The sequence below is a fragment of the Cnephaeus nilssonii genome (genome assembly GCF_951640355.1).
Source record: "Cnephaeus nilssonii genome assembly, chromosome: X".
Classification (NCBI taxonomy): domain Eukaryota; kingdom Metazoa; phylum Chordata; class Mammalia; order Chiroptera; family Vespertilionidae; genus Cnephaeus; species Cnephaeus nilssonii.
In genome coordinates, this window is record NC_137071.1 from 89385167 (window position 1) to 89457255 (window position 72089).

Here is a 72089-nt window from a genome sequence, read left to right on the forward strand (position 1 = left end):
TCTATTATCAAATAAGCAGCCAAGTGCAAGTTTTTGTGTGGATATAAGTTTTTATTTTATTTTAAGTTATTGGCTTCTTTTTAAAAAATATTTATTGTTGAAAGTATTACATATGTCCCATTTTTCCCTCCATTAATTCCTTCTAGCCCGCCCCCCACCCTTGGCCTTCACTACCTTATTGTCTGTGTCCGTGGGTTATGCATATATGCCTACAAGTTCTTTGGTTGATCCTTTCCAACCCACCTACCCACCCCCACATTCCCTCTGAGATTCTGCAGTGGACATACATTTTTAAATCAGTTAGGGAAATATATATGAGTGTGCTTGCTAGATCCTATGGTGAGCATAAGTCCATTTTATAAAAAAATGACAAACTGCCTTCCAAAACAAACGGAGCAATTTACATTTCTACCAGAAATGAATGCAAGTTCCTCATGTTCTGCAATCTCATCAGCCATTGGACTTGTAAATTTGTGTGTGTGTGTGTGTGTGTGTGTGTGTGTGTGTTTATTTCAGATATTCCAGTAGGTATGGAGAGGTATCTCTTGATTAATATGGTCTTCCCTACCATAACAAATTATATTCAACATCTTCTATGATTAATTGCCACCTACATATTTGAGGTATATGCTTAAATATTTTGCTCAGTTCTAAAGTAAATTGTTGGGCCATAGACAGATTGACTAAGTGGATAGAGCATCAGTCTGAAGACTTAAGGGTCTCGGGTTCAATTCTGGTCCAACGCACATACCTCAGTTGCAGGCTCAATTTCTGAACAAGGATGCATGCAGGAGGCAACCAATCTGTGTCTCTCTCACATCCATATTTCTTGCTCTTTGTTTATCCCCCCAACCCTCCCCCTCCTGCCTTCCACTTTCTCTAAAAATTAATGAAAAAATAACCTTGGGTGAGGATTAACAGGAAATAAAAAAAAAGTTGTTTGTTTTCAAAGACCTTACACCATATAAAGTGGGCTTTATTCTAAAGATGCAGGGTTGGTATAATATTAACAAATCAATAAAAATGATACATCATATAAACAAAATGAAGGGGAAAAGTCTCAAGAATATATCAATAAATGCAGAAAAAGCATTTGACAATATCTAAAACCCATTTAATGATAAAAACACTCAGGAAAGTGGGAATATAAGGAATATACCTGAACACAATAAAGGCCAAATAGAAAGATCCAAAATTCAATGGGCAAAAACTAAACACATTTCCCATAAGATCAGGAACAAGACATGGATGTATGCTTTCACCACTCTTATTCAACATAGTACTGGAAGTCAAAGCCACTGCAATCAGACAAGAGGAAGAAACAAAAGGCATCCAAATTGGAAAGGAGGAAGTAAAATTGTCATTATTCACAGATGACATGATATTGTACATAGAAAACCCTAAAGACTCCATCAACAAACTACTTGATTTAATAAATGACTTTAGCAATGTAGCAGGATACAAAAGTAATACCCAGAAATAGATGGCATTTTTTCACACCAATAATGAACTCTCAGAAAGAGAAATTAAAAGAAAAAAAAAATCCCACTTACCATTGCAACAAAAAAATTAACATGCTGAGGAATAAAGTTAACCAAGTAGATAAAAGACTTGTACTCAGAAAACTATAGGACATTGAAAAAAGAGATAGAGGATGATATAAAGAAGTGGAAGAATAAACCACGTTCATGGATTGGTAGAATTAATATCATTAAAATGTCCATACCACACAAAGCAATCTATAGATTCAATGCAATCCCTATTAAAATACCAATGGCATATTTACAGATCCAGAACAAACACTCCAAAAGATTACATGGAACCAAAAAAGACCCTGAATAGCCAGAGCCATCTTGAGAAAGAAGAACAAAGTTGGAGTGATCACAATATCAGATATCAAGTTATATTACAAAGCCGCTGTAATCAAAACAGCTTGATGCAAAAGTAATACCCAGCTTGGTACTGGCAGAAGAACAGGCATATAGATCAATGGAACAAAACAGATGCCAAAAATCGACCCAAGACATTACGCTCAATTAATATTTGACAAAGGATACAAGAGGATACAATGGAGTCAAGACATGCTCTTCAATAAATGATGTTGGGAAAGGTGGACAGGCACATGCAAAACAATGACACTAGATGAATGAAGATGGCGACCAGCAGGAAGGTAGGGAGGGGGAGAGTGTGAGAGAGTGAGGGAGCGATAGAAGAGTGTGTGGATGTGCGTAGTGTGTGTGTATGAGCTAGGGACAGTTAGATTGTGCAGGTCTTCCAAGGGGCTGCCAAACTGGGCAGTCTTAGACGGCGGGGCCCCGCTCCCAACGCAGACACTCTGGGGCGGCCAGCACGGGCACAGAGACCACACCATCTAGATAAATAGAGCTGCTTGAGACTAGCACCACCCAGTCTGGTCTCATACACAAACCAGGACCCTGCAGCCACTGGGGACAGAGACCTGCGACCACAGCTGCAGACCCACAGACACCAAGAATCCAGATATCCCAGCCGCAGATTTCTGTGAGTCACAGAGCCTATCCCCCTCCCTGCAGGCTCGCAGGCAACGCCATAGAAACTGATAGACCAGCCCCTCTCACGGGCCACAGCACTGCTACAGGAATTTGAGCATGGGAACATGCAGACACTGGGAATCTTTTCCCTGCAACACAATCGGGCGACCAAACCCGAAGCCCACGCAGGGCGGCAGTGCCACCTGACTTCGATTCTGCGCAAGTGCACACGGAAGTCTGTTTTCCGCAGCACAGAAGTGGACCTCCTGTTGACACAGTGCTACTGTGCAACCCAGTGCCCCAAGCTGACCAGGACCCCCATTCTCTGGGCGGGAGGCAGCACTGAGCACCAGTGACTTGACTCTGCTTTTTATCACGTGCGCCTGGGATCCCTGACTCCCAGTGCATTCAAACTAAGAGCCAGTGACTCCAATTCTTGGTGCAGTGCATGCACACACAGGGACCCTGATTCTCAGCACGAGGCTGCAGGAAGCAACAGAGACTCTGATACTAGGTTCTTGGTGTAGGCAAAGGGGAACTCTGACTCCTAGCACGCGCTAGGGGACTCTGATTTTCAGCACACGCCAGCAGGGTCTCTGTTTCAGCGCAGTGCAGGCAGGGTCCCTGATTCTAGGTGCTCACATGAGGCCCCACTGAGCGCTGGTAACGCTGACCCTGGGCAAGCCTGGCTCCCACCAACCCAAAGCAGCCACACCTCTTGGTGTTGGAGCTCTTCAGTGACACTCGGGTGGTGTGAAGCTCCCACTGCACACGGCCCAGGCCTATGCAACTTGACATTTGAACCTTCTAGTGATAGTCAGAATGGGGAGATGACACTAGCTCCAGAGGAAAGAAAATGAGGAGACACCAAGAAAGGAAATTAGTGAAATTGAAGCATGAAACATGACAGAAAAAGAATTCAGAGTAATGGTTGTACAATTCATACAGCAGATGGATGAGAAAATCAACAACCTATGCAAGAATCAGGAAGAAATCAAAAGTGATATAGCTACAATCAAAAACACCATGGAAGGTTTCTAGTAGACTAGAAGAAGCAGAGGACCGAATTAGTGAGTTAGAAGATAAGGTAGAGAAACAAACTCAATCTGAACAGCAACTGGAGAAAAAAATTGAAAAGCAGGAGGAGAGCCTAAGGGAGCTTTGGGACAACACGAAACGAAGTAACATACTTCCACTTCTTTATATCATCCTCTATATTGCTGCCAGAAGGACAAGAAGAGAAGCAAGGATTAGAAAATCTATTTGAAGAAATAGTGACAGAAAACTTGCCAGATATGGGGAAGAACAAAGTTACACAAGTACAGAGAGTCCCAAGCAAGATGAATCCCAAAAGACCCACACCAAGACATGTCATAATTACAATGGCAAATGTTAATGACAAAGAGAGAATCTTAAAGGCTGCAAGAGAGAGACAGAGAGTTACCTACAAAGGATCCCCCATCAGATTATCAAATGATTTCTCAACAGAAACACATCAAGCTAGAAGGGAATGGAAAGAGGTATACAAAGTGTTGCAAAGTAAAGGACTGAATCCCAGAATACTCTATCCAGCAAGACTGTCAATCAAAATTGAAGGGGAAATCAGGAGTTTTGCAGGAAAAAAAAGGCTAAGGCAGTTTATCACTACCAAGCCAACAATGCAAGAAATGCTAAAGGGAATGCTGTAAAAAGAAGAAACACAAAGGTAAGAAGGAACACAGGCACAAAAATAGAAATGACTATAAACAAGTACCTTTCAATGATAACTTTAAAAGTAAATGGACTAAATGCTCCAATCAAAAGACATCGAGTGGCTGAATGGATTAAAAAAAAAAAAGAAGAACATGACCGATATATATGCTGTCTACAAGAGACCCACCTCAGAACAAGGGACTCACACAGACTCAAAGTGAAGGGATGGAAAAATATATATATGTTTTTCAATATATTTTATTGATTTTTTACAAAGAGGAAGAGAGAGGGATAGAGAGTTAGAAACATCAATGAGAGAGAAACATTGATCAACTGCCTCCTGCACATCCCCTACTGGAAATCGAATCTGGGACCCTTCAGTCCGCAGGCTGAGGCTCTATCCACTGAGTCAAACCAGTTAAGGTGGAAAAATATCTTTCAGGCAAATGGAAATGAAAAATAAGCTGGGGTAGCAATACTTACATCTGACAAAATAGAACTCAAAGTGAAGGCCATAACAAGAGATAAGGAAGGCCACTTCATAATACTAAAGGGATCAATACAACAAGAGGATATAACCCTGACAAACATATATGCACCCAATGCAGGAGCACCGAAATACATTAAAAAAAAACCTCCTGGAAGATATCAGGGGAGATATCAACAACAATACAATCATTGTAGGGGACTTTAATACACCACTGACATCACTGGATTAATCCTCTAGAGAAAAAATCAGCAATCCTAAATGACTCACTAGATCAGATGGACTTAATTGTCATCTTCAGAACATTTCACCCCAAAGCCATGGAATACACGTTCTTCTCAAGTGCACATGGGACATTTTCAAAAATAGACCACACATTGGGTCAAAAGCAAAGTCTCCCCAAATTCAAGAAAATTGAAACCATACCAAGCATCTTCTCAGAACGCAATGGCATAATATTAGAAATAAACTACAATAAAAACAATCCAAAAAAGTCAAACACTTGGAAGCTGAATAGCATGCTATTAAATAATGATTGGGTTGCCAATGAGATCAAAGAAGAAATTTAAAACATCCTGGAAACTAATGACAATAAAAACACAACAATCCAAAATCTATGGCACACAATGAAAGCAGTCCTGGGATGGACGTTTATAGCTCTACAGGCCTACCGAAAATAAAACAAAACAAAACAAAACAAAAAAACAAGAAAAAATCGTACTAAATCATCTAACTTTACAACTCAAAGAATTAGAAAGAGAGCAACAAGAAAAGCCAAGAGTGAGCAGAATGAAGGAGATAATAAAGATCAGAGCGGAAATAAATGACTTAGAGACAAAAAAAAAATTATAAAAAATCAATGAAACCAAGAGCTGGTTCTTTGAAAGGATAAATAAGATTGGTGAACCTCTAGCCAGGCTCACCAAGAAGCAAAGAGAGAGGACCCAAATAAGCAAAATCAGAAATGATTGCGGCAAAATAACAACAGACCCCACAGAAATACAAAGATTGTTAAAAAATACTATGGGCAACTCTATGCAAACAAACTAGACAATCTGGAGGAAATGGACATATTCCTAGAAAAATACAACCTTCCAAACTGAATCAGGAAGATTCTAAAAATCTCAATAGGCCAATAACTATGGAAGAAATTGAAGCAGTCATCAAAAAGCTCCCAGCAAACAAAAGCCCGGGGCCAGACGGCTTCACAGGGGAGTTATACCAAACATTCAAGGAAGAACTAAAACCTATCCACCTCAGACTATTCCAAAAAATTTCAAGAGGAAAGAACACTTCCAAGCTCATTCTATGAAGCCAGAATTACCCTAATACCAAAACCAGATAAAGACAACACAATGAAAAAGAATTATAGGCCAATATCCCTTATGAACATAGATGCCAAAATCCTCAACAAAATTCTAGCAAATTGGATCCAGCAGTACATCAGGAAGATCATACAGCATGACCAAGTAGGATTTATCCCGGGGATGCAAGGATGGTACAGTATCCGCAAATCAGTAAACGTGATACATCACATAAACAAATTGAGAGATAAAAATCACGTAGTCATATCAATTGGTGCAGAAAAAACATTTGACAAAATCCAACACCCTTTCTTGATAAAAACTCTCAGCAAGGTGGGAATAGAAGGATCATACCTCAACATAATATAAGCCATATATGACAAACCCAAAGCCAACATCATACTCAATGGACAAAAACTAAAACCATTTCCCCTAAGAACAGGAACAAGACAGGGATGCCCACTCTCACCACTCCTGTCCAACATAGTACTGGAAGTACTAGCCATTGTGATCAGACAAGAAGAAGAAATAAAAGGCATCCAAATTGGAAAGGAAGAAGTAAAACTGTCCTTATTCGCAGATGACATGATACTGTACATAGAAAACCCTAAAGACTCCATCAACATATTATTAGACTTAATAAATGAATTTGGCAATGTAGAAGTATACAAAATTAATGCCAAGGAATCTATGGCATTTCTTTACACCGATAGTGAACTTACCGAAAGAGAGACTAAAAAAGCAATCCCATTTACCATCGCACCAAAAAAATTAAGATTCCTAGGAATAAATTTAACTAAGGAGGTAAAAGACCTATATGTGTAAAACTACAGGACACTGAAAAAAGAGATAGAGGAATACATAGACAGATGGAAGAACATACCGTGTTCATGGATTGGTAGAATCAACATCATCAAAATGTCCATTTTAACCAAATCAATCTATAGATTCAATGTAATCCCCATTAAAATACCAACTGCATATTTCACAGACCTAGAACGAACTTTCCAAAAATTCATCTGGAATAAAAAAAGATCCCGAATAGCTGCAGCAATCCTGAGAAAGAAGAACAAAGTAGGTGGGATCTCAATACCAGATATCAAGCTGTATTACAAAGCCACCTTTCTCAAAACAGCCTGTTACTGGCACAAGAACAGACATATAGACCAATGGAATAGAATAGAGAACCCAGAAATCGACCCAAACCACTATGCCCAATTAATATTCGACAAAGGAGGCATGAACATACAATGGAGTCAAGACAGTCTCTTCAGTAAATATTGTTGGGAAAATTGGACAGATACATGCAAAAAAAAATGAAACTAGACCACCAACTTACACCATCCACACAAAAGAACCTCAAAATGGATAAAAGACTTAAACATAAGATGGGAAACCATAAAAATACTAGAGGGATCCACAGGCAGCGAAATCTCAGACATATGCCGAAGCAGTTTCTTCACTGATACTGCTCCTAGGGCAATGGAAGCTAAAGAGAAACTAAACAAATGGGACTACATAAAAAAAAAAAAAAATTTTTTTTTTTTGCACAGCAAAGGAAACCATCCACAAAACAACAAGAAAGCCCACTGCATGGGAGAACATACGGTATTTGCCAATGTTGTCACCGATAAGGTTTTAATTTCCAACATTTATGGGGAACTCATACAACTTAACCAAAGAAAGATAAACAACCCAATCAAAAAACGGGCATCGGACCTAAATAGATACTTTCCGAAAGAAGACAGAAGGAAGGCCAAGAGACATATGAAAACATGCTCAAAGTCACTGATTATCCGAGAGATGAAAATCAAAACGACAATGTGGTATCACCTCACACCTGTCAGAATGGCTATCATCAACAAATGAACAAAGGACAAGTGTTGGCAAGGATGCGGAGAAACGGGAACCCGAGTGTGCTGCTGGTGGGAATGCAGACTGGTGCAGCCATTGTGGAGAACAGTATGGAGTTTCCTCAAAAAACTAGAAATGGAACTCCCATTTGACCCTGTGATCCCACTTCTAGGAATATAGCCCAAGAAGCTAGAAACACCAATCAGAAAGAAAGGATATATGCACCCCTATGTTCATAGCAGCACAATTCACCATAGCTAAGATTTGGAAACAGCTTAAGGGCCCATCAGCAGATGAGTGGACTAAAAAACTGTGGTACATCTATACAATGGAATACTATGCTGCGGTAAAAAAGAAGGAATTCTTACCATTTGCGACAGCATGGATGGAACTGGAGAGCATTATGCTAAGTGAAATAAGCCAGTCAGAGAGAGATAAATATCACATGATCTCACTCATTTATGGAATATAATGAACAACATAAACTGATGAACAGGGACAGATCCAGAGACAGAGAAGCATCGACCAGACTGTCAAACCTCATAGGGATGGTAGGGGAGGGTGGGGGTAAGGGGGAGAGATCAACCAAAGGACTTGTATGCATGCATATAAGCCTCACCAATGGACACAGACAATAGGGGTGTGAGGGCATGAGTGTGGGGGGGGGGAGGTTGGGGGGTAATAGGGGGATGAGGACACATATGTAATACCTTAATCAATAAAGAAATTAAAAAAATAAAAACAAAAAACAAAACAATGAAACTAGACCACCAACTTGCAACATACACAAAAATAAACTCAAAGTGGATTAAAGGCTTAAGTGTAAGTTGTGAAACCATAAAAATCCTAGGAGAAACCATAGGCAGCAAAATCTCAGACAACCCTCTTAGCAATATGTTCGCCAATGCATCTCCTAGGGTAAGGGAAACAAAAGAGAAAATAAACCAATGGGACTACATCAAAATACAAAGCTTGCGCCCAGCAAAAGACAACATCAACAAAATGAAAAGGGAGCTCACTGTATGGGAGAACATATTTGCCAATGATACATCTGGTAAAGAGTTAATAACCAAAAATATATAAGGAACTCATACAACTTAACAAAAGGAAGACAATCCAATTTTAAAATGGGCAAAGGACTAAATAGACACTTCTGCAAGTGGACATACAGATGGCTTAGAGACATACAACAAAATGCTCAAAGACCCCGATTATCGGAGAGATGCAGATTAAAAGGACACACCTGTCAGAATGGCTACCATTAACAAATGACAAGTGCTGGCGAGGATGCGGAGAAATGGGAACCCTACTACACTGCTGGTGGGAATGCAGACTGGTGCAGCCACTGTGGAAAACAGTATGGAGTTTCCTCAAAAAATTAAATATGGAACTCCCATTTGACCCAGTAAAGCCACTTCTGGGAATATATCCCAAGAAACTAGAAACACCAATCAGAAAGAATATATGCACCCCTATGTTCATAGCAGCACAGTTTACAATAGCGAAGATCTGGAAACCGCCCAAGTGCCCAGCAGTAGATGAGGGGGTAAAAAAGCTGTGGTAAATTTATACCATGGAACACTATGCAGCAGTAGAAAAGAAGGATCTGTTACCCTTTGAGACAGCATGGAGGGACCCAGAGAATATTATGCTAGCCAAAATAAGCCAGAAAGACAAGTATCACATGATCTCACTCATATGTGGATCTAAAGAGCAATCTAAATTGATGAACAAAATAGATCCCGAGACACAGGAGCATGGAACAGACTGTCAAATCTCAGAGGGAAGGCGGGGGTGGGTGGGAAGAGATTAACTAAAGAACTTGTGTGCATAACCCAGTGACACAGACAGTAGTGTAGTGAAGGCCTGGGGCAGGGGGCTGGTGCCCGCTGGAAGGGGGCAATGAGGAAAAAGGAGGAGCTCCATAACACCTTTGGCAATAAAGATTAAAAAAAATAAAAAAGGCGGGCTTAGGTAGGAAGAGGAGATTGGTCTCTGAGACAGGAGCCCAGCATTGGCCCAGGTCATGTGACTCATGAATAAATCCTTGCGTTTTTCAACAGCACCTGCCTCATGCATATGGCTGTCCTTGAGGCAGGCAGCAGAACCTCCGTTTTTGTTCAGTTCCACCCTGACTTCCTAGATGGGGCCTTAGACTGGGGACAGAGATCAAGAGCAGGGCTTCTGGTCAGCAGAGGGGAGGGCAAAGGCGCTGCCTAGAGTCATGGTGAGTACCTGGTGGGGGTGGGGAGGGGAGGCTGGGAGACCCTGCCCCCACCACAGACTCAACACGGAAGGGCTTTTGTGAGGGTGACCACACACGACTCATCCGGGTCTCAGAGACCCCTGCCAGAGCCAAGGTCCTCACTTCCGACTCCGCATCCGGGTCTCAGAGACCCCTGCCAGAACCAAGGTCCTCACTTCCGCCTCCTTATCCGGGTCTCAGAGACCCTGCGGATGCCCGGGGGAGAGCCAGAGCGAGCTCACATCCACATAGTCGGGCCCGGGGCCTGGCCTAGTCAAGGTGAGGGTGCCCAGGGAGGGCGGAGGGACCCCCGGGACCTCAAACAACGGTTTCCGTACTCGGAGACCCCTTGGGGGGGAGGGAGTTGACCACACGCGGCGGGTCGAGGTTGGCGCAGCCAGGTCTGGGCGACTCTGGTGGTTTGGTGAGAGGCGCGGTACCTCAACATGGCCGAGGAGTGCCCAGGGCCCTCCAGATCCATCTGGTGGGCGGGCATCTTGGGAGGAGGACCCTAGGCGGCGTGTCCTTCTGTCCGCCTCCACCCGGGTCTCACAAGGGGGATGGACCCAGGGACCCAGGGACCTAGAGCAGAGCCAGCCCCGCCCGGAGCTCACAGGGGGTGAAAGCCCACACGCAGCAGCCTCTGTGACCCTTACCCTGGGCTCCTAGAATCCCGGCCTTCGGGGCGGAGGCGGACCTCACCTGGGCAGGAGGCGGGCCCAGGCGCTGCCAGAATCCAGGTGAGGACCTGGGTCCCACCTCAGAGGGAAGCCCGCAGAAGTCCACCCCTGCTGCCCTCCACGAGGGGCACCGCGCGGGTGGCCACGCCCAGTGTGTCCTGAGTCACGCAGCGGTCTCTGAGGTAGGGGCGGTGATAAGGAGCAGGGCCTCTCGTCAGCCTGGCGGGCAGAGGAGATTCCTAGTCACGGTCAGCTCGCTGAGGGGGATGGAAGGACCCGAGTCCCCACCACAGAGCCAACCAGGCAGCACGCAGGGAGGTGAACACATGGACATTATCTCACTTCCGCATGCGGGTCTGAGACAGGAGCGGGGCGGGGGGGGGGGGGGGAGTTGCCTATGTGTGGGGTATCTCTGGGGGGAGGTTGCTGTAAGGATGATGACCCCAGGTCAGCACGGGGCGGGGGCATGACCTGGAGAACAGATGGGGGGGGGGGCGGGTGAGAATGACTACACCCGCCATTTTCTCCCTTCCACATCCCCATCCAGGTCTCAGAGACTCTGGGGGTTTGGTAGAGGGAGTGGGACCCCATCTAGGCAAATGATGCGCCAAGGACCTTGGAAACTAGACAAGAGTCAGTCCTGGTCTCAGAGACTCAGGAGGCTTGGGTAGAGGGAGTGGAACCCCATAGGGGCAGACGGTGTGCCAAGGACCCTGGAAGCTAGACCACAGTCAGTCCTGGTCTCAGAGACTCTGGGGGTTCAGTAGAGGGAGTAAGGACCCCATATAGGCAGATGGTGCACCAAGGACCCTGGAATCTAGACCAGAGTCAGTACTGGTCTCAGAAACTCTGGAGTTTGGTATAGGGAGTAGGACCCCGTATAGGCAGATAGTGCGCCAAGAACCCACAGAGCTAGACCAGAGTCAGTCCTGGTCTCAGAGACTCTAGGGGTTCCGTAGATGGAATAGTATCCCATATAGGCAGATGGTGCGTCAAGGATCTTGGAAGCTAGACCAGTGTCAGTCCTGGGCTGAGACTCTGGAGTCAAGTAGAGGGACGAGGACCCCATATAGGCAGATGGTGTGCCAAGGACCCTGGAATCTAGACCAGAGTCAGTCCTGGTCTCAGAGGCTCTGGGGGTTTGGTAGAAGGAGTAGGACCCCATAGAGGCAGATGGTGTGCCAAGGACCCTGGATTCTAGACCAGACTCAGTCCTGGTCTCAGAGTCTCTGTGTGTTCAGTAGAGGGAGTAGGACCTGAATTAGGCAGATGGTGCGCCAACGACCCTGGCAGCTAGACCAGAGTCAGTCCTAGTCTCAGAGGCTCTGGGGGTTCAATAGAGGGTGTAGGACCCCATATAGGCAGATGGCGCACCAAGGACCCTAGCAGCTAGATTATAGAAAGTCCAGGTTTCAGATACTTGGGGGGTTTGGTAGAGTGAGTGGGACCCAATATAGGCAGTTGCCAGAGTCCAGGTGAGGACCCTGATGGAGAACGGAGGGATTGTGGAATCTAGACCAGAGTCAATCTTGGTCTCAGAGACTCTAGGGGTTTGTTAGAGGGAGTAGGACCCCATAGAGGCAGACGGTGCGCCAAGGATTTTGGAATCTAGACCAGAGTCAGTCCTGGTCTCAGAGACTCTAGGGGTTTGGTAGAGGGAGTGGAACCCCATGTAGGTAGATGGTGCGCCAAGGACCTTCCAGAGTCAAGGTGAGGACCCTGATGGAGGATGGAGGGACCCTGGAAGCTAGACCAGAGACAGTTCTGGGATCCTGCTGGGGGGATGACCACAGACAGCATGTGCTGAGTTGCACAACAGGGTCAGGATCAGGAGCAGTACTTGAGAACGGCAGGGGGTGGGCCCAGGACCTTCCAAAGTCCTTAGGCAGGCCTCATGGGAGGATGATCATAGGTGGCATTTTCTTATTTGTGCATCTGGGTCTGACAGTCTGGGGCATGGGTATAAAGAGCAGGAACTCACTTCAGCAGAGGGTGGGCCAGCATCTGCCAGAATCAAGGGAGAATCCTAAGGGAGGACTGAGGGAACCTTGGATCCCACCACAGTGGGCACCCCTCAGAAACCCTCACCTGCCTTCAGCCCTGGGGTTTCTGGAATCGCTTTCCCATGGATTCTCCCACTCCCTTTGCTCTCAGGAATCTGAAAGAGGTGGGGCCTTACACAAAGGGTGTGGTATATGGACTGCAGAGCCAGGACACTCGGGCACTGCAAGTGGCCAAGCTATTGACCATGAGGGAGGAAGGAGGGGGAATTCTCCTCCAGAACAAATGTGGGCCTCACGGACATTCACCCCACTTCCACTTTCAGCTCCGAGAGACCCCAGGCAGGGCAGTACAACATAGAGCACTCTGATTTTGGCTGGGATGGTGGGCTTCAGGCAGGTGAGAGACCTGGACTGAGGGGGGCCACGTGCAGGTCAGCACAGGAGGAGGGGCGAGGTGGCCCGGGCCCTGACTTTTTTTAAGGTGAGGAATCTGAGGAAAGACAGAAGGAACCCTAATGCTCCTCCCCTGCTCCCGAGTCTTGCTGTCTCCTTTCAAGGTTCAGCTGAGGACTGAGGGAACAACTCACATCACAGCTGGTCGAATCCCAGCCTTACTTTGCCACTTCTGTCAGCCAGGAGAGAAAGTGGAACGTGGTGGTTAACCGTGGTGTCCCTCCCGTCCTCCACCAGTGACTCAGGAAGGTGAGCATTTTAGTCTGAAGGAAAGTGGCCTCAGGTTAACACAGGAAGTTGTCCAAGACCCTGTCAGATGTCAACGTTAGGACTGAGGGGACTCCCCGTCCCAGGGCAGATAGTCCCCACAGAGTTTGGCCAGGTCATACTGTATCCCGTGGGATGTCCTGGGCAGGTGTGGTCAGATGTGGGACCCCCTCACTTTCTTCTGTTCAGTCTCAGGGGTATGTAGCCTTGTTCTGAGAGTTTTGCTTCAGGGACAGCAGAGGGGAGGTTCACGGGCCCTGCCAGGGGAAAGGTGAGAACCCTGAGTGAGGACGCAGAAGACCATCCAGCCCAGAACAGTGGGGAACTCACAGAATCCTGGCCTTCCTCTTGTCAGCACTGGAGGCCCATGGCTGTGCATGCCACCTGCACGCTGAGGTGTTTCCTTGTTTCCTGTTATAGGGGCTCCAGGAGCCAGGGCATAAAGGCCTTGGTCTGAGGCACAAAACACAGGTCACAGAGCAGAGGAGGTCCAGGCCGTGCCAGCAGTCAAGGTGAGGTGCCTGCCCTCACCTAGAATGTGTCCCCAGGTTCTCCCCCATGCCAGAATAGAGGAGAACCCCTGCAGCACCCGACCCCACCCCACTGCCAGCCACAGAACCCTGGCCTATGCCGACTGTACCTGGAGAACCATCTGACTTCCTCATTCAGGATCTGAGGGGACAGGCCACCTAGGAGAAGAGACCCCAGTGGCGCCCAAGAGCACCCCTAAAGAGGAGACCTGTAGCTCTGCTTTGTCAAAGCTGACAAGGGTGTAACCAGCTGAGGCCACTTATTACACTTCCTCTCTCCACAGGCCTGTGAGTCCTCATTGCCCACCTCCAGCCCGCACTCCTGTGGCTGCCTGACAAGAGTCATCATGCCTCGAGCTCCAAAGCGACGACGCTACACGCTTGAGATTACCGAGGCTGAGGAAGAGGATTATTCCTCCTCCTCCTCCACCTGCTCCTCCTCTTTTCCTTCCTCTTTTTCCTCCACCTCCTCTTCCTCTTGCTACCCTCTGCTTTCAAGTAACCCAAGCACCCCGGAGGAGGAGGAGAAGAAGGAGGAGGAGGTTCATGCTGCTGCTGGGACACCGAGTCCTCCCCAGAGCTCTCCAAGTGCCTGTGCCCCCCCTACTGCCTTTGCCGCTGCTGCTCCATTGAGCCAGTCCAGCAGCCAAGAAGAGGAGGGTCCGAGTACCTCCCGGGCCCTGCCAGACACAGAGTCCTTGCCCAGAAACGTGATTGATGATAAGGTAGCTGATCTGGTGGGGTTCCTGCTCCTGAAGTATCGCACAAAGGAGCTGACCACTAGGGTAGAAATGCTGAGTAGCGTCATCAGAGAGCACCAGGACCACTTTGCTGTAATCTTCAGCGAGGCCTCTGAGTGCATGCAGCTGGTGTATGGCATTGATGTGAAGGAAGTGGACCCCACCAGCCACACCTATGTCCTAGGCACCAACCTGGGCCTCACCTATGATGGGATGGTGAGCAATGAGCACAGTATGCCCAAGACTGGCCTTCTGATACTCATCCTTAGTATAATCTTCTCGGAGGATGATTGTGTCCCCGAAGAGAAGATATGGGAAGCACTGAATGCCATGGGGTTGCATGCTGGGATGGAGCATTGTATCTTTGGGGAGCCCAGGGAGCTCCTCACCAAAGTTTGGGTGCAGGAACAGTACCTGGAGTACCGGCAGGTGCGCAACAGCGAACCGGCACGGTACGAGTTCCTGTGGGGTCCCAGGGCCCACGCTGAGACCACCAAGTTGAAAGTTCTGGAGTTTTTGGCCCAGATCAATGGGAGTGACCCCAGATCCTTCCCACACTGGTATGAGGAGGCTTTGAGAGAGGAGGAACAGAGAGCCCAGGCCAGAATTAGCACCACACATGATACTACTGCCATGGCCAGTGCAAGCTCTTCTGCCATGTCCAGTAGCTTCTTCTGCCCTCAGTGAAGTCCAAGGCAGATTTCTTTACTTTGTGTTTTAAGAGGGAAGTCAATGATCCAAGCAGTGGGGGGCCAGCCTAGGGGATTATAGTGAATAACATCTGTGTGTCTCTGTTCCATTGGGTTGACTTAGAAATGTATCTTCTTTTATTTTTGGTATTTTAAAATGTTACTTTAAGTAGAATGTTTATTAGCTTCAGAATCTAAGTTTACAAATGACACAGGTCACATGTTTATTGTTATTTAACTTAAGAAAAAGAGCTTTGCTATTTTGTAAAAAAAAAATTGGGAATTCTTCATTTTATTTTTACTCTGTAACCAGATAACATGGACTTGGAATACCTTGGAATAGGCTTTTTTTTTTTTATGTGAAAGAGCACAGCTGTAAAACAGAGATAAAATAGTTAATTTTTGAATTCTTGTATCATTTTCAGTCTGTCATTCTGTAAAAATTATATATATATCTATCTACCTGGATTTTCTTAGCTTATTCAAGAATGTAGAAAAATAAACAGTAAAAAGACTCTTCTCACTAGTTCATGTGCACCCTAAACATTCATTGAGCCTCTGTCCTCACAAGGAAAGGCAACCCAGCCAGAGAAAGGGAGGGGATGCAGAGCAGAGGAGCTGGGCACCAGGACTGGATTGGGAAGGGAGTGAACACAGGCAACTTTTGTCCCCTGGGCCTTGTCTTTGAGAGTGGGTATGTTTCCATACACACGAGGACATAATAGCTTGAAGTTAGGTTTATGTCCTTTAAGACAGGAGGGGTTGCTCATGTGGAGTGTGGTACTGAGGCTCAGGCCCTATGATGTTGATGTGTAGCCACCGGTTGTGACTCTCCTATTATGGTACAGGCCAGGTACTCAGCCCCGTGGAATCCAAGCTCTGTCAGGTACTAGGACCCCCTTCCCCAGGGAAAAGGCAAGGACAGTGGGTGATGCAGTCAGGGCCCCCATGATCGTGGGCCGTCTATTCATCCTTCTGTGACACCTTCTCAACTGTAGACTGGGGTGACAGTGGCACTGCCCCAACCACTGTTATTTGAGGATTGAATTCTAGGATTTGTGGATCATGCCCATGGCATGGGGTTGGTGTGTGGGTACTGGTGCCAATTCTTCCTGCTCCTGTAATTCCTTTCTGTAGGCTGCAGTGGGGGCCAGGAGTGCCTGCTGACAGCAGATAGCAGTGGTGCAGCCAGGGGATGGAGGAGGGTGGCTCCCAAAGGGGCCCGAGGGAAACACCTGGCAGGATGATCTGAGCTCACACCGGTGGTGTCCCAGGGCCCAGCTGAGATTGCATCCCAAGGATTTGCAACTAGCAGCCCTGCAAGAGGGACCGGTGTGCTTGGGGACCTGCAGCGCCTTGGGGTGAAAAGAGGAGGGAGCTGACTGTGCTGGAGTGAGTGGGGTGAGGAGAAGAAGCAAAGCCCAGGAGCATCTGCGCTGGGAGAGGACCAGAACCCACTCACCCGTTGTGAAGCCAACACGCCCTTTCTCCCTCCTCTGTGCTCCCCTGGCCTCAGTGACCTCCTTTGTGGAACTGACCACACCCTGTGCTGAGTGCCTCTCCTTGCCTGTCTCCACCTTCTTCCTTGAGCCCCCCAAAGACTCCATCCGATGGACGAGACATCTGCATCGCCAGCCCTTTCCATTGGGCCTGGCCGCTGACTGCGTGGGCATAGGAAGAAGGAGCCAACACTCTGCTCTCCCACCATCCCTGTCAGTGGGGTTCCAGGGCCTCAGGGGACATTGGGGAGAGGTCAGCCCACAGACCATGAACATGGAGGGCTGATGCATGATGCTTATGGACAGTCACACTTGTGGGTTTCCCCAGGCCACGTGAGGCCCAAGGATCTCTAGGGAGATGGAGTTCTCCTGCCTCTCCTTCCTGCAGCCTTATGCAGGCTTTGTCTTAAATGCGGTCAATACTCCAGACTCATTGGCAACCCTAGTGAGCAGCCAGAGGAACTGTACCATCGTCATCCATATTGCTCACAGGGACTGGGAAGACGCTCTCTGGTGGGAGCTGCTGCTGGAGAGGCTGGGGTGGAACCCCAGGCAGATTCAGGCCCTGCTCTGGGAAGGGAGAAGTATGGCTGAGGAGTGATCGCTGGCAAGGTGTGACACCCTGAGCGTTGCTCACACCCCTCCAAGAGTACCCCCAGGACCTTGCTCAGGGGTTTGGGGTTTATTTTCTTTTAAGCCTGTGGTGGTGGGGCTGTGGTTTCTGTAAGCAGCACACCTTCAAAGGGGCAGCAAGGGGCCCAGGCTGGGGTTCCGTGGGCCGAGTTCCTACGACATGGGTGAACCCTTCTTTCTGTCCACACTGGGCCTCAGTTCCCATTGGTGACCTGAGAGGCAGGGACAGGTCCAAGTCTGCATGTGGTGTTGCCTGTGTGCACACATGTGTGTTTATGTGTGTGTGTGCGTGACAGACCAGGGGAGGCTGCACAGCACAGAGAATGTCAGGTGGCCCCCAGACTCAGGCTGTCTGCCTGACTTCGCCCACCTGCCTCTCCCCCACTGCCCATGGCATCCGGGTCTCTTTCGCTCACCCCTCAGTGGTTGAGGTCCCACACCAGCTCCTTTCACCTGTGAAGAGCTTGGGACCTGATTGCCTGTGGGTTCCTCACAGTAGTCAGGGCCCTTCTGACCTGTGCATGCTGCCCACAGCTGTCAGGCTGGGACCTGCCTGTTATTGGACCAGGCTCTGTCCTCTTCTTTTCCTTCTCTCCCCTGGCCTCACCCAGAATTCCCTGAACAGAGTTTGACACATCGGAAGTGCTCAGTCAGAGGGACCCCGCTCACTCCATGTCCCTTTGGGGAAATCAGCTTAGCCTCTCGGGTGCATAACTTTGAAGAACTGTTTCCTCTCACAGGAAGCCTTTGGTTTATGGAAGGAAAAACATCTCAGTGTTTCTCTCGTGGTGCATGGGGATCCCTGACATTGGGGCAACTCTGCAGTGCCCAGAAAACGTGGCTCCTGAGGAGGTTGTGGAACTGAAAAAGCAGACTGTACTGACCAACCTGAAGCAGAAGTACCCGACTGCACTTTCAAACCCCAGGTGGTTACTGGAGCGCATACCCAGGAAAGGGGGAAAGGCTATCTTCCAGGTAGGCATCCCACAGCACCTGACACCCTAGGGGCAGGAGGACTCCACAGGAAGGTTACCGAGAATCCAGATGAATCGTGACCATCAATGGGCCATCATGCCGCGGATGTGGAACTGAATTGGCGCTGCCGTGGAGAGCACTACCCACCATCTGCTGTTCTCATAAACAGATTTCTGTGCCCAGATGTAGGCGACTGTCCCCGTGAGATGCCTCTCTGGGCTCATTGCCTGTCTCAAGAACTCTGTCTGACTTTAAGGAAAAGGGAAAGCTGCCAGGAAATATCTTGGTGCTATCACTCTTTTTGGTCCTGCTCATTCCTGGGTTTTACAGAGAAAAATGTTTTAGGAGAACTGGTTATTGTTTGGGACTCCCATCTCTTTGTTCTGGTCAAACTCACAGAACACTTCAGCAGCACCCAGGGATCCTTGTGGGAGGTCTGGGAGCGGGCACTGAATGATTGCCGGAGGGTGACCAGCCAGGCATGGCCTCATTCACAGTGAAAGGGACATCAGATTTTGACAGAAAGCACCTGTCTCCCCTGGAAAGTGACTGGTCTGCTGTAAAAGTGTCCCTTGGCTCATGAGGGCTTCTGTTACACATGTCACATAGCTAGCTCGTGACCCAAGGACAGATCTGAAATACAGCTCTGATGGAAAAGTGATGGGTAGAGTTTTTTGTTTGCCTGTGTGGGCAATCTTTAATTTATTTGGATCCCTTCTAGCAGGGTTACTAATGGTTGTTAGCTGTGAGGATGATGGGCTTCCTCGCAGGTGTTGACTGGAATGGTCAGTCTTCTGAGCCAGACTGGCTCTGTCGTACACCACTTAGCACATGGGGTGGCCCGGGTTCTAGGTGGGCCTCTCTACAAGGTGCCTGGAACTTGGGCTAGAGACACTCAGATGCTGATCAGAAACTTCCTGGCATCATAGGGGGACCTGTGAGTAAAGACCTTCCTGTTTCAGGATGCATAACTAATGTAAGGTGATTCCCCCAAGGTGAGGAGTTAGGCAGTTCTGTCTCCTGTCCAGTAGGCAAGGCTCAGGGAACCAGATATTCCTGGGCTTGCTTCAGAACCTTGGCTGAGTGGGTGAACATGAAAGAGGACAACAGGGACGCACGTCTTTCTGGGGTCAGGATTTCTAGCCTCCTCAGGCTCATCTGACGAGGTGTGTGGCACGGAAACAGAAGAACACGGACTCACAATTCTCATTGGATTGTTTATTTTGTACCATGTAGTTTTGCCTTTCTTTATTAAAGCAGAAATGGATTCGTGGTTACAAAGCCTGTGATATGATGGGCCGGCATTGTCCTTGAACTGCTCACAGAGTGAACACTTGTTATCCGAGGAGCCCTCATGCTCCTCCTCCTCGGCCTGGTCAGGGTCCTTGGGTGGAGCCATGACTGAAAGGCCAGCTATCAGAATGGAATAACAGATGTTGTACAAAGACATCACCGAACCTTGTAGTGGTTCATTTGTGGGGGTGGGGGGCAGATCCCCTGTGCCGTTGGTTCCGGCAGTAGCCGTGGGCACAAACATGACATTACCAGAAGTGTCCTCCCCACTTGAACCACTGGCTGCACTTGGGCACTGGACCTCCATGGCACTGCTCAGGGGCTGAGGAACGGAGAACTCGAATGCCTGGGCGGCACTGGGTCCCCAATCATTCTTGGCGGACTCCTGAGCCTTTTGTTCGGCTTCTTTGTTGCCGTCCTCGTGGTGTATTCTTGGGGAGTGTCTTGTGGGGGCCATCTTCTTCTTTGTCTTTGGAGGGGTGGCACTGGTCCCTGGACAAACGCGAGTCACCTGGTTGCCTTGTGTCTTAATGTTCTCGAGGAGCCAAGGCTTGCCTCTCTGGAAATTGCAATTTCTGTAGATCTGAAACAAAATTAATTAATTTAGTCATTTGTGGAGAAAAGATATGTATTTGACATTAACTGGCCTCTCAGAGTCTTTACTCATCCCTGCAGGTTGTCTCTAAGGGGGCTATAGTTTCAAATGAAAATCTATACTTTCTCATCTTTTGATAAACACTGTATATCATGTGAAAAGGGGTTAGACCCTTAAATGAAGCCCTTTCAGTATATCGTTCTTCTGGGTCCACTAGGAAGATGTTTGAGTAACAGGGAACATGGGAAATGGGAGGACTTTCTACTTTACCATTATCATGTTCCCTGGAAAGCAAACTAAAGAGTTGCCTGGGTGTATTTTGCTAAAACCATGGAGGTTCAGCAAGCGGATGAAACTCTTCAAGCTGTTCGATTCAAATATTTGCTCCTCACCCTTTCGGCAAAGAATCTCCCTCTGGAAAAGATTTTCCTCGATGATCACGGTGTCTCCTTCATCATTCCAGCGCAAGGACCTGATGGCGTCGTCCTCCACTATCCTCCAAAGCTTTCTTGGGAAGGACGGCCCATGAAGAATGTTGTTTCCTTCCACACTGGGGCGCTTTGATTTGGGTCCTGTGGTTGTGGGTTGTCTTGCGGGCTTGGATCTTGGCTCTCTTCTTGGCCCCCGTGCCTCTCCAAAGCCTCCCTGGGACCCACATGAGGACCTGGGGGTGTATCCTATTGGACCATTATTGGTGGCTGTCCATCCTCTGATGGGGCCAGCTTGGCTTCGTGCATCTCCTGGGCACTCTGACTAGCCATGTTGATGCTCTACATCAACAAGCATTTGGTACCCTGGATCCTATCACTTCAAAAGTGGGGTCAGATATGCCTTTGGTCACAGCAGTGATGCCCTATAGATACTGTCCTCAAAATTCTAGAGTCTCGATCGTGGGGCAACCAGCTGCTTAAGTCATGTGATGTCACAAAGGTGACTTATGGCTTCTCTGGAGTGTGGGCCCTGGCCAAGTGTGGGGGAGTGGACATCTTTAGAGCCCCCATCTTCTCTCTTTTCAAATAGTACAAAAAATAGGGGTCAGGTTAATAGAAAGGTGCTCATATGCTGCCAGGGAGATTGTTTCTTGTTGCTAGTTCACTGGATGTGTTGAGAGGTCACGATCCTATCTTCACCCCCATCCCTACAGAGGCGGCGGGGGGTGGGGGGTGGGGCAGTTGATGGCCTCTTTGTTGCTCAAGGGCAAGGCCCTGGTTAGTCTTAGCTTGGGCAACCACCAATATTGCCTGGGTCAGATGGGCCCCTGAGGGACTGTACCTCCCAGAAAATGGTGATTGGCCTAGTCTCAGTAGGTAACCCCCCTCTTCAATGCACCCCTCACAAGCTTCCTGCTTTGGTCTCTTCCAGCTGTGCCTACTTGTTGGTAGGTCCTGCTCAGATGAGCCCAAAAGAGAGTCTTATTTTCTTAGCTCTGGGTCGAGTTGTCCCTAGAATAGGGCTGTGCTCCAGCACAGGTGGGAACGTTCCTCTCATTCCTCAACCTCAGTGCTACCCAAAGCACCTGAGAGAAGATGTTAAACATGGTGTTGCAGTGGGAATGGACAGCCGCACCCTCTAATGTCCTATGGAGCCCCCTCTTGAGTTTGGCTTGCCCCCAAATCTCACCACTCTCAGGTCACAATGGCATTGGCTTTAGTTTGTATGTCTTCCACATAGGAACTCTTCTTACTACCCAAGATGGGTTCACTTTGGGACACCTGCATTTTTCTTCTCAAAGCATCCTCCCCAGATTCAGATTCAGGCTCCCTTGAGGCCTCCCCTATGCCCTATTTCCTTTCTTCAGTGAAGTGGGTGGGCTTTGGCTCTCCCAGATTTCGGGCTTCCCACTTCCAAATTGGATCTCCTTTGGTACTTCCCCTTTTCATTAGTGATTTGTGGTTAGGCACATACTCGGCGCTGGGGAAACAAAGCATTCTGCTGACTCACTCTCATGCCAGCCCTGTTCTCCTTGCCGGAAGCCTGTGTGTTCCTCTCCTGCCATAGCCTTGAAGATAGGTACATTGATTCATTTTGTTTGCTCTTGGGTTAGATTCTTTTCAAAAACCAAAAACCCTACTTTACACACATTCACTTCCAAGTTAAATTCTAACCTGTTTAGCTAGCTGTGACTGAAGGAAGCTGATATGAAAATAATCATAAATATGTAGTTGAACGTAGATGAGAGCTTGGGTGTGGGATAGCACAAAAGCAAAATTCAAGTCATCTTCGCTATAGAGGAGAGGATACTACGGTGGACTTTGTGATTCATGTTCTCTAGCTATTGTGGACAACTTTGGTCTTAATAATCACTCTGTATAGGGAGATAGAGTGGTACCATGGAAAGGCACCACCTGCACGGTCTTAGGTCCTTGTCTCAGCCCTGCCACTAAGTGGGGTCATTTGTACTCTATTTCTAAACAGTGGGGTCAATCCTTTGTTGCTAAAAGTGGAGTGCGAAGGCATTTGGGAAGAAAATTCCCCAAGGTGCCCCTCAGCCTAAGAACTGCATCCTTAATGGAGCCCCTGGGTCTAGATTCAGGCTCAGTCCATGGTCTTTGTGCTTCTAAACAGGTTTACAAAGCATTCACTCAAGAATCAGTTTATTCTTGGAGGACATGCCCTAGAGGCTAAGAATGGGCGCCTTTTCTGCAGGGCGGGGTGAGGGGGGGCTAGTATCTCTGGTTAAACAGCCAGCTCCCTTCAGTTGCCTACCAAAGTACTGTTTCTTAAGGGAGTTCTTTAAAGGCTGAAAAGGAGGTTTCCTTGTGGCCTCTGCTAGCTCATTACTCTGCGGGTTACTTATTCAATGGAATTTGCTCGTTTCATGGGAGGGAAATTGGAGAGAAGGCTCTGGAAATCACAGTCTGGCATCTCATGGAGAACAGGTGTTTACTTGGTATGATTTAGGCACTCAATGCTAGTGTCCCAAGGATTCCGTAGGATCATTAGCTAATATTATTTTATTCAGAAGCCACTGAATTGCCACTGTGGTGAAGAATCTAGGACATCAAGTTCATCTTTTCCTCTGAAGATGAAATATTCACACTGCTAACTTCAGTGGAGTTGATGAAAAGGCATTATGGACATGGCCTCCCTCTGCTAAGCCTGCTCAGTCCCAGAAATTTAACCCTGGGCCCCACAACCACCAGTCAGACAGTGTTTATTAGGCACCATGCTCTCCAGAGCTCCAAAGGTCCCAGAGATGACCCATGTGTGTTGCCGCCTTATGAACAGAGCCCCCAGAGTTAGGTGGCTGCAATGCAGCACAGCTGACTGGACTTCCCGGACAGCCACCTCCTAGGGAAAGTGATTTCAGTCTTGACTTGGCTGTTGCTTCTGCACAGCCTTACAGCCATAGAGAAAGTGCTGAGCTCTGGGCTATGGGGCCCTTGAGGCTAGCCTGGCTGCTAAGAGTAGATAAAAGAGAACCTTGTGGTTCCAAGACCTCAAACCACTCCCCCAGAGCTGGTGAGCATCCACACTTAGACACATGAGCCTCCTCTCCAATGCCACTCTTCCAGCTGTTCCCTTGCCCTCCTGCCTTAGTCCAGTGGGGATGCCATAACAAAATACCACAGACTGAATAGCTTATCGACAACAGAAACTTACTTCCCACCGTTCTGGAGGCTGGAAGTCCAAGAATAAGGTGCCAGTGTGCTGCAGTGAGGGCCCTCCTTGCTGTGTCCTCACATGGTGGAAGGAGCGTGGATCTCTCTGGAGACACTTTGTAAGGTGCTATTCCCATCCCTGAGGGCTCAGCCCTCGTGACTTAAGCACCTCCCAAAGACCCAACCTCCTAATGCTGTCATCTTTAGGGGTTAGGGTTGCAACATCAGCCTTTTACGGGACACAAACATTCAAACCATAGCACTCCCTTCTGGCCAGTGCTCTCCTGACCCAAAAACCCACGGAGGGTCTCTTGCTGTGAAGGATTCTTCACAGGCCCCATTCAAGTAAAGCTCCTTGTGTATTGATGTCTCTCTTGGTCATATCTTCTTTCTGGATCAGCCCCCAATCATAAGTGAGGCCCATAGTGGTGACCAGGACATAAGAGTGCTCATTGGGTCTACTTCCCTCCCATCAATGCCAAACACCAGCCACATGCACTGTAGACTTGGATGAAGATCTCAGGGAAGTGGTCCTGGTACTCTTTGATGACACCATTCAACATTTCTGCCTTTGTGATCCGCTCTTTTGCAAGATACCTTAGGAGCAGGATGGTGAGCAATGAGCACAGATTTCCCAACAATGTCCTCCTGGTTACACTTCTGTGGGTGATCGCCACGAAGGGCAACTGTGCCCCCGAGGATGAAATCTGGGAAGCCCTGCAGGTCATGGGGGTGCATGATGGGAAGGAACATAGGATCTCACGGGGGCTCCTCACCAACGTTTGGCTGCAGGAATAGTACCTGCTGTACCCGCAGGTACCCAACAGTGATCCGGCACACCACAAGTTCCTGTGGGGTCTCAGGGCCCACGCTGAGACCACCAAGTTGAAAGTCCTTGAATTTTTGTTCAGGGATTATAGAATGGATCCTAGTTCCATCCCATCCCTGTCTGAAGAGGCTATGAGTGGCGAGGAAGAGGGGGCCTGAGCCAAGTTGCACCCGGGCACGTTTCAGGCCCATGTCTGGCAGCTTCTCCAGCTGGGCATGATGTGAGGCTAATTCTTCACTCTGCATTTGAGAAGAGGCGGGGGGTGGGGCGAGGGGGAAGGGCTGTAGCATCTTTGGGTACCTGTGATGATTTAGAAATTTATCCTTGTTTTCTATGGGAATTTTTCAAACGTTGTTTCTTTTCATAGAAGGTTTCACAAGCTTCAGCATCTAAGTTTGTGAATGACATTGACCAAACCTGTATTTGTACTACCGGGTGAGGCCGCGGGCCCCTGGATCCGGGTGAGCCTGGGCCCCGGGTCCGGGTGAGGCCGCGGGCCCCTGGATCCGGGTGAGCCTGGCCCCGGGTCCGGGTGAGGCCGCGGGCCCCTGGATCCGGGTGAGCCTGGGCCCCGGGTCCGGGTGAGGCCGCGGGCCCCTGGATCCGGGTGAGCCTGGGCCCCGGGTCCGGGTGAGGCTGCGGGCCCCTGGATCCGGGTGAGCCTGGGCCCTGGGTCCGGGTGAGGCCACGGGCCCCTGGATCCGGGTGAGCCTGGCCCCGGGTCCGGCCGAGACCAAACCAGAGGGAGTCAAACCTGCAATACCACCATTTGTCCACCATCCAGACCTGAGGGGTCAGTGCCGACATATACTTATAAGGAACTGGTGGACATTGATATTGGGTCTCAAAAGAACTGTTGGTCCAGAAAGAATCTCACTACAGACTGATTCATTTGCCTGTCAGCATAACTATTATTGCCCGTCGCACATTCAATTCTTATAGGTACATCTCTAGTGACACATGATTTCGCTCATCTAGGGGAAATGATGAACAACATGGACTGATGAACAAGAACAGAACCAGAAACAAGGAGGCATCGATCGGACTATCGGGCCTCAGAGGGAGGATAGGGGAGGGTGGGGGGAGAAGGGAGAGATCAACCAAAGGTCTTGTGTGCATGCATAAGAGCCTAACCAATGGTTAAGTTCAACAGGGGGTTGGGGCATCCATGGGGAGGGGTGTGGGATGGGAATGGGGGGATGAGGACAAATATGTGACACCTTAATCAATAAAGAAATTAAAAAAAAAACATATTTAAAAAATATGAGAAATATCATAATCTAGTGTAGTGCTTTAACTAATTGTAAATACATTGCTAGACGTACTTAAATAGCATTTTAAAAAATAATCTGGGTTTAAAACAGCCTCAGTAATGGGTGTTTATTAGAAATGTATATGTAATTAATTGTATGTATTAAACAAATTTAGGATTTTACATCAGAAAATAAATCAAGCCATCTGATACCTTGTAAGGATACACAAGGGAAAGAATAGTATTTGGATTTATTGCTTAGTTACAATGACATATGTTTACTGCTAAAGTGATGAAATTGTTTAATCTGAGTTAATGTATATCTCAATTCTAATGAAATTGGCTCTAGGTCTGTATTTATGCTTGTGATTTTAGCTTTTACTATGGTAACCTCTCATTCTGTCATTAAAAACTTAAAAAAAAAAAAAAAAGTGATCCTGCACCGTAGGAGATCCTGAGGGGTCCCAGGGCCCACGCTGAAACCAGCAAGTTGAAATTCCTGAAATATTAGCTCAGGGCCAATAGCAAGGATCCCAGTTTCTTCCTATCCCCGTTCGAAGGGGTGGAGAGCAAAGAAGATCAAAGGGTCTCATGGGGTTTCTTCACCAGCTTAGTTGACAACTGTGGAAACTGTGGTTTCTAAAGGTTAGCTACTATTGAAGATGCTGAGCAGCAGCAGGGATTTGGGGGAGTGTTGTGGCATTGTGGTTGTCTGTCTAGATTTTCCTTGTCCAATGCAGGTGATTTCACTTTTTAATCCTCACTCATAATAATCCTTCTTCTCTGCTCCTGACACATCCTGGGCGCAGTAGTGCCCCCTCCAGCATCGGTCCTGGTATTGCAGCGTCTCTGCAAGGGTTGTGAGGCCCTCCTGAGTGAGGACTTCGGGGTCCACCGGCTTCAGAACAGAGGGCGCTAGGGAATCCATCTCCTGGTGTTCCTGTCAGCTCTACGGGACCCTGGGTGGGGCTCTCAAGGCTGAGCATATGCCCGGGAAATCTGGGAGAGTTAGAGCCTAGGTGTGAGGGACACAGACTTGGGTCTGCAGAGGGCAGGGGCCCTGGTGTTGTCAGGTGCGGGAGGGGAACAGAGTCAAGACTCCCAGGCCTCTAAATCCGATCTCTGCCCCTGCTCTCAGGCCCCGGGGACCCCAGAAAGCCCGTCCGGAAGTTCCGCCCACTGACTTCCGCTGGGGAAGTCTTAAGAGAGGAGAGCGCCACGTCTGGGAGGCCGGCTTCGGGTCGGTGGAAGGAAGGAGTCCAGGTATGATCCTGAGGGACGACTGAGGCCCCAGGACCCAGGGTGGCCCTGCCGTCAGCACTGAGAGTCCGCCGGTGGGGTGTCTGAGAACTATTTCCTGCACCCCTCGCCCACCTCCTCAGAGAACGGGGGCGAGGGGGTCAAGGACAAGCGCTGAGGGGAGCAATCTCAGGTCGGCACGGGCAGGGCCCAGACTCTGCCTGGAATCAGGGTGAGGACCAGACGGAGGTCCCCTGGCATCTAGGTCAGCCCCTGTCGGGAGCCCTGGGGAGCGAGGCACACGGACCTCCCCTGGGGTCTCGGGGTTGAGGGCCTCCGTGTGGGGGTCCGGCCTCCCGGTTCACAGAGGGAGGGTCCCAGGACCTGCAGGCCTCATGGTGACGGCCGGCCGTGGGGGAAGACAAGGTGACTCCGGGCCCCAGAGCACTTAGTCCTGGGAGCCCGAAGGTGCGGGGTGACTGCGAGCGGCGAGGACTGACTTCCGCATCTTCCGGGTTGACACACTCGGGGGCCTCCGTGTCATGGCAGAGTCTCAGGTCGGCAGAGGGTGTCCGGGACCTGCCCACAGTCAGTGTGAGGACCCTGAGCGAGATTGGGGGCCCTGGATCCCAGAACAGTGTCCATCCGGAAGGCCTCCTGGGGGTGGGGGAGGGGTGATCTCGCACATTGAGCTTTGTGAGTTCTCCATCTGGGTCTGAGAGACACTGGGGGTTTTGTAGGAGGAGCAGGGCTACAGGCATCAGGGGTGGGGGATCCCAGGTGCTGGTGCTGTCAAGTTGATGACCCTGAGGGAGATTGGGGGACCCTGGACCCCAGAACAGAACAGTGTCTGTCCAGCAGGCCTCCCCGGGGTGGGGGAGGGGTGATCTCACACATTGTGCTTTGTGATTTCTGCATCTGGGTCTGAGAGGCACTGGGGGTTTGGTAGAAGGAGCTGGGCTTCAGGTAGCAGAGGGGAGACCCCAGGTCCTGCTGCTGTCAAGTTGAGGACCCTGAGGGAGAAATAGGCAACCCTGGACACCAGAATACTCAGTCCTAAGAGGACCTGTGGGCGGGGTGACCACAGGCATAGTTTCCTGACTTCCCCATCCAGGTCCAGTGTAAGGAACAGAGCCACAGGTCGGCTTAGGGAGCACTGAGGTGACCCTGGACCCCACAATGTAGGGGACCCTGGCAGAAAGGACTGGATGTTGCAAACTCCTGCTGTTGCCACATGGATGTGGATGGGGGAATCTTGGGGATGTGAGGACCTAGGTCTGAGAGTTAACCCAAGATCAGCAGCGGGACTAGTCCCAGGATCTGCCAGGTGTGGATGTGCTGATAATCCGTGAAGCCTCAATGCACACCCCCTTCTCAGAAAAGGAGGGGTGATACAAAGGCCAGCTGTCCGCAGTCTTCCACCCTGAAAGGAACAACAGTGGACCTAAGTGGCACGCTCCTTTCTATCATGGGTGGGAAAGTGGGGGGGTCCTCGGTGAGGTGGGGTCTTTCTCTAAGGGGGAGAGATAGAGTATCCCAGGTGGGAGGCATGGAGGTAGGGCCGGCCCTGGCAGGAGTAAAAATGAATAATCTACAGGGGCACTAGGAATGCAACCAGGACAGAGCGCCCAGTCCCTGCTGCCAGCATTTTGTGATGATGGCAGGGATCCTGGGGGGGTGCGACGGGGGGGGGGGGAGGGGGTGGAGAGGGGAGATGGTAGCCACCTTAGGCTACCCCTGGAGTTTGTGCAATGTGATGCCTCCTCATTTGTCTCTTGGGGCTCTCAGGTAGGTGAGGACCTTGGTCTGAGTGGACAAAGTCCGGTCATCTGAGGAAGGGTATCCGCTCAACAGTGAGAAGAGTCCCGGGTCTTGCCAAAGTGAAGATGAGGACCCCAAGGGAGCAGTGATTGTACCCCAAGCCCTGAGACAAAAACGGGACACCACAGAAATCCAGCCTGCCCCTACTCTCAGCCCTGGAAACCCTGGGCGAGGCTGTCAGTCTAAGTCCCTCCTCCCTCCTGATTTTTAGATTGGTGGTCTGGGGGAGGGGAGGGGAGGGCCTTGGTCTGAGGGTCTGGACAGAGGTCGAGTCAGGTTCCCATGAGTTGGCAGGGTGGTCACAATGAGGAATGAGGGGACCCCTGAAACAAGCATACATGGAGCCCAAGGTCTGCCGAGCCATTTTTGTCAGGAATGGGGAGACCGGGAATTGTGGGTGTACTGGCTCCCCTCACTTCCTCCTCAGTTGTCTATGGAGATGAGGCCTTTCCTTTAGGAGGGTAACTTCAAGTCAGCAGATGCAGTTGCTTCAGTTTCTGGACAGTGAAAGGGTAAAGACTTAGTGGGACAGATGGAATCAATAGAGTAAGGGCGCACATTATTGTTCCTTCGTGACACCTATTAGACTCTGGGCAGGTGTGGCCAGATGTGGGGCCACCCCAAGTCCTTCTGGTTAGTCTCAGAAGTGTGTGGTCTTGTTCTGAGAGTTTTGTCTCAGGCCAGCAGAGGGGGAGAAGAAGGCCCTGCCCGGGGACTGGTGAAAACTCTCAGTGAGCACAGAGGTGATCATCCATCCAGAACAGAGGAGACCATACAGCACCCAATCCCACCTCACCACACTGTCTCAGAACCTTGGGCTGTGCCAGCTGCACCCTGAGGAGCCTTCTCACTTCCTCCTTCAGGATCTAACTGGACAGGCCGCTGAGGAGAGAACCGTGTGAGGCCCGAGAGCACTCCTAAAAAAGAGACTTGTAAGTCACCTTTGTCAGATCTGCCTAGGGTGCGTTTCTCAGCTGAGGCCTCTCACACTCCCTTTCTCTCACAGGCCCGTGGGTCCCCATTGCCCGCCTTCCCACACTCTGTCACTGTCCCAGCACGAGTCATCATGCATCGCCATCAGATGAGTGAGCTCTGTAAGCCCGAGGAAGACCATCAGGACCCAAGGGAGAACCAGGAACTGGTGGCAGTGCAGCTGTTCAGCCCTGAGGGGGAGGAAGAGGCCATGTCTCCCTCCCTCTCAGTCCTATTCCAAGAGAGCCTAAAGGAGGCAGCTGCTGCTGAGACAGCAAGTCCTCCCCACAGCCCTCATGGTGCCTGCCTTCCCCCCGCTGCCGTGGCAGCCTCTCCATGTAGCCAACCTGAAGATGAGGGCTCCAGCAGCCGAGATAAGGAGGGGCCAAGCAGCAGGGAGGGCTCTGAAGAGGCCGAGTCCTCTCTCCAAGGCGCCCTACGTTTGAAGAAGGCTTACCTGGTGATGTTCCTGCTCCTGAAGTATTGCGCAAAGGAGCCGACCACAAAGGCAGAAATGCTGAGTAGGGTCATCAAAGAGCACCAGGACCACTTCCCTGAGGTCTTCAGCGCAGCCTCTGAGTGCATGCAGCTGGTCTTTGGCATTGATGTGAAGGAAGTGGACCCCAGCGCCCACACCTATGTCCTGGTCACCACCTTGGGCCTCACCTATGATGGGATGGTGGGCGATGGGCACAGATTTCCCAACACTGGCCTCCTGGTCACACTTCTGTGGCTGATTGCCGCAGAGGGCGACTGTGCCTCTGAGGAGGAAGTCTGGAAAGCCCTGCATGTCAGGGGGGTGCATGATGGGAAGGAGCATTGTATCTATGGGGAGCCCAGGGAACTCCTCACCAAAGTTTGGGTGCAGGAAAAGTACCTGGAGTACCGGCAGGTGCCCAACAGCCATCCTGCACGCTACCAGTTCCTGTGGGGCCCCAGAGCCCATGCTGAGACCACCAAGTTGAAAGTCCTTGAGTTTTTGCTCAGGGTTTATAGAAGGGATCCCAATTCCATCCCATCCCTGTCTGAAGAGGCTATGAGTGGTGAGGAAGAGGGGGCCTGAGCCAAGTTGCACCCAAGCACATTTCAGGCCCCTGTCTGGCAGCTTCTCCTGCTGGACATGATGTGAGGCTAGTTCTTTCCTCTGCTTTTGAGAAGAGAGCAGTCAACGTTCTAGGTCATGAGGTCTAGGGCGAGTTGGGGGGATAAGGGCTGTAGCATCTTTGGGTTCCTATGATGATTTAGAAATGTATCCTTTAGGAATTTTCAAATGTTCTTTTTCATAGAAGGTTTCATAAGCTTCAGCATCTAAGTGTATGAAAGACATTGGTCACACATGTATTTGTACTTGTCCAGTTCAAGAGTAATAGATTTGCTGCCCCAGGCAGTTTTTCCCAGTGGTTAGAGTGTGGCCCTAGGACTGAAGGGTCTCGGGTTCATTTCCAGTCAAGGGCACATAGGTTGACATTCATCATTCCTCCTAGGTTGCAGGAGGCAGTCAATTGATGTGTCTCTCTCACATCGACATTTCTCTCTCTGTATCTACCCCTTCTGTAAAAATCAATGGGGCGGGGAATATCCTCTTGTGAGAATTAACAAAAAAGGAGTAAGAGATTTGCTACTGTGTAACACAAAGCAGAACACCTTTCAGCTTAGTCTGTGATCCCAAACTAGATAACATGACATCAGAACAGGATTTCCTTGGAAATGTGAAAGAATTCAGCGGTGCAATCGGTGGAGTCAAGAAATAGAAAAATAAAAGCAAAAGGTCATTAATTCTTGCTTCCTATCCCTTCTCGTCTGTCTTTTTATGAGACAAATTACATAAGGATCCTTGGGTTTGCTTGGTTCATTCAAGAAAGTGGATAACGTTTGATCGGAAAGAAGACGACCCCTGCTCAGTGGTTCATTTATTCCCCAGACATTGGCTGATCCTCTGCCCACTGGGAAGAGCAGGGCACACACACCCACAGGATGATAGTGTAGGTGCTGAAGTCTTATAAGGAAAGGGATGATCTAAAGTGTCCCCTAAATCCTACAGAAGAAGTAAAAGAAGGGGAGAGGTAGTGGGACTCCAGGGGACACCACTCAAGTGTAAATGGCCTCAGCCAGAGCAGTTTGGGGTTTTGGGAAACAGTGATTGCCTCTGTGGGCGTTGATAGTGAAGCTGGGTGGTGGCAGCAGCCAGACTCTCAGATGTTGTGCCAGGCACCCCTTTTCATGCCCTGGGGTAGCCAGTGCTGACTCCATTTAATTACATTACCTTTCATGTAACTTGGGCAATTCTAAGCAATGTATAGATTTTTGTTGGGAGTAAAATGAATGGAAATAATGGTTTGGCCGGAAGAGCAGCTGTCAGGGAGGGACAGAGTTGGTCTTTGACTCAATTTCCTGGAACTTTAAATTGCATCCAGCTGGGAAAGGTTCCCCCACCCCTAAATTTTAAAATGTGTCCTCTAAGAAGGAAGTAACACTTACCGAGATTTATTTACAAAGCTGAGTCTTTGGCTAGTATATTTTTTATTATTTTTTTATTATGTAAGATTTTATTGGGGTGACATTAGTCTACATGAACATATAGGTTACATGTGTGGAGTACTAATTTACAAAATCTGTATATAGGACCATATGCCCACCACCCAAAGTCACCTGATATTGGGACCCCTTTCTTCCCCCACTCCCCTCCCTCTGGCAACCACCACACTGCTGTTTGTGTACATAAGTTTCACTTTTATATTCCACATAGGAGTTAAATCATATAGTTCTTAGTTTTCTCTGTTTGACTTATTTCTCAAGGTCCATCCATGTCTTTGGCTAGTTTAGTATTGCATATCCTACTGAGCTGAATGCTCCCTGAGATGTAGTAGATAACAACAAGAATAACAACAACAACAACAATAACAACAAAAAAACCCTTCCAGACTAGAGGATAGTAGGGCTTGGGGTAACATAATATTAAAAATAACTGGCATTCATCATAGTCCCAATCTCCGTCAGGCACTGCAGGAGGTGCTTTACAAACACTAAATACATACCTGCAGTCCTATGAGACAGGGCTTATCAAACCCACCTACTTCACAGATGAAGAACCTGAGGCTCTCAGGGCCAGGTAATATCCCTGGGATCACATAGCTAGTAAGTGACAGGCAGAGATTGGATCCCTCATCTGAATTCCATCTAAAGTCCATGTTGTTCACACCCATCCCAGATGTGCCTAACCTTCTGACTCATAAATCATTTTTCTTCTCAGTACTGCATGATGTCTCTCAGGCAATAAAAAGAGGGACCCTGGGGCCAAGGCACTAAAAGCAGGCCTGAGGAAGGAAGGTGACAGTGCGAATCAAACACAATCTGGGTATTGTCTGTGGCCTTTATTTACCAAGGTTCCTCCTGCCCAAGTCCCAGGGTCCCTTGAGAGCTGAGATGTTGGCATTTCTGTCCAGTCCATGCATTTCTCCACGTGACAGCACCCTTTTGCTGGGCTTCCCCTGTGTGCCCTCTTGTCCATCCCTGGATCCTGGCCCCATGACCAGCTTCTCACTGCTGCCTCCTCTGAAGCCTGTGGCCACTCACAGTGGAAAAGCCCCGGAATCTCCTACCCCCTACACCCCTACACCACCCCGCCCCCAGCTTAGAACATTTCTACTCTCTGCTGAAGTACTGGTCATCCATCCCTCTCCCTGGAACCGCTCTGATGAAAAAATCTCTTTGAATTTGAACAGTGACCATTAGATATTTGAACATCCTGGGGATGTCTTCAGCACATTCTTAAAATGCTTTCCAAATGAATCAGTGAGTACAGTATGATTGGGCCCATAATCTACTAATTTGGGGATGTAACCCTGAAGTTAGAGGGAAGGTTTGTTAGAATACCTGCTGTTTACAGCAGGAGTTTAATGGGGTGTCTTATTTGAAACTGGCCACCAAACACATACAAGGATGAATCAGCTTACCTAGGTGGTCAAATCCCAGTGCCTCCTTCATAAGTGGTAGATGCAGAAAGACCATGGAAATCACTGTGGAGCAAACATCTACAGAGGCTAAATTTCCCCAAACTTGGAGCCCCCTTGTAGGTGAAAAATGGTTTCTATGTAGACATGTTCATCCTAATTACAAATGAAAAAATAATTATCTCCCCCCCCCACTGTTTCATGTCTGTGTGTCTGTACCCCAGGAAAATAATCATTTTCAGTGTACCTGATGGCACCTGTATAGGTGTTCAGGTATGTTCAATCATGTAGAGAGTAGCAGAAACTCACAAGATTTTGGTCATGCATCAAAAGGAAAGAGAAAATTCTCATCCAACTGAGATTATATAGGTTATCTCAAAGGGAAGTGTAGAAAAGTGTTATTGAGTGAAGATGGCAAACCCACTCAACTGCTATTTACAGGATCCTATGAAAATTACTTATGATCCCGTATTTGAAATCTCCTGTCACACGGTAGTCATTGAAAAAGTTGGGGAATTTAAGGCAAATTTGACCTTCTCAGAAATTTCTCCAAGAAATGAAGGTTATTGTCATAACAAATCATAATTGTTTTTTTGAGCACCTAATATGTAACAGTGTATGGGAGAGATTACAAGGTCTCATACATATTTTGTATATGGGAAAACTACTTTGCCAGTCCACTTGGAAGGGACATCTACCTATTGTCACTGAGATCTGGTCAGAAATATTGTCACATCCAGACATTTGGGAGCCACTCTGACAGGCCCCGCCTTCCTATTTCAGTCAACAGCAAACATAGCATACCTGTGTTGAGATGGTGGGACTACAATCTTGAAGTATCCCAGATCCCTGAGTCACCAGATAGAGGAGATCTCCTGCCCAACTGCATCCAAATTTGTATCCGCACAAAATGACTTTTGTTACGTTAAGCCATTCAAATTTCAGTTTTCCTCTGTCTCTTCAGCTTGCAGTTACTTCAACTGACTAATACACAGCAACATTATCTGCTGTTAGGTGTATTTAAATAGTTCAATTACAAGTGCAATCCTGTATATAATGCATATATTCTCTTGGGGAAAAAAATTGTAAATGTAGATAATTGCTCCCTTTGTAAAATCCTTTCAAATTTCAGCCTCCTACTCAGAGGTGGCCATTGCTAACAGCACAGTTATAAGCTTAAAATGCAAAGGGTCTGAATATTTCAGATTTTCATAAATATTGCTGAAAATTTCAAAAATGCTATACCATTCATATGATGAAATTTTTTTATGTGAGTATCTTTCACTTTCCATTGTGTTTTAGCATTCCTTTAAATGTTGGTTAGAATTGTGAGCAAAAATATTTCCTCACTCTTATTTTAACTTGCATCTCCCCCATTTTCGAATTAGATTGAAAATAACACTAACTTCATTCCACTCCAATATAAAGCTGGATTTATGCAGTAATGTCCAGAGTAACAGGATACCTCTGGGCATGAGTTAACATCCTGAAATTCTGAAATGTCAACAAAACACTTCCCTTTTACTTTGAGAGGCACTGATTTGGTCAGGAGCCAGGGAAGGGGACCCGACTGGACACTCTCAGCCAGTGAGGGACATTGGAAGATTGAGGGGAGAGCAGTTGCCAGTATCAAGGAGAGAGACCACATGCAGCACCAAGTCCAGAGGGCCCCAGGCAGGGTGGCAGTCAGGGCTCTCAGTACAGAGTTCAGGCTAGGGGGAAAGAGCCCAAAGGAGAGAAGGTGGGGAGGAGAGCAAGAGAGGACCAAGGCTGGGGAAATCTCTGAATCATCCTCACCAGCTGGATGTTGCAGGGTGTATCTGAAGAATGGCCCAGTGACCTGCCATACTCCTGTCCTTAATCTTAGAGTCCCCCTGCCTCTGTCAGGAAGAGTATAGCTGGCTCCCTGCATCATTCAGATGAACTACATCTCTTGACTACTCTTGTGGTGTCCTGGGGCTCGGAGCTGTCATGATGCCTGCTAGCAGCTGGGGACTTTCCACCTGCATGCAGGGCAACCCCACATTGAGGTTGGGGCTATGTGAATGAGTGGGATTGGTGACTGGGGACCGAGAGCTGAGATAGGTCAGGAATACCCATGAGCTTTGCCTGCTGCAAGGAGGGTGAAATCAGAAAGGGAAAGTCACAGGACTAATCATTTCAGACTCTGCAGACAAAGGGCTGGGTGTGGACATGCTTGGAAAAACTATGCGTGTATTGTTCCTGGATCCTACTGCCTCAGGGGTTTCTGAGTTCTTGGCACAACAAGGGCAGGTGTCCTGTGGCTACCACTGCTGTCCTATGTTGCCAGCAGACAGTATCTGGGATACCAGATTGGTCCAGGTGCAGATGTTTTCAGGGTGAATGGAAAATCCAAGGGGATGGCACCTTAACTTGGGGATGTGTGGGGTACAATGCAGGAAACACCATGGATGATCCTGTTGAGAGCACCTCCACCTCCAAGATGGTGTTTGGCCCCAGGGAAGAGGTGCCCAAAATGGCACTCTCAGTAACAGAGTCCCATAGGGATATTAAAGTTATGTGAGCAGTTGGAACACTTTGGGTTTCTTCCATGGAAAGGGAAGGCCCAGGCAGTGGACAAGCTCCACATTTTCAAACAGCAGTCATTATCCTATCTAATATAAGGGTGATATGCAAATTAACCACCACTCCGTCACAAAGATGGTGTTGCCCATAGCCACAAGATGGCGACACCAAGTCCTCTCAGCCCTACCAGAGTCCCCTAGTCCCGGGGGGGGGGGGGCGGCTGCTGAGAGCAGGCAGTGTGAGCAGCCTGGTGGAATGCTTGCTTCGTCGTTGCCGTGATGAGGCAAGTGTTCCACGGCCAGCCACGGATTGGCCTCTGGGCTACGGAGAGCCTCTGGGCAGCAGGCGCAGAGTGGCCAGTCCCCACAGAGAGCTACTGGTGCATGGATTCGTGCTCAGGTCTACCAGTATATATATAAAACAGAAAAAAAATTCTGATTGATGGATTTCAGGCATATACACTGACTGGCCAGATTATTATGATCTCTGAAGGCATAATAATCTGGCCACTCAGTGTACAGATATTTATATTAGAGGTCCGGTGCATGAATTCGTGCATGGGTATGGTCCAACCAGCCTGGCCACGGGGAGGGGACATGGGCACTTGTTCGGCCTGCCTGCTGGTCGAACTCCTGGTCGAGGGGACAATTTGCATATTAGCCTTTTATTATACAGGATATACACTGAGTGGCTAGATTATTATGCGTTCAGAGATCATAATAATCTGGCCATTCAGTGTATATGCCACTTTAAATACTCTTCTGTTGGCATCCTTGTCAAGACCTAATGTACATCCACCAATACTCAGATACTTTCTCTAACCTTGTTTAGGCAGCTGGCATCTCCTTAGTAACTAAAGTTGCTTATGCCAAACAGCACAAGGGGCTGGAGGATTTTCAGGAGGCTAGAATTCAAGAATCCATCCTATACATCCTATATCTAACTGGTAAATCTCCATGATGCATCCTATATCCACTGGTAGTCTATTGTGTTAAAAATTTTAAAAGTGAAACCTCTTATTCCAAAAGGCCTTTCACACTAATCCATTCCACACACACGAGGAAGGCAGAGTAGTCTGGTTGAAATGAAGACTATAAACCCAGAGTCCTTTTAGTCCAGCACCCTTTCTTCCCTGTGGGGGCAGTGGGTCCTGACACCAGTAATAGAACTCTAAGGTTATCCCCGAGCACAGCTGGGAAAGTTCTGTGCTAGAAGACCTTTCTTTAGACATGGACTTCCTCATGCTCCTGCACAGGTGTATAGAGGTAGAGTCCATTCTGTCCAATACACTGAATGCCAAATTTGCAGCCTGGCTTTCCAGCACTGCCAACAACTTGTGGCCCCCAACCTCTGCAGCCCCAGCACACTCTCCCATCCCATTGCTTGTTTCCCAAGTCCTTAGTAACCACCACCTCTGAACTAGATACACATAGGCCCACACTGTCCTCCTAACTACTCGTCTGGTCCATATTGTCAGCACAGGACTGGCTACTCTCCTTCCAACCCAGCAGCCCCCATAGGGTTTTCCACAGGCTCTTCCCTCCTGTTGATCCCAATCCCTGTCTCTGTGTACCTAGGCCTGGGTCTGCTTCAACCTCCCTTCTTGGAAAGAGGTCCCTCCCTTGACCTAGTAAACTCTCAGCACTGAGTAATTTGGTAGGCTCTCTCTGTTTTTCCACCTGTACTTCCCTCTTGTGAAATTATTCTTAGGTCACGTTGAAATGCCCTCAACAAAAACAGGGCTCTTGGCTTATTTTACTTTCACCTGTTGCCCCTGCTCCCAACTTGGTACACAGTCTCCTAGACTGATATTCAGCTTCCCTAATCTCAACCAAAACCTATTACAGCTGTGTAGCTAAAGCCACTTTAAGAACACAGGGAAAGTGCTTTCTATTAGAGTTCCTTATTCCACAGAGAAGAGAACAAAGAGGAGTAATTTGGATCTGGAATTCACAGCAGCCCCTCTAGTTACACCGTGTTCACATTTAAATGATGGGTGCAACTTCAAGGCCTGGCTCACCTGGTCACTGTGCTGGGGTCTTGATACAAAAATGAAAACAGTTTGCCATGCCCGTTGGATCAGAAGAGTCAAATACACAAAAATCAACAGTGTGCTTCCATTTCTCCTCTCTTAGCCTTTAGTCTACTGTTGGAATACATTTTACTTCTACTGTACATTGTGTTGTAAATCCCACCATACACTGTTAGTATCCTTACTTTGAACAGTTATGTCTTAAAAATATTTATATAAAGAAGAAACACATCCTTATGTTTATGGATGAAGTTGCAATCCTAGTGCTCTTCATTCTTTTGTGTAGATCCAAATTTCTTTCTGGTGTCATTTTCTATCTGCCTGGAGGACTTTAACATTTCTTTTAAACATTCTTTAATATTTCTTACAGTGAATGCCTCTTGGTGATTAATTCTTTAAGGTTTTGTATTTTAGAAAAAGTCACCTTTGTTTTGTAATATATTTTCACTCTATATAGAATTCTAGGTTGACAGTTTAATTTTTCAGTACTTTAAAGATATTGCTCCACTCTCCTCTTGCTTTTATTGTTTGTGACAAGTAATCTACTCTTACCCTTATCTTTGTTCCTCTGTCGTAAAGTCTCTTTTTTTTTCTAGATACTTTTACAATTTTCTGTTTATCATTGATTTTAAGTAATTTAATTATTGTGGACCTTGGTGTAGTTTTCTTCATATTTTTTGTTCTTCCCATTCCTTTTGCTTCTTGGATCTCTGGGTTTATGGTTTTCATCAAATTTGTAGATATTTCATTCAAATACTTTTTCCATCCCCTCATTTTTCTCTCCGTTGGGGTCTGCAAGTGTATGTATATAGGCCACTTGAAGTTGTGTCACACCCATCAATGCTCCTTTTCATTGTTTTCAGTATTGTGATCTGCGTGTGTTTCTGTGTGTGATCTTAGGGGACAGTCTTCAGTCTGTCACTACTGACTATAATGTTATCTTTTAATTTTTCATAAATGTCCTTTATCATGTTGAGGATGTTCCTTTCTACTCCTAACTTGCTGAATGTTCTATCATTAAAAGTTATTGGATTTTGTCAAATACTTTTTCAGCATCAATTGAGATGATCACGTGTTTTTCCTATATTTTAGGAATTTGGTGTATAATCCCTATCATAAGCTCCTTTGTTCAGTTGGCTAACATTTTGTTGAGGAATTTTGATTGTATATTCTTAAGAGATATTGGCCTGTAGTTTTCCTGTAATGCAATAGTTTGGCTTTGGTATCAAGGTAATGCTGGCACTTCACAGAATAAGTTAAATATTTCATCTTCTATCTTTGGAGAGAGTTTGAGAACGATTCATTTTAATTCTTCTTTAAATGTTTGGGAGAATTCTTTATATCTCTGCCTTTTAATTGGATAATTTAATCTATCTATATTTAAAGTGAGTCCTGATTAAGAAGTGCTCCATTTTGCTACTTGTTTTCTTTATGTTCTATATATTTTTAATTAATTTCTTCATTATTATTCTTCCAGTTCCTCCAATACATTCCAGTGTATTGACTTGATTATTTTTCTAGTGTACTATTTTGATTCCCTATTCATTTCCTTTTCCATATATATTTAAAATCATTTTCTTTGTGATTACAATTAATATTCTAAGTTTATAACAATCTGCCGGGACTGACCAGCAGACCCTGAGCGATGGATGAATGATTACTCTGACACACGTTTCTGTGAAAAAGAGGGATAAAGGGGCTGCCTTCAAGAGGCACCAGGCCACCCTGTTCACCTGCCTCCTTAGTCTTTTATTGTAACAACAGCTTGAACTAAAATTAACTATCAGATACAATCAGCAGGGTAAGTATCCTTGAGAAAGCACATGCTTCTACAAGGTCTGGTCTTGAGACTAAACATAGAGATTCCAGTAAAACACCTGGGGGCTTGGACTTGGTTGAAAAGGTCAAGGCAGGGGCTTCTGCCTTCAGCAAGGTCCCTCTGGAGGCCCCCAACCTATCAGAGAATCCTTCTTACAGACTTTCCAACCAAGTCCCATGCTTCCCCACAACAATCTAGTTTGAAGTGATAGCAACTTAGCTTAAATGGCATTCAAAACAACTCTGCTCCCATACAGCTCCATACCCCTCTTATACTGTGATTATTACAAATTATGTCTTTACATATTGACCTTTCACATGTTTATTTAAAATGTTTTCTGCATTTTTTAAAATTATATTTGTTAAAGAAATGGAGTCACAAATCAAATATACAAGAATCTATGATATATATATTTACTTTTCCTAGAGTTCTTTATTTCTTTACATAGCTTTAAGTAACCTCTACTTTCCTTTCATTTCCACCTGAAGAACCATTTTTAACATTTCTTGTAGGATGGGTCTTCCAGGAACAAGTTCTGTCAGACCCTTTTTTAAGAAAGAAAATCTGGGAATGTGACAATTATTAATTTTTGAGGGATAGTTGTTTCAGGTAAGGGATTCTTAGTTGCCAGTTCATTTTTGTTTTTATTTGAGCACTGTAAATTTGCCATCTTGCTGCTTTCTAACCTCCATGACTTATGGTTAAAAAAGTCAGCTGTTAATTTTCTTAAGGCTCTCTTGTAGGCGACAATTCACTTCTCTTTTGTTGCTATCACAATTCTTTATTGTTGGCTTTGGACAGTTTGATTATAATGTTTATCAATGTGGATCTTTGAGTTTATCTTGGTGTTTTTTTGAGCCTCTTAGATGTGTAGATTCATGTGCTTCATCAAATTCAGGAAATTTTGGCTATTGTACCTTTAAATATTCTTCCTGCCCCTTTCTCTTGTCCCTCTTCTTCTGGGACTTCCATTATACAGGTGTTGTTATACTTCACTAGAGGCCAGGTGCATGGATTCGAGCACAGGTGAGGTCCCTCAGCCTGGCCTGTGCCCTCTCGCTATCCTGGACCCCTCAGAGGATGTTGGACTACTGGTTTCAGCCCAACTCCCACAGTCCAGGCTGAGGGAGCCCACTGGTGCACGAATCCATACACCATGCCTCTAGTATGCATATAAGAACTTTGGTTAATCTCTTACTGCCCTCCCCACTTCCCTCTGAGATTCATCAGATTGTTCTGTGTTTCCATGCCTGTGCATTGAGAGTCTGCCTCCTGGTGGACAGTGTACATCACAGCTACTTGTCGAACAGTTGAATGGTCAGTCACTTAGGCTTTTATATATATTGACTAGAGGCCTGTTGCATGAAATTTGTGCACGGGGTGACCAGGCCGGTCACCCTTTCCAATCTGGGATCCCTCTCTCAATCCAGGACTGCTGGCTCCCAACCACTCGCCTGCCTGCCTGCCTGCCTGATTGCCCCTAACCAATTCTGTCTGCCAGCCTGATCACCCCTAACCCATCCCCTGCCAGCCTGATCAACACCAAACTTCTCCCCTCATGGCCCAATAGCCCCTAACTGCCCTCCCCTGCCGGCCTGGTCACCCCTTACTGCCCTCCCCTGCCTGCATGGTTGCCCCTAGCTGCCCTCCCCTGCAGACCTGGTCACCCCTAACTGCCCTCCCCTGCCAGCCTGGTCGCCCCCAACTGTCCTACCCTGCAGGCCTGGTCACCCCTAACTTCCCTACCCTGCTGGCCTGGTCCCCCCCAACTGCCCTCCCCTGAATACCTGCCCCCCCCCTCAACGGCCCTCCCCTGTAGGCCTGATTGCCCCCAACTGCCCTCCCTTGCTGGCCTGGTCCCTCCCAACTGCTTTCCCCTGCTGGCCTGATCACCCACAACTGCCCTCCCCTGCTGGGCATCTTGTGGTGGCCATCTTGTGTCCAAATGGGGGCGGCCATCTTTGATCACATGGGGCAGTCATCTTATGTGTTGGAGTAATGGTCGATTGGCATATTACTTCTTTATTATATAGATGGTTTCCCACGGGGCCTTTAGGTTCTGTTCATTTTTCTTCATTCTTTTCCCCTTTGATCTTCAGGATAATTTTAATTGACCCACTTTCAAATTTACTAAGTCTTCTGTCTGCTCAAATCTGCTGTTGAATCCCTTTAGTGAATTTTTCATTTCAGTTACTATAGTTTTCCTTCCCAAAGCCTGTTTGGTTTCTTTTGCAATTCGTCATTTCTATCTGTTTATTTGTATTCTTTATTTGGTGAGCCATTGTTTTGCTGTTTTTCTTTAGTTCTTTATCCCTGGTTTCATTTATCACTTTGAGCACAATTAAGACTGTTGATTTAAAGCCTCCATCTAGTAAGTCCAATATCTGGCCTTCCTCAGGGACAGTTTCTGTTAATTTCTTTATTTTACTCATGAATAGTCCAAAATTTCTGTTTCTGTGCATGGCTCATAATTTTTGTTTGAAACTGGCCATTTTGAATACTATAATGTGGTAACTCTAGAAATATTACTCTTTTTCACTCCCAAGGGCTAGTACTTACTGCTTCTCCTGGGTTGTAGTTGTGTGTCTTTGAAGACTGGCTTTGTGTTGGGGCCTCTTCAAGGCTCAGCCAGGTGCTACAATTTTGCCTTAACCTTAATTTCCTGCTTAAGTGGGGCCTAACTGTCAAAGCTTAAGGTGGTCTCAGGTCTTGCTGAGCATGGATCTGTTCTTGGGTATGATCATGCTTTTCTGGATTATCGGATGTGTATGGAAAATTTTCAAAGCTCTTATTTACCTATGTATCTTCTACCCCAGCCTCTTCATTCCTAGGATTTCATTCTCTCTCCTGTTTGCCCCATCTGTGGTCTCTTGCCACAGCCAACTGTGGACAGTGTATGCTTTTAAGTGTTTTCCTAAAATATTGTTCAGGAGGCCACTCCAGCAATGAGAGAATTATGAGGGGAGTGAAACAAAGACAAGCCCCTAAATCATTATTTTAGGGAGCCACCAGACAGGAAAATACACAACCATAATTATTTGAGAATAAGGTCTATATTTCCCCCCTCTGGCATGAGCAACCTGTACTATGAATGTGGACCACCGTCCCCACAGCTGCTCCTGAGCAGGGCAATGGGGGTTGTAGGATGTAAGCAAGAATCCTACAACACTGTTTTCACAAAACTTAACAAGCTCTTTCTTTATTTAGCACTTTTAAAGTCATTGTATGTCTTTGATTAGATTTCAGAATTCCAAAAACAAGTTGATTCTGAAACATTTTTGTCAGATTAATGGTTGCTCCAGTGGAGGAAATGGATTCTTGGAACTCCCTGCTCTTTTACTCTCCTTTCATTCTTTAATACATTGAAGGATTCACAAGGAAAGCAATTTGATCCTAAAGTTTTATTTCAGAAAATATTACCTCCATTGCTATTTTCATGCAACCCCCATTTCCCAGGCAAAGACCATGACTCAGGGCAGGTCCCCACAGTCCAATAGTAGTAGAATTTGCAGGAGGCCCAAAGACCCAGAGAGGCTGACCAGATTTGGACTATGTCCAGTAATCTTAGGAGAGACTGCTCAGAGGAGCAGTAAAAGGTGGTGATCCTGGCTATGTTCACCTATGGCCATCAGGACTGAGGTTTGAAAAGGTAAGCAAAGGAGAATTATTGAGCTTAACAAACAGGAGATCATACAACCAGCTTTCCAGGTCTCACTTTGCAGGAGGAGCGCCCAGGCCTGTTTACAGTTCCGAGGAGATCCTCTTAGAGAGGGCACCCCTGTCACATCCATGCCCACTCTACTTTTGTTTTATCACATTAGGGAGAGATACATTTCACTTTAGAGGGAAGGCAGGAGGCACAAGGAAAATTTTTTTTCCAAGGGAAGGAGTCTGTGAGCAAGTATTTTAGTTGAAATTTATCAGGCAAAATAGATGGGACAACCCCAGCAGGAGAAGAGTTTATTCAACTGATTAGACAATGATGAATTCCATAAACAAAGGAGAGTGGGGGGTAGGGGTGCAAAGTGAGGGAGTTATATTATAGTGTGCACCTGTCAGTATGAGGGGGATGACATTTGAACAGAGACCTGAGGCAAGGCACACAGGCTCGTGTGGTTAGAGTGCAGTGAGCCAGGGCCAGATAATGCTGGAATTGATGGGCCTTGCTGAGGGATTCAGACTTCATTCCCCATGTGTTTGGAAACCACCGGAATGTTTTGATGAAAGTTGTGACATGATCTAATCATGATTATAAGGACACTCTGGCCACCATGCGGTGAACAGAATGCAGGGAAATTAAAGGAGATCCAGGAGTGGGAGACAACAAGAATGCTGCTGCTTTTCAAGTTTCCATACAGTGTGTGGCACATAGAACACAGTCAAGCTTGATTGGGGTGAGCAGCAACTCCCATATCCTTGGCTTCATGGTAACCTGTCAAGGAACTTGAGAGGTGACACTCATGCCCACTTTCCTCTGCTTTTTCCTCTCTCCTCCCCATAGGTGAAGGGCTTAAGAAAGGGAGCTGAACACATTCCTCTCTCCTCAGCAGGCCCCTCTTAATTCTCTGTTTTAGAGGCCAGCCCTCATTCAGGGTGCAGTGATACTTTAATGATATGTTATCTGCCAAGCAGAAAGGGACCTAGCCCTCACAAGAAAGCAGGAATTGACCAGCTGTGTCAATGTCTGGGGAGGGGGTAGCACTCATCTGAAGAATTGGGGAAGGGATTGGCAAGCCCATGGTGACTGCTCACCTAAGCCAAGGCCTTTCATCCAGCCTTTACCAGAAGTGGAACTCTTTCTTCCATCTCCACCTGCCTGACTCATGTGTTTGACTCTTCAGTCCAGAACCCCATAAAGGATGGGAGGTGCTACAGATCGGGACGCTGGAATCCCAACTCTGAGCCCAGTACTGTGACCATTATCATGACCATTATTTACCTCATGCCCAAGGATGCCATTCCAACCTGGGCATTTCCCATCAGGCACCAGGTAGCTGCCCTGGCTTAGCCCATCTAGGGTTTGACTTGGACATTGTTTAGTCTTGGCTATTCCAGTGGTGGCCTGGGACTACTAGTAGCAGCATCACTTGGGAGCTTGTTGAAAGTGTAGCTTGTCAGGCTTGCTCCAGACACGCTGAGTCAGTATCTGCATTTAAACAAAATCCCTAGGGGATTTACAGGCACTTTATAGGGTGACCTGCAATGCAAATATATAATTTCTCTATCAATTTTTTTTCAAATAAGCTAGTTTATTTTGGAAATTCTGAAACTACTTTTTCATTAATATTTGGCAGCAATTTTCTGGGAAGGGTAAATGCCTTATAACCCCCACCTGGGATTTAATCTGAGGCAGATGTGTAATCTTCTGGCATTGGGCACAGATTAGCTGTTTGGCTATGATCGACTAAGGCACAGATGAATGGTTCTTGGCAGAATGCAAGCTGGTTCTCCTGTGGCCTCATGGTGGCTTGTCTGGTTAGTGGCCTTTCTATAGGAAACTTCCTAAGCTACTCTACCCCTGGAGTCTGACCTGGCAACTGCTGTCTCATACATACAATACTCTCAGACTGCAAGGCAGGCAAGCCCACCAGAGTTTCTGCCATCAACAGACCATCCAGGACACTGCTTCTAGTGAAGGACAGAGGAAGAGTAGAAAACCTAAGTCATGGGCATCCTGAGCTCCAGGACTGGCGAATCTCTCACATGTCTCTTTGCTTTGCCTTCTCAAGTAGGTTCTTGGTTCTCCCTAATCTTGAGCTACCTTGGCACCAATCCCTGTGATCTAGGGTTTATTATCACAGCATTCCTCCTAACTATCCTCATCACTAGCTTCAAATTGGCCTTTGTACCTCTCTGAGAGAGTGACTAGAGGAGTCTGATTGTTTCCAACACAAAGGGAAACAGCTTATAGTTCCTTAGTCTTGATCCTCTAGTTCTAATAATGCCACAAAGATTATAAAAGTTTTGAGTTTTCTAAAGCTGCATCAGTCACAATGAGGTTTACAAAGTGATATTCTCTCTTGGCATCTTCTATATCACTAGTTCTAACTTTCTCAAAATACTTCCTCTATTTATGAAACCATGAAATTTGGGACAGGACTTCCTTCTCCTTGTAAAATCATTGTCATTCATGACCTGTTGCCTTGTTAATTGCCCATTGTCACCTTCTCATCATAGGTGCCTCACAGGGATTAAAAATCCATCCAAAAGTTATTAATTGACTTCATCAAATAATGACTAAGTAAATAAGTAGAGTGGGGCATCTTGACTGTAATTAACCTGCTGTTAATTGCCCCCTGGCCTTACCAAGTACAGAAGTCCCAATATATCCTTGGAAATTTCCCAATGCCCAGTTCCATGGGGATTTCCAGGATTCAGAGCCTACTCAGTGGGAGAGGTCTCAGGCTTCATTTCAATTCCAGCTACTGCTGGTGAAGGCAGGGAAGAAGGAACCCTGAGATACCTGCCAGCCAAGGCCCCACATTTTACAGATGGAAATCCAAGATCCTTACTTATTTAGAGCATGGGAGTAAGCTGCCATGTCTCAGGTGTTAGGCAGAAGGTTAGACAGTTCCTCATTGCATTTCTGGAAGGAATCAGAATCCATGCCAAACAGGAAATCAGGTCCGCAAGATTGAAGAACTGACTGGGGGGACTAAGCCAGTATAATAGTACAATTAATATCTCTTTCTCTCTTCACCGCTCCCTTGTTCATAACCTTCAGGCCAGGATTTCCAGGCTCATGTGTTCAAGCTTGAGGGCTAATTACATGTATACAAGGTGAGGACATATGTGAAGGACCATTTCAAACTTCTAACTACCTGGTGGTACATGATGGCATATTGCCACAGCTTCCCAATTGCTCTGATCTATCAGCTCTTAACAGCCAATCCAATACCATGTAGAACTCTGTAAACCACATGATGAAAATTGGAGATTCTCTGAGGGAAAGGTCTATTTTCTGGGAAGTCTACTTCTTCAGTAGCCTCCATGATCCCTGCTCTGTCCCAAGTCCTTAGGGAAGGCTCTTTATATTCATTTACCATGAGAATGAACCCTGTGCACAAATGACCCACTACTCCTGTAAATAAACACCAGAAAACCTGGTCTCACCATGCCATAACTTCCATTTTCCCTTACCTGAGCTGTCTTCCCTCTAAGGAATGGGGCTTATGCCATCAAGGCCTCTTACATATCAATAATATATTATGGAAACCCACTTAGAAAACATGTTTGACACTGAAGGATGTGCCAAAAAGAACAAGACCTGGTCCTTACCCTCAGAGAACTCATAATCTATGAATGAAGACAGGCCGACCATAAAGTATACTGACTCTGGATAAGGTACTAGATTGAAGGGTAAGCAAAGGAGAACAATAGTAAAAGGAACTATTGAAAGGTATGCTCAGAGGACAGCCAGAAGTTCTATATGTCAGCATCACAAGGTATATAAGCGTAGGACTATGTGGCAGGGGATGAGAATAATAGGGGGATGCAACTGAGTGTTTTTCTCTTCTGGTCCTATGTTCTGGTAGTTATTGTTATACAACAAACTGTCCCAAAATTTAGTGGCTTAAAACAACAGCCATTTTATTATATCTCACAATTACATGGGTTAGGAATCCAGGCAGGGTTCACCTGGGTGATTCTTGTCATTGACAGAGATCGCTCAAAAGTATTCAGCTGGAGGATGGGGTTGATCTGCTGAGTACACCACAGCTTCATTAACATATCTGGTGCTTCAGCGGGGATGTGTGGAAGGCTAGGCTCAGTTGGGCCTGTCTACGTAAGTACTTACACATGGCCTTACCAGCACAGTGGTCTCAGAGTGATTGGAGTTCTTACATGGCTGTTCAAGGCTTCAAAAGCTAGTGTTTCAATGACTCAGGAGGAAGATGAATGGCTTTTTATGAACAACATCAGGAGTGATATAACATCATTTCTCTAGTACTCTGTTGGTTTTAGAAGTCACAAGCTCACACACATTCAAATGGGGCAGGGATATATAGACCTCATCTGTCAATGAGAAGTGTATAAAGAATTTAAAACCATGTTTTAAAACTTCCACAGATGTCTTACCAGAATAAACCAGGCATGGAAGAGCCCAAGGTGTTCCTGGATCTTGGCTCTCTCTTTTTTTGTGGATCAAAAGTCAAATAAGATGAACTAGAAGTTGATTCATTACAAGGAATATGTTCTTGGATAGTAGAATAAAGGAGCTACAGAGTATAAACCAACCCCCTTGACATAGCTCTCAACACCTAATTTCCTGGTGGCCAGAAAATAAATGAAAGTGGTAACTAACCCTTATGGCAGGTTAATAACACTATTGGAAAGGGTATAAAGGAGGTGGGCCCACTATAGGAAAAATATCTTGCTTTGTGAATCTGACATTGATTGTCTAAGGAACATTGGATGAGTCTATTTTCCTCTCTAACCTTTAATTTTTTTAAAAATCTCTGTACTAGTGATGATTCCTACACCGCATTTTTGGCAGCATATAGAACCTGTAGTATGTGGCCTACAGTGTGATATCCATTGACTGAAATACAGAAGCTCTGGAAGTGTGATACTTGCTCCTGCTAAAAATTATAATGCATTTTGCATTATTGTGATTACTTGTTACAGTTTTTCTGCCTCTTCTTTACTGCTCCTCCCTCCAATGCTTGTCAGAATGACTTTCAGGCTCCCTCTGAAAATGCTCCTTTTCTTGTGGCTGTCTTTAATGAAAGCTGAGATTGTTTATTTTTTTCACACCTCACATACCTCAGTATCTAGAAATGGTATTGATGACCTTTATGCTCCAGATCATGACTCTTCCACTTCTGGTAAAACAGAATTTTTTTAAAAAAGAAACGTTTGTTTAGTATTTGAGTCCTATATCATTTGGGTATACCATATTCTCTTTTTCTTTACTTTTCTAACCTACAGATCTCTTAGCCATTTATTGAGGACTTGGCACCTGGATCACAGAGTTCCTTTGCATCTTAAGTTCTACCATCATGGATGACTTCAGCATCCATATATGTTGCAAATTCATCCAACTTCCCAACTTACCAGTTCCTTAATCTCTTTACAGACACTCCCCTCATTTTATCTCAGATACCTACTCCTGCAGTCACACTATAGAACTTATCACTTCCTGTTATTGCCCCACCTCTTGAACCAGTGTTTTAAATTTAAAAAGTGAGACAAATTTATCTACCCACTATGGAGTATGCATGTTGACCTGTTATACTTATCTTGATTTGTCCATTCATGTGCCAGACAGTCCTGAGTCCTGCACTATGGGAGTGGTATCCTGAGGAAAGAGGTATAATTCACTTTACATAAAATTCATCCCTTTAATACAATAACATTTTATCCCCTATAGTATATTGTAGTGGATTGTAGTATATTCACAGAGTTATATTGCCATCACCATTATCTAATTACAGAACATTTTCATCACCCCAAACAAATGAGACCTTATGCCCATTAGCAATCACTCCTCATTTTCCTTAAATTGTCCCCTAAACTGCAGGCAACTACTAAATTACTTTCTGTCTCTGAATTTGCCTATTTAGGATATTTCATATAAACAGATTCATACAATATATGTCCTTTTGGGTCTGGCTTCTTTCACTTAGTGTATTTTCAAGATTCATCCATATTACAGTATGTATCAGTACTTCATTTCTTTTTATGGCCAAATAATATTAGATTATATGCCTAGACAACATTTTCTTTATTTATTCATTTATTAATGGACATTTAGGTTGTTTCCACTGTTCGGCCATCATGAGTAAAAGTGTTATGAACTTTGGGTACAAATTTTTATGTAGATGTGTGTTTTCAGTTTTCTTGGTAAATACCTAATAGTATAATTGCTGGGTCATTTGTAAACTATGTTTAGCTTTTTTATTAACTATCAACTATTTTCCAAAATGGCTGAACAATTTTACAATCCTATTAGCAATGTATGAGGGACCTGATTTCCTCACATCCTCTGCAACACAGAGAATGAGAGAAAATATTTGCAAAATAAATATCTGATATGGGACTTGTATCTAGAATATAAAAAGAACTTTTACAACTCAAAAAAGACAAATGACCTAACAAAATGAACAAAATATCTGAGTAGACATTTCACCAAAAGTGATAAACAAGTGGCCAAAAAGCACATGAAAAGATCCTTATAATCATTAGGAATTAGGGAAGTACAAATCAAAATCACAACAAGGTACTAAATCACACACTCTAGAATGACTAAAATAAAAAGACACCATCACACAGTACAATATACAGATGATGTTGTAGAATTATACACCTGAAACCTATATTATTGTATTAACCATTGTCACCCAAATAAATTCAATTTTAAAAGACATCATTTAATTTTAACTCCAATAACTCTCCCAAAGTAGATAACTACTTTAAGAAGTTTTCTGCAAAGAAACAGCAGATTGAAAATAACACTAACAATACAAGCATAAATGAGTGACAAGAAAATTGCACCACCAACACTACAACTAATCTGGGAACAAATCCTTTGTAAGCTACATGACAAGTAAATCACATGTGACAAAAAAAAAAAAACTGGCAAAAAGTTAAAATTATCAAGACAATATGAAATGTGATATTTTATCACTATTTTTAAGGATGAACCTTGCGATAAATGTATAGTATTATGCCTTGAGATATTAGCAAATTGCAGAGTAAAGCCATCGGTATTTATACAATATTTGTAGGTATTAGATCATATTTATATCATTCTTCTCAAAATTCTTTTTTTATTGTTTAAAGTATTACATAAGTCTCCTTTTCCCCGACAGACCCCATCAGCCACTCCAACCCCCCAGGACAAGATCCCACCGCCCCAGTGCCTGTGTCCATTGGTTATGCTAATATGCATGCATACAAGTCCTTTGGTTAATCTCTAACCCCTCTCCCCTGCCTTCCCTCTAAGGTTGGACAGTCTGATCAGTGTTACCTTGTCTCTGGATTTACTTTTGTTCATCAGTTTATGTTGTTCATTATATCCCACATATGAGTGAGATCATGTGATATTTATCTTTCTCTGACTGATTATTTCACTTAGCATAATGCTCTCCAGTTTCACCTATGCTGTTGCAAATGGTAAAAGTTTCTTCTTTTTTATAGTAGCGTAGTATTCCATTGTGTAGATCAGTGGTTCTCAACCTTTTTAATGCCGCGACCCTTTAATACAGTTCCTCATGTTGTGGTGACTCCCAACCATAAAATTATTTTCGTTGCTACTTCATAACTGTAATTTTGCTACTGTTAATGAATCGTAATGTAAATATCTGTGTTTTCCAATGGTCGTAGGCTCTACAGCAGTGGTTCTCAACCTGTGGGTCATGACCCACAGGTTGAGAACCGCTAGCAGGGTCGCTTATTGGAGATAACATTGGCAAATATGTTCTCCCATGCAGTGGGCTTTCTTGTTGTATTGTTGATGGTTTCTTTTGCTGTGCAGAAGCTTTTTATTTTGATGAAGTCCCATTTGTTTATTTTCTCCTTAGTTTCCATTGCCCTAGGAGCTGTATCAGTAAACATATTGCTATGACATATGTCTGATATTTTGCTGCCTCTGTATTCTTCTAGTATTTTTATGGTTTCCCGTCTTACATTTAAGTCATTTATCCATTTTGAGTTTATTTTTGTGTATGGTGTAAGTTGGTGGTCTAGTTTCACTTTTTTTGCATGTATCTGTCCAATTTTCCCAACACCATTTATTGAAGAGACTGTCTTGACTCCATTGTATGCTCTTGCCTCATGTGTCAAATATTAATTGAGCATAATGGCTTGGGTCTATTTCTGGGTACTTTTTTCTGTTCCATTTATCTATATGTCTGTTCTTGTGCCAGTACCAAGCAGTTTTGAGAACCGTGGCTTTGTAATACAGCTTGATATCTGGTATTGTGATCCCTCCAACTTAGTGTTTCTTTCTCAGGATAGCTGTGGCTATTTAGGGTCTTTTTTTATTCCAGATGAATTGTTGGAGAGTTTGTTCTATGTCTGTGAAATATGCCATTGGAATTTTAATGGGGATTGCTTTGAATTTATAAATTGCTTTGGGTAAGATGGACATTTTAATGGTGTTGATTCTACCAATCCATGAACACGGTATGTTCTTCCATTTGTTTATGTCTTCCTCTAACTCTTTTTTCAATGTGCTGTAGTTTTCTGAGTACAGGTCTTTTATCTCCTTAGTTAAGTTTATTCCTATGTATCTTAATTTTTTGGTGCAATACTATATAATAAAGAAGTAATATGCAAATTGGCCATCACTCCAACACACAAGATAGTCAGTCCCCCCATGTGGTCAAAGTTGGACACCCCTATGTGGACACAAGATGGCCACCACAAGATGGCCAGCAGAGGAGGGCAGTTGTGGGTGATCGGGCCAGCAGGGGAGGGCAGTTGGGAGGGACAAGGCCTGAAAGGAAGGGCAGTTGGGGGGGACCAGGCCTGCAGGGGAGGGCAGTTAGGGGCAATCAGGCCAGCAGGTGAGGGCATTTAGGGGTGACCAGGCTGGCAAGGGAGGGCAGTTAGAGGTGACTGGGCCAGCAGGGGAGGGCAGTTAGGGGCAATCGGGCTGGCAGGGGAGCAGTTAGGCATCGATCAGGCTGGCAGGGGAAGGGTCAGGGGGTGATCAGGCTGGCAGGCAGAAGTGGTTAGGGGCAATCAGACAGGCAGGCTGGTGAGCGGTTGGGAGCCAGCAGTCCTGGATTCTGAGAGGGATGTCCGACTGCCTGTTTTGGCCCGATCCCAGGTGAGATCGGGCCAAAACAGGCAGTCGGACATCCCTCAAGGGGTCCCAGATTGCAGAGGGTGCAGGTTGGGCTGAAGGACACATATACCCCTCCTCCCGTGCACGAATTTCGTGCACCAGGCCTCTAGTAGTAAATAGGATTGTTTGGGCCTCTAGTGGTAAATAGGATTGTTTTTTTGGTTTCACTTTCTGAGAGTTCATTATCTACAATAATAAAAGCATAATATGCTAATTAGACCAGACAGCCAAATGACCTTCAGGAGGCAAGTCACCATGGCTGCCAGGGCCAAGGCAAGCCGCTGTGACTGTGGATGTGAGGGCCAAGCCCCTTGAGTGAATTTCGTGCATCAGGCCTCTAGTTGGTATATAAAAAAGCCATAGATTTCTGGTTGTTAATTTCATATCCTGCTACATTACCAAATTCATTTATTAAATCTAGTAGTTTTTTTATGGAGTCTTTAGGGTTTTCTATGTACAGTATCATGCCATCTGTAAGTAATAACAGTTTTAGTTTTTCTTTTCAATTTGGATGCCTTCTATTTCTTCTTGTCTGATTGCTATGGCTTGCACTTCCAGTACTATGTCAAACAGGAGTGGTGAAAGTGGGCATCCTTGTCTTGTTCCTGTTCTTAGGGAAAATGGTTTTAGTTTTTGCCCATTGAGTATGATGTTGGGTGTAAGTTTGTCATATAAGGCTTTTATTATGTTGAGGTATGATCCCTCTATTCCTACTTTGCTGAGAGTTTTTATCAAGAAAGGATGTTGGGCCCTGGCTGGTTTGGCTCAGTGGATGGAGTGTTGGCCTGCGGACTGAAGTGTCCCAGGTTCAGGAAGCAGCCAAGCGATGATTCTCTCTCATCATTGATGTTTCTATCTCTCTCTCCCTCTCCCTTCCTCTCTGAAATCAATAAAAATATTGAAACAAGAAAGGGTGTTGGATTTTGTCAAATTCTTTTTCTGCATTGATTGATAAGATTATGTGAATTTTGTCTCTCAATTTGTTTATGTGATGTATCACATTTATTGATTTGTGGATATTCTACCATCCTTGCATCCCTGGAATAAATCCCACTTGGTCATGGTGTATGATCTTTCTAATGTAATGCTGAATTTGATTTACTAGAATTTTGTTGTGGATTTTAGTATCTATGTTCATCAAGGATATTGGCATGTAGTTCTCTTTCTTTGTGGTGTCATTATCGGATTTTGGAATTAGGGTAATGTTGGTTTCATAGAAAGAGTTTAGAAGTGTGCCTTCCTCTTGAATTTTTTGGAATAGTCTGAGGAGGATAGGTTTTATTTCTTCTTTGAAAGTTTGATAGAACTTCCCTGTAAAGCTGTCCAGACCAGAGCTTTTGTTTGCTGGAAGGTTTTTTAATTACTGCTTCAATTTCTTTGGTAATTATCAGCCTCTTCGGGATTTTTTATTCTTCCTGATTGAGTTTTGGAAGCTTCTATTTTTCTAAGAATATATCCATTTTGTCTAGGTTGTCCATTTTGTTGGAATATTGTTGTTCATAGTATTTTTTCATAATACTTTATATTTCTGTGGGGTCAGTTGTTACTTCCCCTCTTTAATTTCTGTTTGTTTGTTTTTTTAATTTGGGAACTCTCTCTTTGCTTCTTGGTGAGGCTGGCTAGAGGTTCATCAATCTTGTTTATCCTTTTAAAGAACCAGCTCTTGGTTTTATTGATTTTGTTTTGTTTTGTTTTGTTTTGTTTTGTTTTGGGTCTCTATGTCATTTATTTCCACTCTGATCTTTATAATTTCCTTCCTTCTGCTTACTCTGGGCTTTTTTGTTGCTCTCTTTCTAATTATTTGAGTTGTATTGTTAGATAATTTATTACCATTTTTCTTGTTTTTTGAGGTAGGCCTGTAGAGCTATGAACTTCCCTCTCAGAACTGCCTTCACTGTTCCCATAGCTTTTGGATTGTTGTGTTTTCATTGTCATTTGTTACCAGTATGCTTTTTATTTCTTCTTTGATCTCTTTGGTAACCCAATCATTGTTTAATAGCATATTATTTAGCCTCCACATGTTCGATATTTTCATTGTTTTTATTGTAGTTTATTTCTAATGTAATGACACTGTAATAAGAGAAGATGCTTGATATGATTTCTATTTTCTTGAATTTGAAGAGACTTTGCCTGTGTCTCAATATGTGGTCTATCTTTGAAAATGTCCCATGTGCACTTGAGAAAAATGTATGTTCTGTGGCTTTGGGGTGAAATGTTCTGAAGATGTCAATTCCATCTGATCTAGTGAGTCATTTAGGATTGATGTTTCTTTGCTGATTTTTTTTGTTTGTTTAGAGGATTTATCCAGTGGTGTCAATGGAGTATTAAAGTCCCCTACTATGACTGTATTGCTGTCAGTTTCTCCCTTGATATCTTCCAGTCATTTTTTTTATGTATTTGGGTGTTCCTGTGTTTGTTGCATATATGTTTAGCAGAATTATATCCTCTTGTTGAATTGCTCCCTTTTGTTTTATGCAGTGGCCCTCCTTATCTCTTGTTATGGCTTTTACTTTGAAGTGTATTTTGTCAGTATTGCTACCCCAGCTTTTTGTTGTTGTTGTTCATTTCCATTTGACTGAAAAATATTTTCCCATCCCTTCACTTTTAGTCTGTGTGAGTCCTTTGTTCTGAGGTGGTTCTTATAAACAGCAAATATATGGGTCATGTTTTCTTGTCTATTCAGCTACCCTATGTCTTTTGATTGGAGCATTTAATCTATTTACATTTAAGGTTATTATCGATAGGTACTTGTTTGTTGCCATTTTTATTCTTTATGCCTGTGTTCCTTCTTCCCTCCCTATTTCTTCTTTTTACAGAAGTCCCTTTAGCATTCCTTGCATTGCTGGCTTGGTGGTAATAAACTCCCTTAGCCCAGTCTGTGAAGCTCATGATTTCACCTTCAAATTTGAATGATAGCTTTGCTGGGTATAGTATTCTTGGATTCAGTTCCTTGCTTTTCACCACTTGGTATATTTCATTCCATTCATTTCTGGCCTGATGTGTTTCTGTTGAGAAATCAGTTGATAGTCTAATGGCAAATCCCTTATAAGTAACTTTCTGTCTCTCTCTGGCAGCCTTTAAGATTCTTACTTTGTCATTGGTGTTTGCCAATTTAATTATGATGTATCTTGGTATCGGTCTTTTTGGGTTCATCTTGTTTGGGAGTCTGTGAGCTCTTGGACTTGTGTGTGGTTTTCTTCCCAATATCAGGGAATGTTTCCGTTATTATTTCTTCAAACAGGTTTTCTATTCCTTGCTCAGTTTCCTCTCCTTCTGGCACCCCTATAGGTGGATGTTGTTTCGTTTAGTGTTGTCCCAAAGCTCCCTTAGGCTCTCCTGCTTTTTAAGATTTTTTTTTCTAGTTGCTGTTCTGCTTGGGAGTTTTTTACTACCTTGTCTTCTAGATCACTAATGCAGTCCTCAGCTTCTTCTAGTCTGTTGATGCTTTCTATTATGTTCTTTATTGCAGCTATGTTATTCTTCATTTCTTCTTGGTTTTTCTTCATTTCCTCTTCATTCTTACACATGTTTTTGAACTTGTCTTCCATCCTTTTCAGTGTCCTTATTACCATCACTTTGAATTCTTTCTCTGACAAATTGCTTGCCTCCATTTTGTTTACTTCCTTTTCTGGTGATTCCTCCTTTTCTTTCATATGGGGGCTGTTTCTTTGTCTCCCCATTTTTGCTCCTCTCAAGGTGTCTGGTTACGTGGCTCACTCTTGTTTTCCAGGCATCCTCTGTACTTTCCAGCCATGGATTGTCTCCCCAGTGTTTAACTCACCAATTCCAGGTGGATATTATTAGATTTAGCTCTTTCTTCTATCTGCTCTGTGAGAAGGCACAAGACATGTCTGCCTATTCAGTCACCATTTTGTCTCCCCTGGACAAAGTTTTTAGAAGCCTGCAGCTGGGGAAGTTGGAGTCTCAGTGTTTGTGGGTTCACAGCTGAGGCAGCAGGTCCCTGGCTGGTGTGGCTGTAGGGTCCTGGGTGGTGTCTGAGGTCTCCCTGGGTGGAGGTGAGGCTGAGCTCCCAGTCACAGCTGCTCTCCCCTTCAAGATGGCACGGTCTCTGCAGCAGAGCCTGCTACCCTGGGAGAGACTGCAGAGGTAGTAGAAGCTTCCTGGCTAGGGGACCCTGGTCTGCCAACCCCCAACAGTCCTTCAGAATACAACTGTCCCTCCCCCTCTCTCTCTCTCACACACACACATGCCCCACACATCCACACACTCCTCTTTAGCTCCCTCACTCACTCACACTCTCTCCCTTACTGCAGTCCTGTTGGCCACCATTTTCTACAAATAGCTCAAAATTCTTGATTTAAATGTTTTATAATATAGATGTGCAGTGTATTTATAATACAGATATTGTCTAGTGGTACATGTATATAAGCTACAGATGAATATTCACTTATATATTGGGGATAGTTGATCAAAACATTTAACTGATGGGATGGGAAATCGCCTAAGTGTGAAGATTATGATTTTAGAGCACAGACCTGGAGTTATGTCCTAACTGAACCACTTATTAGATAGTTCACTTTGAACAAGTTATTTAGCCACTCTGTGCTTGTTTCCTCATCTGAAAATGAGAATATCCATAACCTCTATTTCAGGAACTGTTTGTAAGGATTAAATGACATAATTTAATAACACATTAAATAGCACAATGCCTGCATGTAGTACACACTCAATAAATATGATAATGATGATTATGAAGAAGAAGAACAAGAATACAAGGACAAGAACAAGAAGGAAGAAAGGAGGAGGAAGAATAAGAAAAATAAGAAATTATAGGGGTAGCAGAGAGAGATTATAGCCCAGCACAATAACAAAGTAGAATTAAATGTGAGGCTAGACTCTCCTGTGGCCCTAGGGAATGCACTGTGCAGTATCATAGTATCACTGTCACCCTCACCCTTATGACCTTGTCTGCTACTTCTCTAAATTCTTCCTCCACCTTCCAAGATTCCCCATCAATTTTACTTTTCAAACTCCATTCTTCCCTGCTTACTGGCAGAAAGGAGAAAGCACCTGTTACTTTATTATGCTGAGAAAATTGATTCTTGTTGATCTTTCCTCTTTCATTTCCACTTTGCCCACTGGCTCTACCTCTTATGGCCACATGACCCTAATAAGGTGATTTTTATAAACAAAGGATTTTTTTTCTTATAAAATTCAGCTTTCTTCCAGAGCCAACACATGCAAACTGAAGATAGGTCTTAAAATAACATTTGTTTTCTTCCCAGCATAAATGAGCAAATGACTAATTCAATAAATAAGCCATCTTCTCTCTTTCTGCCAGTTCAGGCTGTATTTGACTTCATTAAACTCTCTGTAAGTCACTCAGGGCATTGGTGGTTGGGGAGCGGGGATGTTGGTGACAATAAAGATTGTCCAGTTTAAAGAGGAGGAAATAGCTGGATGTAGCAATATGAGCTGTGTTTTGGGGAATAGGAACCCTGGATAGATGCAATTCTCATGGGCAAGAAGTTAACTTTCCTGGATTTCAGGTTTTTTGTCTGTAAAACAAGGGGATAAAACCAGATTAAAGAGAAGACCTTGTAAACTATTCAGGGAGTGTTTTATATTCCCTTGGTGTCATGGAACAGGAAAAGGGCTAAACACTATTGAATTTGATTATCTAAGAATAAACCAGACACAGGAAATTTCTGCCCCTTAAAATTGGTCACCCACAATGGTTACCTTTGGATGGGGAGATTAGTTGTTATTTTCACCTTTTGTTTTTGTATACTTTTCAAAACTTATATAGCTGTCATGTGCTGATTTTCTAATCAGTCACCATATAATGTGAAGTGAAAAACTCAGGATGCAACTTTATATATGCAGTCTGATCTCACTTTTGCATAAACATTTATATGTATATATAGGAAAATGCATGAAAGGAAAAGAGTCCAAACTGCAAGAGTGTTTTTCCTGAGTGGTAGTATTGTGATAATTTTCTCCATACCTTTTGATATGTTATAAATTTTATACCATAAGCACAATTTATGTATAGTAGACAAGCTTTGCAGCAGATAACTATCATAAAACTATAAGAAGTGTATGAGGCAACTGTTTTCAAACACCAGGTAATAGGAAGCACATGACTCAGAAAACGAAGACAAAGTAAATTCACAATGTAAGCCTGAAGTCACCTAACTCTCAGCCTAGAGAAAGTTTTCCAATCACAATGTAGTGACTAGAGTCAAAGCAAAGTAAAGCAAGGCATTCTCATGGAGTGAGAAGGCAGAATACAGAGGTAAGGGTATCTGAAGTGGCTGGAATCTGAAGGGCAGAATGCTACAGAAGATGGATCTGCATAAAATATAGTGCCTCAGGGGTCCACGTGGCTATCCCTTATAAGTGTGATGTGGTTTTGATTTATATTTACCTGATGATTGTGATGTTGAGCATCTTTTATATATTTGTTGGCCAGTTGTACGTCTCCTTTGGAGACATGTCTATTCAGTCCTTTGCCCATTTTTATTTATTTCTTTTTAAAATCTTTATTGTTGAGAGTATTGCAAATGCCCCACTTTCCCCCCATTATCCCCCTCCAACCAGATCATGCCTCACCCAGGCCTTCACCAGTCTATAGCCTGTGTCCATGGGTTATGCATATATGCATATAAGTTCTTTGGTTAATCTCTTCCCTCTACCCCTCCCCCCTTCCCTCTGAGATTAAGTCTGTACTATGTTTCCATGCCTCTATTTTATTCATTAGTTTCTTTTGTTCATTAGATTCCTTATTCATTTATTTTGATTTTTAGATTCAATTGTTGATAGGTATGTATTTATTGTTCATATTTACTCTCTTCCTCCTCCTCCTCCTCTTCCTCCTCCTCCTCCTTCTTCTTCTTCTTCTTCAAGACCCTTTAACATTTCATGCAATACTGGTTTAATGGTGATGAAGTCATTTAGCTTTTTCTTGTCTGGGAAGCTCTTTATCTGACCTTCAATTCCAAATGATAGCTTTGCTAGGTAGAGTAATCTTGGTTGTAGGTCCTTGCATTTCATCACTTTGAATATTTCTTTCCATTTCTTTCTGACCTGTAAAGTTTCTGTTGAGGAATCAGCTGACAGTCATATGGGCACTCCCTTGTGGGTAACTAACTGCTTTTCTCTTGCTGCTTTTAAGATTCTCTCTTTGTCTTTAACCTTTAGCATTTTAATTATGATGTGTCTTGGTGTGGGCTTCTTTGAATCACTCTTGTTTGGGAGTCTATGCTTCCTAGACTTTAATGTCTATTTCTTTCACCAGGTAAGGGATGTTTTCTGTCATTATTTTTTCAAATAGGTTTTCAATTACTTCCTTCCTCTCTTCTCCTTCCCACATCCATATGATGTGAATGTTGGTACGTATGAAGTTGTCCCAGTGGCCCCTTACACCATCTTCATATTTTTTAATTCCTTTTCTTTTTGCTTTTCTGATTGGGTGCTTTTTTCTTCCTTATATTCCAAAATCTTTATTTGATTCTCAGTATACTTTACTATACTGTTAATCCCCTATAAATTATTCTCTATTTCAGGCAGTGTATGCTTTATTTCTGACTGGTACTTTTTTATGTTGTTGGTGTTCTCACTAATTTCCTTGAAATTCTCACTAAGTTCCTTGAAGTTCTCATTAAGTTACTCGAGCAACCTTGAGTAACTATTGTTTTGAACTCTGTGTCTGGTAGTTTGCTTGCTTCCATTTCATTTAGTTCTTTTTCTGAAGATTTTTTCTGTACTTTCATTTGTGACATGTTTTTTTCATTTTCGAGTTTTGGCTGTTTCCCTGTGTGTTTCTACATATTAGGTAGAGCTGCTATGTCTCTTGAAACTGGTAGAGTGATATTTTGTAATAGTTGTCCAACAAGGCCCAGTAAATCTGCCTCCCCAGTCACCTGAGCTGGGCACTCTAAGTGCACACTGTGTGGGCTGTGTGCACTGTCCTGTTGTAGTTAAGCCGTGCTTGATGTTGGTATCACTGGGTGGGATTGACCCCAGGCCAATTGGCTGTGCAGAGCAGCTGTGACTAAGAACTGCTGTGCAGGAGATACCCCTATGCAGCAGGACTTGCATCAGTGGGGCTTTGGTGGTCTCTGAGTCTGTCCTTTGTGTGTGTCACTCGTGGATGTGATAGGGTTGTAATCTGGTGTAGTCTGAAGCTGACTATTAGGTTCACTGGCTTTGGGGCCTCTCAGGAGATGCAAAGTCAACTACTGTCTGTGCCCTGCCTAGGTCCACCCGGCACAAGCTACAGAGAGATCTACAGATGGCTGCTACTTGTGTTGGGCTTGGGAGTTGCCCAGGAGAGGCCAAGCTGTGAACCAAGGCAGGCTGCTGCTCATGCTTGGTATGGGGCCTCTTATTGAGAGGCATGGGGCTTGCTGAGGCCAGCTGCTTCTTGTTTGAGAGATTTTATAAAAGTCTGAAGCCTGAGCCATTACTGGCTATTCATATGAAAAGACCGTTGCAAACAGCTTAGGTGGGCCTACAATTAGGGTGGAGTGGGGTCTCAGGGAGTCATCAGGGCCAGGCAAACAGTGTGAGCTACATTGATAGAAACTCAGATATGGCGCCTGCCAGTGAGCTCTGGGGCAAGGATGATCTCAGCATAGGAACAATGACCTCCCCAGCACTTTTGTCTGGGAGAAAGCTGTCTCCCAGTTTGTGCTCTTATTACCAGACAATTTAGTTCCTCCCTGTATGTTCCTGGATCCTTTCAGGCTGCTGCCCCAGAGCTGGAGCTCAGAGGGAGTGAGTCCGTGTAAGTCCTTGTGCTGGCCCTTTAATGGAAACACCTGGCACTCCAGCAGCTTCAGTGTCACTCAGCCACACTCCCTTTGGTTTTTACAGCCCAAAGTTATGGGGACTTCTCTTCCCAGCACTGGAACCCTGGGCTAAGGAGGTCTTGCTCCTCACATAGATCTCCACAGCCAAGATATCCCTCCAGATTAAAAACAACAGCAACAACAACAACAACACATGTGGGTATAGGACCAGCCTGTTCTGCACCTCCACCACTCCTACCAGTCTCAATGTGGCTTATTCTTTATTTTTTAAATATATTTTATTGATTTTTCACAGAGAGGAAGGGAGAGGGAAAGAGAGTTAGAAACATCGATGAGAGAGAAACATCGATCAGCTGCCTCTTGCACACCTCCTACTGGGGGATATGCCTGCAACCTAGGTACATGCCCTTGACTGGAATCAAACCTGGGACCTTTCAGTCTGTAGGCTGACGCTCTATCCACTGGTTAGGGCTGGCTTCTTTTTAATTCTCTAGTTGTAAGACTTCTGTTCAGCCAGATTTCAGTCAGTTCTGTGGTTTAATTATAATTTTGATGTGGTTGTGGGAGGATGTGAGTGCCCCTTTGCCCTTTTTTATAATTTTTTGTTGTGTTTTTGGCTATTGAGTTTTATGTTTTCCTTATGTATTTTGGATATTAACCTCTTATCAGATATATGCTCTGAAAGAATTTTCTCCCATTCTGTAAGTTGCCTTTTCATTATGTTGATTATTTCTTTTGATATGCAGAAGCTTTTTTATTTGTTGTATCCCATGTCCCTCTTGTTTATTATTGCTTTTGGTGTCCAATCCAAAAAATCATTATTAAGACTAATGTCAAGGAGATTTTCCCTTATGTTTCTTCTAAGAGGCCTATGGTTCAGGTCTTACGTTTAAGTCTTTAATCCATTTTGAAATGAATTTTTTTGTGTGTATTGTGTAAGGTAAGAGTTTAATTTTATTCTTATGCATTGGATATTCAATTTTTCCATAATCCTTTATTAAAGAGACTATCCTTTCACCATTGTACATTCTTGGCACCCTTGTTGAAAAATAGTTTTTTGTATATGGGTAAATTTATTTCTGGGATTTCTATGTTGTTCCATTGAACTATATGTCTGTTTTTGTGCCAATGCTATTCTCTTTTGATTACCATAGCTTTGTAGTATAATTTGAAATCAGGAAATGTGATGCCTCCAGTCTTGTTCTTATTGCTCAAGATTGCTTTAGCTATTTGGTGTCTTTGTGGGTTTGTATGAATTTTAGGATTTTTAAAAATTCTTTTTCTGTGTAAAATGTTATTGTAATTTTTATAGGGATTGCATTAAATCTATAGATGGCTTTTGGTAGTATTGCCATTTTAACAATGTTAATTTTTCCAATTTATGGTAACAAGTGTTGGTGAGGATATGGAAAAAGGGAACCCTTGTGCTTTGTTGGTAGGAATGTAAATGGGTATAGGCATTATAAAAAAAAGTGTGGAGGTTCCTCAAAAATTAAAAATAGAACTGTAAGAGGATACAGTAATCCCAATTCTAAGAATATATTATCCAAAGGAATTGAAATTATGATCTCAAAGAGATAGCTGTACTCTCATGTTCATTGCAGCATTATTCACTATGGCCAAGATATGAAAACAACCTAAATGTCCATGATGGATGAATAGATTTTTAAAAATGTGGTATATACATGCCATGGAATATTACTCAGCCAGAGACATTGAAGCATGCAACAGACTTATGTATTTCAGAGGGAAAGGGGGGTGTGGGAAGAGATTAACCAATGAGCTTATATGCATACTAGAGGCCCGATGCATGAAATTCGTGCAAGAGTAGGCCTTCCTTCCCCTGGCTGCTGGCACTGGCTTCCCTCCAGCACCTGGGACCTGGGCTTCCCTCTCAGCCCCAGCTTCATCTGGAAGGACATCCTGTCTAATTAGCATATTATGCTTTTATTATTATAGATATGCATACCCCATGGACAGACAATAGTGGAGAAGGCCTGGAGAGGGGACAGGAGCAGGGTGGAGGGGGTTAATGGGGGTGAAAAGGGGGATATCTGAAATACAATAATAAAGAGTCGGTGTTTTTTTGTTTTTTTTTTTTAATGAAATCCTGCCATTTATGACAACATAGATAGACCTGGAGGGCAAATAAGCCAGACACAGAAAGAATGATACTGTATAACCTTACTTATATGTATAATCTGAAATAGTCAAAATCACAGAAGCGGAGAATATAATGATGGCTTCTATGGGTGTGAGTGGCAGCTGCCGGCCACGATCACCCCTGAAAGTTTCTCCACCTCCCCCTGCTCCTGAGGGGTGAACAGGGCAGCAGCAGCCACTTGCACCCTCTGCTAGTGCCAGCTCCAATCACTCTGTGCTGTAAGTGGGTGTGAGCAGGGCTGGCGCCATCAGCATGTGGGAGCGGAGGTGGCAGGAGAGGGGCTGCAGGAAGACAGGGGACTGGGGGTCCACGGAAGGATATGCCAGGTGGGGGCATGTAGGATGGACTGAGACCCACCCCTGTGCCCACTGCAGCCTCGCTGTGCACAGTTCCTTTCAAGTTGCACAAATTCGTGCACTAGGCTCCTAGTATATTACAAAGCAAAATTCAATGATAACTCAATAAAAAAGTAACAAAAAGAAAATCCTGACTTTAAAGTAGGAAAAATGCTTAAACACACTTTGCAAGACAAAATATATAAATGTCCAAAAAACATGAAAAAGTATTCAACATCAGTAAATACTAGGGAGATACAAAATTATACCAAAAGAAAATAACACTACACACACATCAGAATGGCTAAAATTTGAAAAGACTACAGGAGAAACTGGTGGTACTATATATTTTTGTTTGGAATGTAAGCCACTTTGGAAAAATTTCTTGAAGTGTTTGTTTTTTTTTTTATAACTAAACATATTCCTGCAATATGACCAGCCATTCTACTCCTAAGTATTTACCCAAGAGAAATGAAAACATATGTTCACAAAAAGACTTGTACAAGAATGTTCATAGCAACTTCATTAATAATAGACAGAAATGGAAATGAAAACAAATGTTTATTAATAGGAGAATGGATAAACAAAATACAATATATTCATACAATGGAAGAATAAAAAGAAAAGCACTATTGATGCATACAAACACATTAATGATCCTCAAAAATAGAACAAAGGCCCTACCCGGTTTGGCTCAGTGGATAGAGCGTTGGCCTGCGGATTGAAGGGTCCCTGATTTGATTCCAGTCAAGGGCACATGCCCAGGTTGCGGGCTTGATTCCCAGTGTGGGGCATGCAGGAGGCAGCTGATCAATGATTCTCTCTCATTATTGATATTTCTCTCTCTCTCTCTCTCTCTCTCTCTCTCTCTCTCTCTCTCTCTCTCTTTCTCTCTCTCTCACCCTTCCTCTATGAAATCAATAAAAATATATTTTAAAAATAGAACAAAGAAGAGCAAAATAAGCCCAAGCAAAAGGAGATTTTCACATCAGAGTACATGCTATATGACTCCATTTGTATGAAGTTCTTGAAATGGCTAAGTATTCATCCTGGAAAGATGTTAGAACAGTAGTTGCTTTCAGAAGATGGTTCAGACAAGGATTTACTGGGAAGGAGCATGAGGTAATAGTAATGATAAATGTTCTACATTTTTCTGAGGATTTGACTTACTCAGGTGTAGACTTTGTCAAAACTCAGGTGATATCTTTAAATTTGTGCATTTCATTTTGTGTAAATTTTAAATTTAAAGAAAAACTGTAAACAAACATTGAATTGTAGTTAATTATGTGCCTAGTGAAATATAAAAAAAATAACTATTGTCTCTAATTTACTTTGAAATATACACAAAAATAAGAGAGATTAATGGACCAATAGAGGAATGGACAGGTGTGGTAAAGCAAATAAAATAAAACAAGGGTAGAATCTAGGTGGTAGCATGAAAGTGTTTACTTTGTCATATGATTTTTACCTAGAGGAATTGAAAATAATGGCCAAAAAAATTATACCCACGTTTTCATAATATATATATTCATTTTTGCCCCAAACTGAAATTTATATGAAATGAATATCTATCATCAAGTGAATGAATAAACAAACTGCATTATATCTGTACAGTGGAATACTACTCAGTATTAAAAATAAATGAACTACTGCTACATGAAACATGGATGGATTTCATAGACATAGACTTAGTGGAAGAAGGCATTCTTAAAAGAATCCATGTGGTATGATTCCACTTATGTGCAACTTGGAACTGTGTGCGGTGAGGCTGCAGTGGGCACAGGGGCGGGTGTCCCTCTATCTAGAATTCTTTCCTCTTAGGCATTCACATGGTTCAGTCCCTCCATTCAACCCCCTTCTCAATCACAGCATCCTATCCTATATAATAAAAGGCTATTATATTCAAATAGACCAAATGGTGGTACAACCGAACAACTCGTCTCTATGATGTGCACTGACCACCAGGGGCGGAATGGTGGAGCATGGACCACCATCAAATAGACCAAATGGTGGAACAACCGAACAACTGGTCGCTATGATGTGCACTGACCACCAGGGGCGGGATGGTGAGTGGGGGCACCTGACCAATGCAGAGCCACTGCTTGCATCCACTGCCGGTGCCCGGCGCTGGTCCCAACTGCTCTGCACCATCAGCAGTTGCAAGTGGCATCTGCTGGGCCCAATCGCCCCTCAGGGCTTCTCCACCTCCCCCTGCTCCTGAGGGGCAATCAGGGCCAGCAGTTGCCTCTCCCACCTGCTGTCAGCGATGGCTCCACTCACACCCACTGCTGGCACCAGCCTCGCTCACACCCGCAGTAGGTGCTGGAGCCACTGTTCACACCCACTGCCAGCACCCTACACCAGTCCCGATCGCTTGGCGATGTCAGCGGGTGTGAGCAGCTGCCAGCCCTGATTGCCCTTGAGGGCTTCTCCACCCCCCCCCTGCTCCTGAAGGGCGATGGGGGAAGCAGCCACTGCTCACACCTGCTGACACCACCAAGCAATCGGGACCAGTGCCATGTGCCGGCAGTGGGTGTGAGCAGCAGTTCTGGCGCTGTCAGTGGCAGCAGCAGGAGTGGGGCTGCCAGCAGAGAGGGGACTGGGCAGGGATTCAGAGGATGGGCCGAGACCCACCCCTGTGCCCACAGCAGCCTCACGGCCCACAGTTCCTTCCAAGGTGCACAAATTCGTGCACTGGGCCCCTAGTTTAAAATAATGAACTGCACCCTCAGCACTACATCATTTCCATCATTTCCCCACCCCAGCTTGATTTCTTTTCATAGTGTTCTGAATCTTCTAATATTATGTAATGTACTTGGTCCATAAAATGAAAGCCTCATGAGACCTTTTATATTTTGCTTACTTCTATATCCCAAGCCTCTAAAAGAATCTCTGACATATGGTAGAGATATGTCAGAAATATTACATAAAATATTATCTAAAAGAATGAATACACTTTGCTTAATAAGATCACAACTGAGAGGATGGAAAAAGGAAAGACTCAGAGCAATTGAAATGGCCATCACAAAGCCCAAGTGTCATACTTTTCTCGGGGAGGGGTGCTGAAAGGCTCAGGAATGTAGTCAGAGCCCAGAAACTTTAGTTTATATAAATTTCTATGAAGCATATGAATCTAAATTCTAATGTCAAGCAAATGAGAATAGTAGGAAAATGTGATTTCATGCAAGAAGTAGGTTTGCTGACGATCATGAAAAGTGGCAGTTGACATATTGACAGTGAAGAAAATAAACCCTGTAAAATGAGATACACTGGCCCTGGCCAGGTGGCTCAATTGGTTGGAGCATCATCCCATACACCAAAAGGCTGTGGGTTCAATTCCAGGACAGGGCACATATCTAGGTTGCAGGTTTGATCCCTGGTCAGGGTACATATAGAAGGCAACTGATAGATGTTTCTCTCTTCTCTCTCTCTCTCCCTCTCTCAAAAATCAATAAAAACATATTTGAGTGAGGATCAGAGAGAGAGAGAGAGAGAGAGAGAGAGAGAGATGCACTGACTCAAAAAGCACATCCATCTGGAGCCATTTTCCATAGAAGTAAAGTGACTACACCCAAATAGCAACCAAGAAAAAAATTGTCATGGCCAAGGACATGATTTAAAGTTCACAATAAGAACCAGGAGTCATTAGGAAGAGGTTATATATACCTGGTGTGCTTCATTTTTCTAAAATAGAAAAATGTGCCATTCTCCAGGTAATTTTGTGTGTGTGTGTGTGGTGGTGGGGGGGGGGTTCCCTCCTAATATGTGGTTTAAAATAAACTTTTTTGCTGTTTAGTTTCTCCTGATCTAAGGACAGAAATAAATTGCCTCCAGTTTCCCTGAATATAGGAATGAGAGCTTGCCTTGTCTTCCTTGCCACCCCTACTCCCCCAACTCACTCCCAAGTTAATGCTTGCCCTCCAGTTTACAAAGCCCTCATTGCTGACTAACATGCCATGTGAACATAACCAAGTTATCTGCCCATTTTGCAATCTCAATTTGGACATTGTTTGCCAATCAAGCAAATCACAGCCTCCTCTATGACCTACTGGGAAAAAAAGAGAAAGAATCAAATCTGAGAGGGGATGAAGAAACATGTTTGAATTCATTCCTCCCTCACAACACTTGCTGAGTCTTGGCAGCTAGAACCTGAAACCCAGCCAGCATAAGCCCTGGACAAAGTCCAAGACCAAAGAGGGAGGCCTAGGGTATGTCCCATGAGTCAACAATCTAGGGATCCAGCCAGGGTTCAGAATCTCAAGGCATTGTTAACAGAGCCAAGATCCAAACTGCAAACTGAGTAACTTTAGTAGAAGCACAGGGAGGAGTGGGCAAGAGTGGGTATGGGAGGGAAGCTGAGAAGGCAAAATGGCAGCATCTCTAGGGCAGAGAACCCAGGCAAGGTCCAAAAGCAAGTGGAATCATAATGTTCCATTGATCATAATTCTGCAGGTCCAGCTGCAGGCAGCTCATGTGTATTTCCATGAAAACTCCAGGGTTCTATCTTCTTCCCAAATTTCTTCTTTTTTTATAAGCAAAATATGTGTGAATTTTATTTTTCAATTATAGTTTACATTCAGTATTATTTTGTGCTAGAGGCTCAGTGCAGGAAATTCATGCACTCGGGGGGGGGGGGGGTGTCCCTCAGCCTGGCCTGTGCCCTCTCACAGTCCAGGAGCTCTTCGATCCATCACCCCAACAGAGGGAGGCCCCACCCACCCACCACAGCTGCCTATCGGTGGCCTGGGCCTCCCTCTGCAGGGCGATCATGGGGTGATGGCCAGGCCCCCAACCAATCGCATCGCATCCACCTTGGCTGGCCTGGTGCCATTGGGTGTCATAGCGTGGTTGTCTGGAAGGTCGTCTGTACAGTCATTCTGCTACTTGGTCGTTCGGTCGATTTGCATATTACTCTTTTATTATTATAGATTATTATTTTCAGGTGTACAGCATAGTGGTTAGATAATCATATACTTTACAAAGTATTTCCCCTAATATTTAAAGTACCCACATTGCACCATATATAGTTATTACAATATTATTGACTATATTCCTTATATTGTACTTTACATCCCTGTGACTATTATATATATATATATATATATATATTATATATTATATATTATATATATTATATATATATTATAATATATATTATTGTTGACTAGAAGCCTGTTGCACGAAGTTTCGTGCAATAGACTTTTCCTTCACCTGGCTGCCAGCACCAGTTTTCCGCCAGCAGCAGTTTTCCTCTGGCCACCCGCCGATCGAGCGCCTGCCGATCGGAGCGCCTCCCCGATCGGAGTTCCTCTCGGGGTGGCCGATGGCGCTGGCTGGAGGCGCTCCGATCGGCAGGTGGCCAGAGGAAAACTGCTGCTGACGGAAAACTGGTGCTGGCAGCCACGCAATCGGCCACCCCGAGTTCCGCCACCAGCGTCTTCTGCCGGCCCCATGGGTCCTTCCGCAGTGCCGGCCGTTTAGGCCAGCGGGAGGAGCGGAGGTCGGGGACTCGCGAGTCCCCGCCCCCCGCTCCTACCGCCAGCCAATCGGCCACCCTGAGTCCCGCCCCCCGCACCTCCAGCCAGCCCAATCGTGGGCGTAGCGGAGTGATGCAATTTGCATATTACCTTTTTATTATGTGGGATAGTATTACAGATGTCTCCCATCTCCTCCCCCTTTACCCCCTTCCAGCCCTTACCCACCCACCCCAGTTCTTCACCACCCTATTGCTTGTGTCCATGGGCTATGTATATAAGTATATGAGTTCTTTGATTTATCTTTTCTCATCCCTCCATCCCCACATTGAGGTATGTCAGTCTGTTCCATGCCTCCATGCTTCAAGCCCTATTTTGCTGGTCAATTCATTTTGTTCATTAAATTCCACAAATAAATGAGACCATGTGATATTTTTCTTTCTCAGATTGGCTTATTTCACTTAGTATAATATTCTCCAGGTCCATCTATACTTTTTCAAAGGGTAAAAGATCCCTATTTTTTACAGCTGCATAGTATTCCATTGTATAAATGTCCCACAGCTTTTTTAAAAATTCTTTAGTGTAGTAAGTTTTACATACGTCTCCTTCCCCCCCTCCATTGACCTCTCCCTGCCCACTCCTGCCCCCAGCAATGACCTACCCTCCTATTGTCTGTGTCCATTGGTTATTCTCAAATGCATGAATACAAGTCTTTTGGTTGATCTCTTACCCCGCCCCCCCCCCACTCTCCCCTGCCTTCCCTCTGAGGTTTGAAAGTCTTTTCTATGCTTCTATGTCTCTGGATCTATTTTTGTTCATCAGTTTATTTTGTTCATTATATTCCACAAATGAGTGAGATCATGTGATATTTATCTTTCTCTAACTGGCTTATTTCACTTAACATAATGCTCTCCAGGTCCATCCATGCTGTTTCAAATTGTAAGAGTTCTTTCTTTTTTACAGCAGCATAGTATTCCATTGTGTAGATATACCACAGCTTTTTTATCTATTCATCTACTAATGGATACTTGTACTGTTTCCAAATCTTAGCTATTGTGAATAATGCTGCTATGAACATAGGGGTACACATATTCTTTCTGATTTGTGTTTTGGTGTTTTTAGGATATATTCCCAGAAGTGGGATCACTGGGTTAAACAGAAGTTCCATATTTGATTTTTTTAGGAACATGCTGTTTTCTATAGTGGCTGCAACAGTCTGCATTCCTACCAGCAGTGAGCTAGTGTTCCTTTTTCTCCACATCCTTGCCAACACTTGTTGTTCATTGAATTGTTGATGATAGCCATCTGACAGGTGTGAGGTGATACCTTATTGTCATTTTAATTTGCATCTCTCAGATGATTAGTGACTTTGAGCATTTTTTCATATGTCTCTTGGCCATTTGTATGTCCTCTTTGGAGAAATGTCTATTCAAGTTATCTGCCCATTTTGCAATTGGAGTGTTTGTCCCTCTTTTGTTGAGTTGTCTGAGTACTTTATATATTTTTGGATATTACCCCCTGATCATTGGTAAATATATTCTCCCATACAGTAGGTTCCCTTTTCATTTTGATGGTGGTTTCTTTTGCTGTGCAGAAGCTTTTAATTTTGATGTAGTACCATTTGTTTATATTCTCCTTAGTTTTCTTTGCCCCAGGAGATGTATCGGCAAAAAATTCTGCTACATGGGATTTTACTGCCTATGTTTTCTTCAAAGATTTTTATGGTTTCATGACTTACATTTAAGTCTTTTATCTATCTTGAGTTTATTCTTTTTTAAAATTTCTTTATTGATTAAGGTATCACATATTTGTCCTCATCCCCCCATTCCCATCCCACATCCCTCCCCACTCTTGAGTTTATTCTTATGTAAGGTGTAAGCTGGTGGTCTAGTTTCATCTTTTTTTTTGCATGTATCTGTCCAGCTTTCCCAACACCATTTGTTGAGGAGACTGTCTTTACTCCTATTAATTTACTGTAATGGTATGGGTCAATTTCTGGAGTCTCTTTTCTGATCTATTGGTCTAGATGCC

The 72089-nt window shown here is 44.9% G+C and overlaps 2 protein-coding genes across 2 annotated transcripts; both read left to right on the forward strand.

Moving 5' to 3' along the window:
- Positions 1 to 14372: 14372 nt before the first annotated feature.
- On the forward strand, positions 14373 to 15452 carry LOC307095372 (melanoma-associated antigen 10-like; the record flags this gene model as incomplete). The annotated part of the gene is made up of 1 exon (XM_079764585.1): positions 14373 to 15452. The coding sequence occupies one exon, from the start codon at positions 14373 to 14375 to the stop codon at positions 15450 to 15452; it is 1080 nt and encodes a 359-aa protein (XP_079620711.1).
- Positions 15453 to 30258: 14806 nt separating this feature from the next.
- Positions 30259 to 31227, forward strand: LOC307095374 (melanoma-associated antigen 4-like; the record flags this gene model as incomplete). Its single annotated transcript, XM_079764588.1, has 1 exon — positions 30259 to 31227. The coding sequence occupies one exon, from the start codon at positions 30259 to 30261 to the stop codon at positions 31225 to 31227; it is 969 nt and encodes a 322-aa protein (XP_079620714.1).
- Between the last annotated feature and the right edge of the window lie 40862 nt (positions 31228 to 72089).